The sequence below is a fragment of the Ciconia boyciana genome, chromosome 1, assembly GCF_034638445.1.
Source record: "Ciconia boyciana chromosome 1, ASM3463844v1, whole genome shotgun sequence".
Lineage (NCBI taxonomy): Eukaryota > Metazoa > Chordata > Aves > Ciconiiformes > Ciconiidae > Ciconia > Ciconia boyciana.
In genome coordinates, this window is record NC_132934.1 from 158,656,928 (window position 1) to 158,729,016 (window position 72,089).

Genomic DNA, 72,089 nt, shown 5'->3' on the forward strand with positions numbered 1-72,089 from the left:
CACCATGTCTACTTCTAAAGTCAGTGGAGAGGTGCATCTTCGTATGGGGAATACAGCCACCTACTGCCTGGATCACACCTCAGAGATGCCTCGTCCTCTCTATTGATTAGGGTGAATGGGAAATGATAGCTATGTCATACTGTACTTCCCACACTCCTGTTTTTTGACAATGTTTACAAGAATAATTGCCAGGTTCTTCACCCAAAAGAATTAAGGGTTTGTTCCTGAACAGTTTTGTCCTTTTAACAGGAGAATGCCTTACAACAAACTGAAAAGAAAATAATTTTATTTACAATAGGAAGTTTTAAAATGTATTTGTCTTTTTATTTTGATTTGGAATAAAAATAAGTTTTGAGCTTGCAGCAAAATATATTCTCTGATTTGTTTGGTTTAAAAATTGTGTGTGTCAGTTTCTGAAATTCCGTCTGAATTTTATTTTAATTTCTCTCTAATATGTTTTCATTGTTCTGCATGAGGTCATGCCATGTCAACAGAAGTTCATGTCAGTAGCATGGAGGCTGAACTAGATAACCTCCAGACGTCCCTTCCAACCCAAGTTTTTCTGCAATCGGTATACAGTAGTCATTATTACATTTTAATATCTCAAATCCTAAAAGGTGTATCAATCTGAATTGATCAACATTAAAGTTTGTTTAATATTACAAGCTTTAAACAGTATTTTGTGAATGCCTAGAGAGATAGAATTTAAAATTCAGGGACCTCTGCTTTCTCTTGTCATTCTATCGTACCCAAGAGGAACCTGAGCAATTAAGTATTTGACTAATTGAAAAGTTTTATTTGCCTTTCTTTGTTCATGCTTGATTTCCTTCTTCGCTATTTCTGCTTTCTACTTGTGTTCCCACTTGCTGTATTTGAAATGGACTAAGGATCCTCATGGACAGTCACTTAAAGAGGAATGCCTCCTTGCTGAACAATCATTTCTGAAGTCCACATTGCCTTTGGACAGGTCGACCTAACTTTTTTCCTGGATGAAATCATGAACTTCAAAGGAATTTTTCATATGCAGCTACTGACCCACACAGTGTTAGTTTGTTTTACTATGAACTAAGACCTTTTAAGAACATTTAATATATGTAAGGGCAGAGCTTATTAGAAAAGCCCATGTAGTAACATTTGTAGAGCAGCGATTTTTAATCTGGAAATTTCTACATGATTCCAAAGGTGGTGGTGTGAAAACTTGTAGTTCAATTAACTATGTGCTTTTGTTATACACATCTAACTCTTATACACATCCAGCCAGGACTACAAGACACATGAAACCCTAACAAAATTAACATTGTCTTGAACTTGAATGTTCATAGCAAAATTTTCACATACATTGAAGTGAGACTTGAAAGCACTGAAGTGAAAGAAAAACTGTGTTGCTGTTTAAAGTAAATACGAAAAGCAAATTGTCAGTAAAAGATACAGCAAGATTTTAAAAAACAATCTAGCTGGAAGACAGACATACGCCTCTTTTCTAAACTGATAATTTTGCTGTCTCTCATTTTTATATTGAATTCCTGTCTAGACCTCAGACAAGAGGCTTGGTGATCACCCAGTTTGGGACGAATTAGGAGATGAAGTCTATTATGCTACACAAAAGATTTTATTTGTGGCTATGCATCTGGCTAAGAGCAAAATAGTCAGAGGCAGTATGCAGGCCATCCCACCTGCCTGAAATTTCATTCCATAATAAGTGCTAATTTCCAAGGAAGTTTTCTAGTCTTCAGTTTACTCCACAAAACAGATAAAAAAGAGTAAATCAAGTTTCCTGACATCTGAAAGATTTTTTTCCTGTCGTCTGAAGGAGTTTTTCCTTCATGGAACACTATGCAACAATATTCTAAAACCACAGACCTTTAGGAACTAAAATGTCATTGCAACAACAAACCATTTCTTGAAAGACTAAAAGCTTGCTCATTCTCCAAATGAGAGACTATTGCAAGATTTGTCTGGTGTCATCTGTTGGCAAACTCTACCAGTTTTCCCTGGATCTTTTTTCACCTGCCAGTAATAAGAATATGATAATATCTACACATATTTCTCCTTAATTATTGGACAAAAGCCTGAAATAAACAGGAAGAGACACTGGAATAAAACATATAATCATTCTCACACACATCCTATACCACAACAGACAGGAATGTATTTTGAATGCAGTAATCAGAAATATTTAAGATAATTAAGAATGCTTTCTGGTGATCCTCCTAAATACGATTGTTTCTTGCATAAGCTCTTCAGCAAATTCAATAGATTGTTTAAGCAACATCTGAACCATGTAAGTGGATGACATATTTTTGTATGCATCCTTAGAACCAATAATATACAGCTAATGCATCATATTCAGTAAAATGGCTTAAGTGATAACAGGTGTTTAGCATAATGGAAACTGCTGCTAGTTGGTCAACATGTAAATTAATTTTGTTATTTACAGAACCAGATGGTCAATTCTGGAGCATCAGCATGGGTAAAATTAATAAGCCTCCTCGCTGCAGAACATGACGTCTCATCTGTAGCTTCACCAGTTTCTAATTCCAGCTACCGTGTAAATTGCAAGAGTACTCCTCTGACAGAAAGATTAACTGACTTACTCTCTGCCCAAGAATACTACACCATATATCATCAAGTAAAAGTGGCTAAAGGTCATACAAATGAACTTCATGAGAGATTAAGAGAAGTGGTAAGGAACAATAATGTGCTTTTTCATTCTTGTACTCTGTGCTGCTTACAGTGTCAGTATGATTTGCTATTATTTTCTTCCTGCTTTATTTCTTGTAGCAATGGCTTGATATTCCAGGAAATGCAATTTAGCTACAGAGCTCAACTGTTAAGCCATTTACATTCTAAGACAGAGACTGTTTTATTACAGTGTAATGTTAAGTTTTTCTTCAAAAGCCCTATTTGAGAAACTCATGGTCCGATTTAATCTGTGATTCAGAAGAAACCTTTTTTCCCATCCATAATCGAAGCTCGGTCAGACGAAATCAGGCAGTTAAACATACACGCAGGACTAAGAAATCCCACTGGTCTGGATTTCCTGAACCAAAAGGAATGGCAAAGACCTCCAGCACTACAGTCGTGCTCCTCAGGGTACAGCCACACACCGTGCCCAGGCTCCCACTCACTGCACAGGACGTGCACAGCAAGCGTGGTGCAGCTGGTGCACGTCAGACCCGGTGCACTGCAGCTGTAAAACTCATGCATGCACACGCTACAAACACCCAACAGTCGCTCCTGCCAGGCACTTGGAAATCCTGAGCAACCATCCCCTTTTCCTCAAATTGCACTTGGACAAAGTCTAAAGGCAGCAAACAAAGCCACTTCTGGGAAGCCCAGGCACACAGTAGCCCTGCACACACTGACAACGAGACACATCTTACTGCAGAAAGCACTGTATCTGCCTCCTTTGGACGCCTCTCTCCTCGTCTGTGACTCCCTCCCAGTGTGCTGCACAGCACTGGTCTCTCTGCCCAGGGATGGAGAGACAAGGTGGCAGAGAGGAAGGCTGAGTGTGCTCACAGCCCCTGCAAACTGCAGAGAAGCTCCTCAACCCATGCCTACTTCTGCAGGGCCTCTGCTCCCATGTGCCCTGTGCATTCCTCTTACATACTTTAAAGTTTTATTAATTTATGCATGCTATAAAGAAATCGTAATTGATAATTTTGTGCCTCAGGTTTTCACTGGAGCAGGTTCCTTTGGTGAATGCAGACAAAAGTGCAGTCACTGTATACTGTGCATCTTTGACACTCGTCTTATCCAACTTAACTGGCTTAAAATGGAGGAAAACGTAGCAAATATAAATATAGATTCAATTCTAATCTAGAACTATAAACATTCAGACCTTATCCAGAACTTGAATCCAATGTTTCCTTTTCTGTGTGTATCAAGAATGCTTTTCTTTTCTCCCCTTCACTACTAGGAGGTTATGTTTTAAAAATGCAAAACCTTCAGTGACTTACTGAGAATTATCGTGCACATAGTTTTGGAATTCAGGTTGCATATCTGGAAGCTACATGTCACACTGAATTATTCAAATAAAGACTACCATATTAAAATGGGTAAAATCCAGTGAGTCCTGCCTGTTATTTTAAGAAATCCTGTCCATTTTAGATATATTTTGGTCTGTTAAGAAAATAAAAGCACACAGCAAAGTGAAGTAACAGACATCCCTACGGACTGCTTAGATCAGTCATATCACATACCTCAGTCCTCTAATCATGGCTACAGTGCCTCTAAACACATTAAACTGTACTCTACCTGTGTTATACAAAACATTTTTGTTGTTACCATGCTGTGCAATGTGTGAGACAACATACAAAATAAGTCTTGAAGGAGTATTAAATTCTTTTAAAATATGTATGTATCTCCTGGCACTTGCAAAGCACTGCACACTCACCAGCTACTTCGCCTTCACAGTAGCAAGTCCGCGGGCCATTAGTTGGCCAACTTAGAAGCAAAGAGGAAATCATGGTAAATAAACAGGTAATTCAAATATATTTAGGTCACTAGCATACAAGTAAAAGCTAGTCACCAAATTAAAATTAATAACATGTACAGAAACTATCAAGGTTCTTAACCCACAAAGCAGTAACACACATCGGCAGGCAAGTAAATGTTTTCATCATTCTGGCTTGAGTGATTTGACTGAGGCCACACAAGTCAGGGGCAAGGACAGAATTAGGGATCCAGGCTGGCATTTATGGAGGTGACATTTTCCAGTAGCCAGTTACAGCAAGTTTGTGTTGCCTGTTAAATCAGTTGTGTATTGTGTGACCATAGGATGCTACATAGATCTTGGGAAACAAAACAGGGAAGCAAAACGAAGACTGCAGATATATATCTCCCAGAAAACACCAGAGGGAAGGGGAGAGAGCTTTTGATTTGGAAGAGTCCCTTCATGTCTCACAGAGCTCCCCAAATGGGTCCTTAGAAGAACCGAGAAACCTGGGAACTGACTGCACGAAGAGTTGTGGGTTGCACTCAGCCATGCAAGCTGTTGGCAACTGATTGGAGTGTCAAATAACAACTCCAAAAACATCTATTTACAGCCTGTGTCTCTTCAGTGACCCAGTTTGCAGCACAGGTCCACAGGATATCCTGTTGTTTTTGCTTTATTCCTGCTATTAAAATTAAACTGTGCTTACAAACAAGCACGTAGTGATTTATTAAACCATTCTGATCATAGACAACTGGATGTACAGCCACTGGACTCAGCAGTATCTGATGGAGATCCAGCTTTGTGGCGGTGAATACACATGTCCAACGATGCTGGAGCACCATCCCACAACTGCACTTATGGACTAATGGAAACCTGCGTCCCCTCACAACATGCCCAGCAAAACCCTGGGTGGTACAGGGCAAAGGCAAATGATTTACAAAGTTCAGTCTAAGAATGAAGACCTTTCCTTCCCAGGAGAGCGAGAGGCACATCGTCTGACATCTGCAGGGCTGCATTCTGACACCCCACTGAAGAAACAGAAATGCAACAAGTGCATTTCTACACACAAGACACCTTTTTCTACACACAAGACACCTACACACAAGACACACACATCCACACACACAAGACACCTTTTTCTACTGGGTACCTTCATCCCACAACTGCACCATCTACAATGGAGAAAATTCTTCCTCCCAGTGTCAAAAGACTGCTGTATATTTACAGCAAATCAGTACAAAATTGCATCAGTAAGACTGCGTACCTTCCCTCAAAATGTGTCCCTGACTTTTGTCCTGCAGCTGGCAATTTGTTTCTATTATTTAATACCAACAGTGATATGCTTGAATAAGACTGTAGAGTAGTTTAATTAAAGTATTAGATAAACAAAAAAATGTCTCACTCTTGGAATACAAGCAGAACAGTCAGAGAATAAAAATTAAGAAAGGAAGAAAAAAAAACAACGACAACAAGAAACAATTAATAGACACCAAACGTCTGATAAACCATCCAAGCAAAACAAGCTTCTCCCAAATCATAATGACGGCTCATTATAGAAAAATCTAACGCTGCACAAACCACAGGGCTTTCAGTAATTGTGATCATCTTACTTACCTGCGACTCAGCAACAAGAGAACAAGAAGAAGGTGAAACTGTATAATAAATTGGGTAAAGCATGTGCTGTTCTTCATCATTTATAGGTAATGTGCAGTCAAATTTTCCCCAGCTGAAATGCCCAGCTAAAGTGAATGGGCCATGCTCAAAGTTCAAGACTGATGGAGGGGGTTTGGCAGCAGTCGGTGCAGGCAGAGCTCCCTGGCAGCTCTCAGGTGGCCGTGCTTGCGGTGCAAAGCTGAGCTCAGGATCCTGAGCAGACTGCACGCACAGGCCTCGACAGCAAAGCTTGCAAAAGGAAGGTTGAGGACGGTATAGTAATGTCAGGAGACAGAGCAGCAGCTGGGTACAGGAATATCTTAACATAAAGATGACTTCTAAGCACTCAGTAGGGGTTAGAATAAGTACCTGCATGCAGTAGTGCAGCACAGAGAAGCAAGCTCCCAAAGTGCTTTAAATATTTCTAATGAAAATTAAGCACTTTTCCCATCACTGCTTCAGGAGTGAATGAGGTCTAGTATAAAGAACAGGAAGGAAAAGGGATTGCATTTTCTCACTTAGGAGCACATAAAGACAATTGTTGCTTTAAAAATTAAGCTGTGTAAAAATTGTAAATTGTGTTTAGGTAATCAGAACACAACATTACTACCACCCCAGTATCTCAGCCACAGTGAGGTATTAAATCCTCTCAGCTGCTAGAAGCAGAGAATTCAGAAGGTTTCTTTTCTATCTCCGAAACCAGCAATCCAAATAAAACGAAGCGTACTCATAAGCTTGTAGAACATGCACAAAAATGTGACAGAAGGTCAGTTTCAAAGAGGCTGAATAATATTCCCATGAAGTCCTAAATTTTTAAATGTTACCACAGATCTAAAAATATGAAAAACATTCTGTGATATATGACAAGATTTAGTGCTTGGACAAAGACTGTTGTTCCAGTGTGCAAAGCAGTTTTGCCAACAGGCAATTTTATTAGAAAGAACTGAGGATGGAAGCCAAACAGGAAATTAGGTGATAGTGACGGGCAACGTGAGAGGAAAATTTGAGGGGGGAAGTCTGCGTATGTTTCACAACAACCTGCAGTTTTATTGCACTTTTCTCTAAAGACTTCAAAGCGCTCTACAAGCAAGGTTTCATGCAGTCGCACCTTGGCAGGACACCAAGACCTTCCTGCTCATTCCATAGATTTGTTTTTTACTTTAAAAAAGCTTTCTATCCTTTAAGACTGTCATGTAAATTGGTGAAATAATATCTAGTTGAAACAGACAGTCAAGCACCAAAGTTAATTATCTCTTTTTGGTCTCTGTGGATCTCTCACTATCAAATTGTGGTAATATTTCTAAGATAAATCTGATATCCATGCACTGTGTGCACTGCAAATTTCAAGTCCTCAAGGACTTTTAACTAACAGAGACCTCCAAGAGGAAGAACAAGAGAAAGTAAGGAAACCACGCCTTCATGCCTTGGTAGGATGCTGCCCACCTTCTACCCAAAGATCTATGAATGAGCTAAAAAGGGAGACTTGTGTTCTAACTTAATTCTCAGCTGAGAGGTCTTGAACCCCTATCCCAAAGAGGATGCCCTGGCCTTGGGACTATAAAGGCATGTAGACCACAACATCCCCTCCCCACTCTTTGTGTTGCATCTAGAAGGCACAATTCTTAGGTCCAGAAACGACCTTTTCTGAAAACTCTTTCATAACTTTGAACAGAGAGTATTTGCAAGGGAGTGTTTAGGAACAAAAATGCACCCATCCAAAGGTGCCTACATGGCTTCAGAATTTAAGTCTCACTTCACAAGCCATTTAGGAACTAAGGGCAGGTCCTCTGCATGGGTTTCTATTGACATAGTTAAGCTAATGCAGAGTACTATGAGTTATTATGTCTGACTGACATGCTACGTCAGCAGAGTTCCTAGCATTAATGCTGCTTGACCAGTATATCTGGAATTTGACCAATTTAGCTCATTCCACTCAGAGGGTCATTTAATGTACTGGTGCTGACTTAATATGCATCACTTTACAGTTCCTACTGAATTTCCTCTTGGAGCACTTATCTGCATTAGAATATTGATATTTCCATACCGGGAAAGCACTACCAATAGCCTGCATATCATTTAAATTTAATGGGACTTGATTTCTCAGAACTACATTCTGGAGATATTTAGGCACCTAAAAATGAAGCTTGGGGCTGAGGTACTTTTGAAAAATTCAGTATTACCTACGTGCATCCTGTTACATGTGATTTCTTTCCAAATAAAGACCTACATGAGTTACTTTCGGGTATGGTTATCAAATTAATTCAGGACTTCTCTAGATGCTATGGGAAATTGGTAACATAACCAGAACTGGAATCAAGGAAAATTAATTCAGAAGACTGTACAGTAACCACAGAACAACTTTCTTCCCTTTAACTGCTTACTTCACTCTTCAAATCAATACATACTGATCAAGAACTACCATACTTGAAAAATAAAATTTTCTTAAAGTGGCAAAGCCATCTGTAAAGTCTGATTGGAAGGGAAACACCAACCTTATATTTTTATAATCTTTATAACTTTAATTATATTTTACCAAGGCCTATTCTGGTCTATATTCTAGCCAACTGTTGGTAGCAATTGTTGACTGGATGTGTATGCACACTTATTTCCATTCATACGGCAGGTTCTGTAACTTTTTGTAATGTAAGACTCTTCCATTTAATGTTTTGTAATGGTAATGTCTTTTTTAATGGATAAGAACTTTGAAGAACATTATAATATACACTCCTAAGGGACAAGCAGCATTTTCATAAGATATCGAGGGAGATAGGATAATTCTTTACACAAGCTACATTTTGCCCACAAATCTATACTTTGTTCAATATTTTAAATTGGTAGCTTTATTTAGTGCCTCTCCTAAAGATAATTACACTACTCATGATTCATTATACTGCAAAAAAAACCCTATAAAGATACAGCAAATTAAATTTCAGTAGAACTTTTGTTTCTTAATTGATCAAAAGAATTACGGAGCGCTGTACAACCGTAATGGCCATAGGTCTAATGGACATGTCAGCCCATCTGGCCTACAAATGGCAGGAAAGTCACTGCATCAAACAAGCCAGCAGGCTAAATTCTGCCATCACTACACTGAAATAGATGCAGTTGGGCAACTGTGTTTTAGAGCGGTTTGACCCACTGACTTTAGTGGAAATTGTGCTAGTGTAGTAAAAGAAGAAATGGATCCTTTTAGCTTAAATATAGTAGATTGAGAGCCAGGATTATTATCTTATTTACACTGGTAGGGGCCATTTGAAGTAACACTATTGTGTCAATGCAAACTGACATTCTTTCTGTCTTCCCAGCAATCTATCAGTCTGCTGCTATGTATATCGTCTATAATGTGTATTGCTTTAGTGAGTAAAAATGTTAATTTTAAATATATAATGGCATGCATCTGTCTTTATTACAGCCAAAACAATGAAAGTCTACCATCTCACCCTACAATCAAACCTCTATTTTTTATTAAAGACAATTCCATTATTCTGCAGTAAGGGACCTAATACAAGCCCTCATTTTGGTGAAATTACTCATGCAGATTGAGTTTCCTAGAAGAATTACTGAACTTCTGTACTTTTTGAGATTCTAACTTAATTCATGCACTTATCATGATAATGTGCTTTATTATTTGTTACACCAAGCTGATGAATTCTCCCTAGGCAATATGTAATTATTAGACAGTACCTATTACAAGAACACTGAACATTGCTATTATATGGTGACTCCATGCAGTTTACACCATCCTTTCTCTATTTCATCTCCTGGCTCAGAGCTGTCATTGTGATCTGTCTGTATTAATTCAAGGACGAAAGTTCTATTAAATGTTCAAACAATCTAATTATAGTGCTGATTTCACATTAAGATATAGGAAACAAAATAAGAAGACTTGGCATTATTTTATCAGTGTAACATTCCTTAGGTGTGAGAGGGTACTATCCCAAATTCCATCCACTAAATGCAGCTCAGTTAACAAATGTTTAAGGAAGCTTTCAGTAAAACTGAGTTAAGACATTTCTACAGCAGAATAAGCAAAAAGGTGACTGTGGGTATCACTTTCCTGTTCAGATCAACTTATACGTCTCACATTCTTAATCCAAACAAAAGTCAGTAGATCCATAAATTAGAGGATCCCAGAGTTTTATTGAGTAAGTATTTCACCATTGTTGATTTTCACTTTACTTGCTGATTTATTCAAGTTTTTATATCCAGAGTTTTAGAATACCAGAACATTTCAGCTGCAATTAAAAAATTAGAGTCTTATCTCATAAAAATACACAGAAAAGCTTAAAGATCATAAACAAGAACCCAAAAAGAGGACAGCAGAAAGGAACTCCCACTTTCCCACATGTATTTAATTTTCAGTACTTAACATTTTCTTATGCTAAATTTGTAAGCTTCATTTTAAGTACTCTGTGCTATCAACGAGTAGACAGCGTCCTCTGATGCATGCTGGGCCAGTTAGACACCAGCAACTTCCAGCACCTGAGGGACAACAGAAGTAATCCAGCCCAGTCCTGGACCACCTTCCCCATTCTAGCTAGCTCAACTGGTCACATAAATGATGGTCATTCAGCAGCACAAAGCCATCTTCAGATCCCAGTTGCACTTATACAATGCTGATTTGCCATGCAGTCAGTTTCAAAGTTGCCATTTCCCAAGCACGGGAAGATTTCTTCTAGGCATTTTTGATCAAAACCAAAGCACTTAACAGTAATCAAAATGTTTACTGAACTAACTGAAATCTTCCACTTAGAGTCAGCTTGGTACCAAACTGCACTTTGTGCATTTTGCACTTCGTGAATCTGGTAGGTTTAGAGCAGAGTGCCTGGAGCCCAGACGAGAGAAGCTGCTTGGCCCTCTGGTCTGCTGCATGGAGGAAGTTCTCAGCAGTGTGAGAGTGCAGAAACTTTCCAGAGATTAAGCATGCTGCTGGTCATGAGAGAAACTGTATTTAATCTTTAGGAAAAACAGAGTTAATGTGTTCATTACACTGAATTTCCCTTGTTAAGAATTTATTCCACCCAGTTTGTGGAAGCCGTAACAGTGAATTAACCTAAGCAAAAAAATGGGTGCTGTATTTACTGCAGTACTAAGCTTAGAAAAGAACTTCTAGGACCTCACAGGTCACCATGAATATTTTACATCCCATAACTGCCATGGTAATGTGGTTCTGGTTTTGTTTTTCACCAATAGAGGAAGATATTTCTTCAGTGTACACTTGTTGTGCCATTGTGGAGGAATTTCAGTTTACATTTCGGTGATGAGACACATAAGCAGCAGCAGATGGTATTTGGAGCACAGTGAAGATACAAGGGGAGCTGGAAGAGAGGGTCTGAGCATAACAAGCTGCTTTATAAGCCCTCCCTAAAGAAAGCATGCACTTCCTAACATGTTTACTTGCTAACATTGTTTTCAGTTACTCTCCATAGAAGGGTAACGACAAAATACACTAAATATTCTTTCAGAATGCTGCAATAAAGCAGCACCAAAAAGAAACCCTGAAGTATGGTTATGTTTTCTGTCCTTTATAGTTTCCTCCTTTATGCTTACTGTATCCCCTTAACAGAAAAGAATATTACACAGGTTTGGCAAATGTGGAACTGAGTTGGAGAGGGTCGGGGGGAAAGTCCCACTGGAAGTCTGTACTACTGCTAAAAATTCAACAGAAGTCTCCAAGCTCAAGCTATAATGCTTTAACTGTGATGCTGTCTGTCACAAAGACCAATAAAAGGTATTTGAATGTGGAGAAAACCAGGAAACAAGCACTAAGCAAGATCTGGTGGGAGTTTAGCTAGTTCTCTTTGGAATGTGCTACAAGATCATTAGGAGCTTGAGTTTCACAGGGTAGTTAAGATACCTCAGGAGGTGTCCAAAGTGACCCACAGGGGGTAAGTGTCACCTAGGATAGGTGACTGGAGTCCTGGATTGCTCCTGAAAGCTCAGTTCTCTTGGGACTTAAGTGTTGGCGATGCTACGCTCATGATACATGTCACCCAAGTGCAGAGTTAGAGAGCATGCAGGGTAGAGAAAACAATAGCTCAAATTGTAAATGTGAACAGGTGGCAGATAATTGGGTCATGTGTGGGAGTGAATGTCCCAAGCTGAACTTCGGAGCTCTCCTGCAGAAATCTGCTACTTTCTAGCTGCAACCAGTATGGGTTGCCTATAAACTTTTATAATACCCTGACTAAACAAAAGTGGCACATCCTAAATCCTCCAGATAAGAAAGAGACATGATCCAAAACCAACAATTAGGAGATTGACCATGCATTGTGCTTCCCCACATAGACTATTTAGGTTGGGAAAACAGGGGGCTTTGGGGGCTGAAAAGAAGGAGGTGAGGATCTTGACTGAAGGAAGTGTCCTAGCAGTGGGGGAAGTTCCTGCAGACCAGAGCTGCATGGAGACGAATGCAGGGGGATGCCCAGTGACTTTGGCCCCTAACAGCCAAGCTGGGTCACAATGAGCAGCAGCACAGTAGGAACCAACCTAACTTTCTGACCAACTGTCCCAGGCCAGCAGTGACCTCTCTGCCAGGAAGGGATGGCAAGATCTAGTGACCGTAGCACTGGGAGCAGCAAGGGAGTGGGTGCCTCAGATAATCAAGCAGCATAAAACTCTCATCTCACTAGTTCTTAAATAAACCTTAGAATCCAGATCCACTGTGGGTTGTCATTCACTCTGTCTCGCCTGTGGCACCAGAGTCTTAGAAGTACTCTCAGATCCCATCTGGACATGGCCATGGTGACTTAGGCAAAGGAAGCCAATTTTTTAAATTTTCTCCAGGCTCAGACTAAAGAGAAGTGATGAGGTTCTCAGACTACAGACGTTTAGGTATGCAGGTATCTAAGAGACTATAACAAAGGCTTTGAATAAGATTTTTTTGCTTTACGCACTTCAGCTCTAAGTCCTACATTCACCTCCTAAATTCTTTACAGAGTCTTGCTGTATGAGGAAGATTCATGAAGGGATCCTAGAGTTTTTGAGATACTCCACTGCAAAAACAATCTGAAAAGCAGAACTCTACTTGACCTCCCACCTGCCATTACAGGTTTCAAAAGGAAGTAATTTCTCTCTGCCTGGACCTGGGATGAAACAGGCTGATTGTTTTAGCTTTGTTATTCTTACTCTGGAGGAGGAATTATGAGACAGCTTATTTTAAACTGCTAGCTTGTCATTAAGTAAACAAGCAACACTAATTGCGATTAGTGATAGACAGGGATTGCCTGGAGGAAAGCTTGGAGATGATGAGAAAGGTTTTAAGTTTTTGTAAATCTCACAATGAAAACAAAACAAGGAAGAATCATTTGCACTGAGTAATGGGCTGCATATTTGGAAAAATCCTTTATTCAAATAGATGAGGCAAACAGGATTTTGTTTTAATCCACATGTAGTGATCAGAGTAGTTCACCTTCCTGTAGTACTGTGGCTAAAATGTTACAAAATAAAGACTCTGATTGACAGAAGGAGACGATTATTACCATCTCCTTTTGCATGCCCATACCTAGAGGAGGGTTCCCGCATCCAGGAGGTTCATGCTACCACTGCAGAGATAACTGAGCTGCTAGAGGAACAATTAAACAGATATTGCTGATAGCTAGTTTACATTTAAAGACAGAAACTTACACCACTAACAGGTTAAAAACACTGAACTGTTCACTGTGGAATTGCTGAGTGATTACTTTAAACATCTCAGGATGGGTGGGAACCTCGTTGAGAGGAGTAGGAAAAATATTTGGGGGAGCTGGAGCCAATATAACCTTCCTGTTTGTCAGCAGCAGTCTGAAGATAATGGGTATTTCAAGAACATATGTAGTGAACAAAGCTTAACTTTTAAGGTACAGAATTTTACCAGCATTATTTTTTCCTTTGTATAATTTTTTTGTATTATTTTAGCACTCAGGAAACATAACCAAGATGAGGATCCCAATGCCTACACATGAACATTTGTGGAAACAGATGGAGCAGATGAACATTTATCACTTGTTTAACAGTTAATGCACTGCAGTACTCCAGTCATTGGGGTTGCTCTGTAATTCCTCAACAACCATCATGTGGTTAACTCCTGATAGGACCTGACTTCTTAATAGCACCCTGTGAGGTCCCTCAATCTCTGGAGGAATAAACACATACAAAACACACCATTGTGTTTCAATTCATAATTTCTAGCGTGACTGTCCAGAACACTGAAAATCTGATTATATTATTGCTTTAACTATATGCTTGCAGCAAAAGTGAGGTTGATATTAACAGATGAACCTGCAGTTTATACAGTGTATAAAAAAAATTCTATTTTTATTAGATCAGAATGGTATTAAAAACATGCTGCCTGCGAATACGAGCTTGCAAAATAACAGATGTTGTTTCCATAATTTTTTTTTAAGCATGAATTGAATTCTTATTTTGACTTTTTATATTACTAATCAGGAAATTCAAAGCATTTGAACCACAAATTTTCTAATGTCCTGTTATTACTTTAAATGTTCCAGGTGATATGCACATATATTACAACTGTTTAGTTTACAATATAGATGTAAACAATATTTAGACAAATTAATGCATGGTCTAATGCTAATTAAATCAAGAGAGTTAGAAGAAGAATTAATTAAGCCGTTTTGAGTTCTGTTCATATTTGCATTGTACATATGAAATTAAGGTGACTTCTTTTCATTACGGTCTACATCGTAGGTCTAGAAAAGTCAAGATTATCTATATTTATATTTTTATAATTATTTTTATTATAGAGAGCATGACAAAATACCTGCTATTCCAGTGTAGTCTAAAGTCATCCAGGAAATACTTCTCTCTCTTCAGTGTCACAGGCAAGGAAGACAGGTTTCCACAGGGTGTATGTCCAGCCACCCACGTTTCCTTTCTGTCGTCCAAACAAGGCTTCGGATTCTATCTAAGGATACTGAAATAAGAAGGGCAAATCTGGAGGGGATCCAAAGTCTGCAATAGAGAGAAGAAAGGAAAGCCATCTTTATGAAAGTTCAACTCAACTCAAATCTCTACATCTATATTGCTAACCTTCCTGTGAAACCCCTTCAAACTAAAGCCTGGAATTTCTCACAGCGATGCTGATATGTACGTTATGCTTTATTCTTCTGAATGTTTGGAGTTAACCAGTCAGGACAATTTCATTGCCTAAAAAATAAATGTAGTACACAATATAAGCATACATGTATACATACACATACCTGGGCCAAAACTATAACCTATACAGTGGATGTCGTGGTTTTCTAGTGCAGGTCTCGAAGCATAACCTCCCCAGGAGTTTTGAAAATTGCTGATCTTGCAGCTCTCCAAGCTTTATAAGAATGAAAACTTACCAAACTTTGGTATTAATGTCTTAAACATAAAATTGTAATCTTAAATGTGGGAATAATAAACAAGGAAACGCACTCCCTCTTATATATCAAGGGTCAGTGAATTTTATCTGCTGGTTGGACCTGACAGCAATTTCCTGATAGGAAGTAGAGCAGATTTATTTCTGTCCAACCAAGCAAACTGATTTTACCTTAAAAATAAATATATTCCTTTTATTAATGCTAACACTCTGCGACTTGATCTGTGTCGTACTCATTTGCAATAATATTTTTTTAATACTAAGAGACACAATAGAACAAGACCTAATGAGGGTCAGATCCCACTGTGAATGTCTAATTCTGTGCATAACGACTTGTGGTAGCACTTGTCAAAGGGAAGGTTATGGGAGTGGGAGGTCAGTCACCCCAACCCACGGTTGCTCCAAAAGGAATGACTGCCTTTGAGGCTGGTCTCATTCAGCATCCAACGGCATTAGTCTTATGTACCTGCTTGTACAGTTATTAACACATTGACAAATAACAGTAGTCATATATTTATGTGAAATGTAAGGAACAATTTATGTAAATGTTTCATACAGAAATCATACATTACCATCCCAGACATGGAAAAAATCCCTGGAGAACCAGTGGTTTTTCATTTTGCAAACATGGGAGTTGCTTGCACCTCTCCTGCCTTTATCCTAGCGACTCAAAAGCAAATCAGAAGTAGCAAGGGACAGTCAGTACTCCAGAAAGAGAAGGTTAAATATCCATGAACAAATAAAGATCTTGACAGGCTCAATTTAGACTTGAAAGAATGGTCAAAATCTCAAACAATGTGAGTCTCCCAGAGTCAGCGCCTCTTCTGTGCATGCACCCAAGGCACATAACAGGACTGAGCTCTCAGCTACTTGTTCACAACAGTTATACAGCCAACAAGCTGTAGACACTGAGACAAAGAGAAAAATTTTCAGCTTGTATCTTGGAATTGGTAGATTAAGATGATCTTTTTCCCTTGCATCTTTATAGCAGTCATCATTCTCTCATGTGTGTTGGAAATTTAACCCCTGTTCCCTTCCAACTGACCTTGACTTGTATAAAACATAATTTCAATGTCATTAGCTAACATCAGATTATTCCATCCCTATAGTATGGTAATCTTTAAATAAAACAGGCTATTGGAATGATTTCATGGTAACAAACATACTAACACATACACTCCAGAGAAATGGCCTGTACTTTCATTTAATCATTTAGGATGCTCTGAGAGGCGGTAATGCAAGGATAAGAAGTGCCTTCCAGGGACTTGCATTAGTCAGAAAACCACTCTGACATATGGCAGTAGAGATCATGCTTGGGAACCAAGGGAATTTTTAACATTTCTTCTTTGATGATTCAGAGAGGTTTTGTCGGCGTATAATTGGAGCCCATCAGCACATAATCTACCAGTGAGAATAATTGCATGCCTGTGTTCAAATCATCAGCTTTCCAACTTCTTTGCCAGATAATCTCCTCAGTGTGGCTGAACTAAGTAGTAACTTTTCAACACCAGAAGTTAATTAAGCTTTCCACAAGTCCATGTGTTGTTGTTTTGATAGAAACCTTTGGAAATATTACCACATAATCTTATGCATTTTCATATCAATGTGTTTTATAGTAGGATCAGCATTTGATTTCAATATTTATTGCAGCAGAATATGGATTTTATTACATCGTAAGACGTCAGAAGGTAAAAAAAAATTCAGAAGAAAATATTTTTTAATTAAAAATACTTTGTTTAGTTCAGCTCTGTACACTGAAGTTTTCTCTCTGCTGTATTTGTACTCAAGGCCTGACTAGAAATGCTCAACTCAAGAACTTGCATAGGTCTCAACTCCGTGCTAATCTGGATGGAAAATGTTGCAGTGGGGATTGCTTAAACATTGTTCTCAGTCCCCTTCAGAGCAAAGGCTGGACACCTGCTTTCTGGACAGGACCTGCTGTCACTGTCACCAAGAAGTGTGGTGGAACCAAGTGACAACAGTTCTCCAGCAAAGAGACATTCAATCTTCATCAGCTCTGGCTGAAGAATCACTTTGCAAAGCTAATGTAAAGTATTTTTGTTCTGTGCATTTTGTTTAACCCTACATTTCATAGTTGAAGCTCTGTCCAAGTTTGGTGTACATATTTACTAATTTTCATGTAATTTTCTGATTTCATATACTTCTTTGATAGTAGGAAAATAGACAGATTACTTCACATAAACCCCACTTCAAAGTAAGATGTTTAAAAAAGATGCATTTCTAATTACAATTCCTATTTTGCATTATACTGAAATTAATAATATTTAAGGGTTGGACCAGATGATCTTTCGAGGTCCCTTCCAGCCCAGGCTGTTCTATAATTCTATGATTTAACATTCCTGTAGAAATGCAGACATCCTACATCTTAAATATTAAGTGTTTTGGGTTTTTTGGGTTTTTTTTTTGTAAAATGGTTGCATCAGCTACACTTTATTCAGCGTATTTACAACAAGCAATAAATGCAAAACATGTTTGTGTATAAGTAAAAGACTCATTTAATGAAAAAATTCATATGAAAGAAACCGTTAGGGAGGAATTTTCCATCAAAACTGACTAGTAGCAAGTCTGTTGTTAAGCATAACTATTCAGGAGCACAGCTTACTTTCTTCTTGCATGATTTTAACACATTCATATTCAGACATTACAATTGTGAAAAATGTCACCAGAAAAAACTATGTACTGCCAAATATGCTGCTAGTGAAAACATGAAGATCCTGAGCTAAAAGTTATTACAGACTTCTTTAATGAACTACTGAAACAAAAATAATTATTAGAAAATGTTTTCATAATACTTAATATGATTCATTTTAGCTATTGTTTATTTACTCAGGACTGTGCCAATAAAAGTACTATCTCATACAAGCAAAGGCAATAGAATTCAAGACTTCAAAATGGATTTACATTCAAACCTACAATTAACTCCTCACACTCCTCACTAATTATTCCTCACACAGACCTTGAATTTGCAAGCAGTTATGAGAGTACCCCTCTTCCTGTATGCAAAAACAGTTTTGTAAATATGTATATCCTTGCAGAACTGCAGTCTTGCTGTACTTGGAAGATTTTTTTCTTCTGGCCATTTTTTTCCCTTAAATTATACAGTTATAGGCTGTGTGAGGCATTTGTATATTAATGTTGAGCTCAGAAAAATAGGTAAAGAAAAAAGGTTTTAAACTGATATATTTTGAGAAAGTAATAAAACCTTGAAAATGAAAAATGGAATCTTTTTATTCAACCCCCTGCAAAGAATTTAGACTTCTGTTAAGTTAGAAAATCAGAGATGTATTTCAGTCTCTCCATTCCTTTGCTGTTTGAATTAGCTTCTTCTTCGATTTAGTTCATCCAGCAAACTCAAAATGTTCTCTTTACGAGGGGGAAACTTTTGTTAGTTTTGCAAATAATACCGAGGTTTGAGTACAGGAGAGCTATTTCTACTGATATTGTATGTACAGCTAGTGAATTACAGTACTGGACTGAATCCCAGCACAGATTTACCTCTGTTGTGGGACACGGGCTAAAACCATTTAACATCCAAGTACCTCATATTCTCTTCATCCCCCATTTCTGTAAAGGCAAGGAGAAGAGGGAAGAGTATCACGGCTAATACTTAGTCCAAAGAAACATTACAAGGGTTGTTTATCATAGGTTCTAAAAATATGTTTATATTATAAGCATATGTTAAAAGCTTCAAAGGGTTCTGTAATTATTATAGTGTTTATAATTTTTGCAGTATGTAGTAGTCTTGCCTATCTGGTATGTGTTTATTGTAACAAGAAAAATCAATGACAGCACCATGTCTTTCCTTTGTTTTATCTGTTACTCCTACAGGTGCAAACAGCAAAAGCTATTAAAAACAATCTCTCTTGATTTTCTAGTGCTTTATTCTCTTACTTATCATAAGTCATGAACCAACCACATCTTCTACTAGATCATTCAGGCTCTGTTGTTCTGAACCTTATGTTGCAATAGAGATAAATTAAAAACCAACAAACAAACAAACCCACCAAATTCTGCAGTTTTAACTCTCAACTTCCATTTTAATTGGTTTGACATAATATTCTATATTTCAGTGACTGGCCTTGGAATGTTTACAGACATTATTTATGGTAACAATGAGTTAGTCACCTTTGCTAAGCATCCATAGCCATTCTGCTCCATCATGTTTTTCACCCATCATAAGAGACAAGAAAAAAATTATGTTCCCAGCTGAGAAAATTCATTTGTCAATGTTGTTGGGGGAGAGGGATGTTAATCTATAATATTCAAATGCTTCCACAGACCTTGAAAATTGTTTTTCATAAAAGTGTTAGCAATTCTGAATTAGATCTAGAGAATTAGGGACTCAATGTACTCCTAATTTGTTTCAATTCAGAAAGAAAAAACCTCAGATGATTTAATTGGAATCTGAACATCAGTTTTAACAACTGCCTTTAGGCAAAATATAGCTAAAAATTTAAGAGTGAAGTGCTTAAGGTACATTTTTTTCCCAAGAGTTACACACTGCTTTAATGATTCTGTTCCTCCGGTAAGAACTGAAAAACACGATTAGGTCATTGAAGAAGTAGGATGACCACTTGTATAAAAGCCAAGACCGTCTTTTCACATAATAAAAGCTCAGACTGTTTGTTACTCTGTAAGAACATTTCAAGTTAATTAATCCTTCAATTTTCTTGTTAATCACTCATTAAACCTGTCCTGATAATAATAATTTATGAGGTTTGTTATATAACTCACCTTGAGTGATTCCAAGAAGTGAAACTCACATGACATTTCATGCTGCAGTGACCACTGATAGAAATTTGTAACATCTGGACTGTCGTGGATCCTCACTACTTAATTCTTTGAACAGGCTGATAACATAAGACCCATATGCCTGTGAGCATGCTTCACATCTGTAATTGATGTCCTGCTGTGTACTGGAACACTCTTCTGTACCCATAAGATATTAAGATGAATTCTGCAATCATCTCTAGGGAAAAAAATAAAAATCAGAAGTCTGTAATTTCTTCAGCACCAAGCAAGCAGTTAATAATGTTATGCACCAGCACAGTCTGGCAAACTGCAGGTTTAGTTCAAATATTATTTTTATATTTAGGTAGGAAAGAGAGCCATTGAAAACATATCAGAAATTGTAACGAAAGCCTTAAGGACAACATAAAGATTAGGTAAGAGAAATTAAGAAATTTTCCCAAATCTCTAGTTTTCTGTATATGGAAAGTTGTGTGTTTTCCATGCAAGTCTCTGCCAGTCCCAATAGCACTGTACTTTCCAATAAGAAAGTAAACTGTAACCTAAATTGGCTTCAAAGGATCCAAACACTTGGCCTTCCACCAAGGTCAAAAACTGATCATATGGTGACCAGACAGATTTGCATGTGCAGTTTTCTCAGGTTATGGATACAGAAAACTATGGCATAAAAATAACCCATCTTTACAGGTATGGTTTGGAACTCAAGTTTATCTTCATTGTCTTTATTTCCTAGACAATAGTTGTCAGAATTATTTAATTAAAATTTGGCATTCATTTTCATACAAGTATACTATTGTATGAGTCATGTGAAATAAAAAAGGTTTTATTAAAAAAAGGGGTTTTTTAAACTTTTGTGGAAAACATTCGATGTGTAGTATATATCCCATTCTTCCCCTGCAGGTACATCAAGAAACATTTACAGGTCTCCTGGTATGCATGACTAAGTAGTAAAATACAGAGAGCAAAAGTAAGCAGAGCATACAGTCAAACTTATGAAGAGCATTTGTGAACATCACTGAACTTAAATTTAAGACAAGGGCTGAAGAGGAGACCAGTTGCTTTATTTTACAAATGATCTTGTGAAATTAATCTTAGAAGGGTATTAAACTTGAATTCTGAACCCATATCTATGAGAATTGAAGAACATCAGGAGGAATCTGTACTGTAACAGCCATCCAATTTCATGGGCAGTGTATACAAACAATTTCATCCACTACAATACATACTGAATAACAAAACAAGTCATTGCCTTTCTGCATGTGCATCTTCCTGTTTTCTCTGGCACTGCTAATGGAAGCCTAATGGAAGCTATTAAACCTTTTTAAAGCCATAAAGGGCATTAAGACCCAAACATTACAGATAGGCTGCTCTAACAGACTCATCTAAAAATTAATGTGTTAAAATAAATATATTTTAATCAAATGATGTCAGGGTCTATCCATCTAATTTTACATATCCAACTTTGGAGTCTGTTTTAGTAGCCAGCAGACTCAGGCTTTTAAACAGCCCTCTTAAAATTTCGGCAGCCTGTGACTTGGAGTCACTCCATCCAACTCCAGACTCTTGAGTGATGCACAAAAGTTGGAAACGCAGCTATTTTATGTTCCCTCTAGCATCCATGGTGAAAGTTGGGCTCTTCCAGATGGCTGTTCAGATCTTCTATGCCCTGGATATTTTGCCTCTCCCCCTACTGAGAAGAAAATATTAGTAATTTCAAAAAGCCTTTTTGATTGTAGCAGTACAGGAAGCCCATCTATGTTCCAAAGAGTTGACATTCTGAAAATGTTTGTATCACTGAGCACATTTTAACTATCTCCTGAGTAAGGAGACGAGATAGGATCACTAAACCTGGGTGATTCTCAGTTGTAAGAAAACAACCCAATACAGTCCACTAATAGAAGAATGGTAATATAAGACCAGATAACTTTGCCCATAGGAAGGGCACTTGGAGCAGCAGCATTTTCCCCAGGAGCAGGAGAAGAAGTCAGGCATTACAGCTGGGTCTGTGAAACCACAGAGGTTATGGACATCAACAGAGAAGTAAAGCTTGAGGCAAAAAGCCTGAAGAAAATCACACTGTGACAGCTGCATCCAAACTGAACCTTGTGCTTCTGAGAGCACGAGTGAGCATGCTGTGCATCAAGCGGAATGGTACTTTCAAGCATGACAAATGTAGCTGCCATTTGTTCAGGAGTCAGTTGGCTACTGCTGTAGCAAGATTAAATTACAGCTGAAGGTGTCCACATCTCTTTAAAACAAGAACAGCTAGACTTGCTGTAGATTAACTCGTCATGTGTGTATAACTATTTAAAAGCTTGAGGGGTAGGTCAAGAAGCCCAAGGGCAGGTAGTTCAGGCACAAAAGAAGGAGGGAGACGTGTGCTTTACTGGCAGAGGAATCCTGTTCCACTTCTGCAGGTAGAAGCTGGAGCAAACAGCACAAACTCTGAGACTCAGAGGTCACATATAAGAGAGAAACTTGAAACCACTCAAAAAGAAAAATGAAAAAAAAGCATAAGAGTTTTTTTAAGCCCTTAAAAGCATGGGAAAAGAGCACTCAATAAGAACCACTACTGCAAAGTGCTCATGAGGCTGAGGCTCTAGAAAATGAGACACTTAGCCTACCAGGGTTTCTGAGAAGGCAGAATTGGACCTGAAGGCAAAGGCTTTTAGGTGACAGGTGCCATTTCTGTAGCACGTAATGCTCAAATCCTCCATGCCCAAGTGGTCAGGGCTGCCTGGAGCAGCTGGTGAAAGGGAAAGTTAATGCAGCCACCTGATTAGCTTTGAAATGAGCAAATCCTCCAGGCTGCATATGAAAACTAAAGAAATCTAAATATATTTGATCTAATTACGAGGATGCAGAAAATGAGCAGAGAAAGAAACAAAAACCAACAGGTAACAGGTGATCCAAAACTAAAGATTAATTACTTCTCTTCCTTAAAGACACAAAATCTGAGCATAAAAATACAGCTATTTGAGCACAAACTCTCCATGCAATTTCAGTTTTTATAGCCTTCCAGATTCCTACAACTCTAGAACTTTTCCAAAAGCGGAGCCACAGAGAAGCATTAGGTGTACATATATTCACACATATTTTGAAAGGTTTTAATTGCTTTATCAAGTTCACCCCTGAAAGTGCCTGAAGGAATTTGATCAAATTTAAAACACAGCTTTCAGGCAAGACAGCATATAAAGGAAAAAACTAAGTCCACATAACTATCATTCAAGATAATTAATAGTAACTGGAAAACCTCTTCAGAAAGAGAGCACTTCAGTAGCCATAACTATGTATGTTGCTCCACACTCCACAAACATAATTGCCCTAAAATGCTTGAGCTAAGATTAACAACCTATAAAAACTTTCAAGGCAGGCCAGCTTTGAGGACAAATAGTCTCAATGTTGCCTCTTAAAGGCTGTTTTTTCAGTGATGCTTCTGCATCAGTAAAAGGGAAAATATCTGCAAGATATCACTCAATGGGCTTGTTATAGAAGGCTTGCCTCTGGTCCAAAGCAAATACTGAGTCAAGGGAAATCAGCAAGACAACAACAAAAAATAAATATTAATACTGTAATATAATGAGCTCATCATTTATTCTTCTATACTTACTGTTAAGGATGCAGATTATGATTAATTAATCTGCCTTAATCTAACAGTCACAACGATTCATAGAACTTCCAGTAGACAAATCATGTTTCATACAAATCCATGTCAATTATATAAAATTACATCGTTTACTAATTTAATTCAATAAAATCCCTAAGCTAGGAAGAATTATGTAACTGCCTTCAGCAAGTGAATAAAAAAATCATATATGAGCTATGAATTAATGATCTACAGTCAAACATGAAACATCTTTCAGATTCAATATTCAAGTACTCTCTTCCTCTGTAAACAAAAGTTGCTACAGTTAAATCTGTAAAACTTATGAAGAAGTCACAGATTAGAGCAACATCAATGCTATATAAGTGCATTTTGAGCAAGAACAGGCTGGGTTACATCTTCCTTTCTTTCCTTTTTTTTTTTCTTAAAAAGTATTTACAGTCCCATTGTACCCATGATTTGGTTTCAAATATGTAACCTCATTAGCTACAGTTAGAATGCTTCTCTACATTCATGTGAGGCATGTACATCTAGAGGGTTTTCCCTCTACCTATTACCCTCTCAACTTAAAAAAAACCCACGTTCTTGAAAGTTAGAAAAGAAGCAAAACCAAAAAGACCGTTTGATGGTTACAGTCAAAACCTCAACACAGGGTAAAAGGACCAGAGCAAGGTCAGGTGTCCTCCAGAAGACATTTTCTGCAGGGCATGCACAAGTCAGCAGCTCATCTTCTATGAGAGGAACCACTTTGCAAGTCCCAGCATAGTAGCAATGTTCTTGAGGAAACTGCAGGATGCAGGGCACCCCAGGGAGACTTGTCATTTTTGTTATACCTGGGGATTTTTTAAGGTTATGCTAAGGACATCAGCAGCCTCCAAAATAACCTCAGTTTGGGGAACATGAGCTCTTCAGTGCCTTCAAAAACATGCAGAAATACTTTCCCTTTAAAAGTGAAGTAACATAGTAAAATAACTTGAAGTTAGCACATGCTGACTTGCAATGGCAACTGCAAGATATTGTTAAACTTGCTATTGAACACAGAAGAAATAATTCTCTCTGTATTTGGAATATCTGGTGATCTGGACATAGTTCTTCCACCCCAATCTCTCAAACATTAATGTATTGTTTTCATTACTAGAGGTAGGGTGCCCCATGACAAAGAAAAATGTTGACAAGACACTGGACAAAATCTGCTTGACACAAAGCAGACCAAAAATACCATTCCTACCTTTACGAAGCCCATCGTAAAAGCAGGGATAATTGGTCATGCCTTCCTGGGTGCCCCCGGAGCCAAAAGATAACAGTTAGATACTAAAAAGAGACTAAATAAATCAAGATTTAATAAATCACCATTTTAGGATGTAGTAGCTGACAGGCTCCTATAGATGTAGAGCTCCTGCCTAGGGTAACCACCTCCCCCAGCCCCTCTAAAACAGAGCAGCGATGCATTGCTTCTCCCCCTAGTTGCCATCTCAGCAGCTCTGCCTCTCCTGCTCTGGAACTAGGATTTCGGTAAGGCACCATGGATGATAAATTTACAGTAAAGTACTAGACTCTCACTTTTGTCACAGTTAGCTTAATCTACAAGCCATATATGACAGAAAGAACAAAAACAGTCATAGTAGTTAATCTGATTAATTACTATTTAAATCAGCAGGCCACTGGTAGTGGTCCTCCCGGTACTGCACTAGTAATGGGTCAGAATCTTGTCGCTGGAACGCAGCTAATGAACGTGATTAATGGCTGAAGGGAGTTACGTACTGGGCATTCATTTTTCCTTAACTTTACAGTGTTAAGCAGTTTTACCCACATCCTCAAAATGATAGATACACTTAATCAGTAGTAGTAGAAGTCCCATTAAGTTCTCATTAAACTTCTATATCCTGTGTATAACCTTGAACAATACATTAGACACTAATGAGTATATTCTCCTTCCACTGTGCACCCGACTCTTATTAAAGCACTCCACTACCACAGTGATGAGCGTGGTGTAAATACCCAGACAGAGACTGTTGGAGCGGGTTTTCTCTGCAAGCCTCAGAATAATTTATTTTGACTAGTGAGAGACAGTTTTAACACTAGCTGTACAGACAGTCTCTGTGTATTTATTTGCATTGCATTTGAGTCCTAAAGGCAGCCCAGGACCCCGCTATATTACATGCTGTACAAATACACACAGAGGACACCAGAGCTAGGCATGATCTAAAAATAGCAATGTTACAATACTCAGACTCCAGCTCTATTGTTCCTTGATTAATAGGGTAGGTGCAAAGTTAAAAGATGGCGTGTGGGTGTCTTTTATACTATTCTTCTTAAAATTAGCTGGTACCACTGTTAAGGCTATAATTAGTTATACAGTGTAATTTTAAGCAGCAACACACCAGCAGGCAAATAAAAATAAGTATTTCACAAGCTGTTTCTCATCCAAAAATGTTAGTGTTAATGTTATAAAGCATCAAGAATGACTGAGAAATCTCAGTGCTTTCCAAAATAATGAGGTCAAGCTGATAGTATAGGGATTTCAGCTGTGATCAGATGAGTTATGTGCTCAAGAGCTCACATAAAGACTTATTGGTTTCATTAAGCCATTGAGTTGGGTTCCATTGAGCCACTGAGTGCTTTGGAAAACAGTAGCATAGCTTTCCTATTCTATTCAATGCAGAATTTCATTTTCATGTACGTAGGAAGGGACTGATTTTCTTTTATTTTCTTTTTCTTTGAAAATTTATCCCACAGTTTAAAAAACACCAATAAGGAAGGAGTAACTTGTGTTAATACCTATCAGTTAACTCAGTTCATCAAAGCGTTAAGTATATCCTTAGATCAAAATTTATCCTGTTTAGAGAAACAGTTTGAAATCTAATCAAAGACTAGCAATCTGCACTCTCTTCAGTCAGTCCAGAGAGGCATGTAGTGGTTCATATCATGCACTGGTTAACCTTTTTCTTTCCAGGTGATAAAAGGGAGCTTAGACCAATAGGTAAGTTAAGAAAATTGAAAAACTTCTTCAACATAGATCTGGAAAGATCTGGAAAGCAGTTGAGGGAGGATCACAAAATCTCAAGTGCTTAAATTAAAAGGTGCTAATTTAGATTAGGAAGGTGCTATTCTTTCAGCTACTTTTACAATGCCCTCAGCTGGGATATGAGAACTGGTTGTATTCATCTTCCAGCACTGAAAGTCAGAGTTTAAAAAAGTGAGGGTGACTTCTACAATTAATTGTCACTTGAAATATTTTGAGTACTTTCAATAAAACATTTAACATTGCAGGACAAGAACTGTATATAGAACAGCACAAGAAGTTACTGGAGAAGCCAAAAGCACCACTGCAGTGTTAAATAAGTGAACAAAAGAACAGCATCATATGGGAGTATATCATTATCTGCATTTCTTTTTCTGAAATACCTTTATGTCAGTTTGTCTTGAAACCTTATCTACTAAAAGATTCCTTCCTTCCTTCCTTCTTCTAAAAGATTCTTTCAAAAGATGTCCTAAAAAAACCTCTCTTCTGTGACTTTTCAGCCACATTTATGTCTCTTGAAGATGATCCTTGTACATCAGAGATAAAAGCAGCTTATTACTTCTTCAAACCTAAGGAGATAATATATTGTTTAAACAATACATTTTAATGTAATGTATCTGATTTTCACAGTGGACTGTATGTACATTTTGACAACAAAGATTTATGATAATGATTTTCAATTTAATATAGCTATTCCATAAGATGACCTTCATTGAGCTAATAGAGAGTTAGGGGTAATGTCAGTTTGTATAATGTAATTTGCAATGCAGATTAAGAATTGAGACTTTGTATGTTTTATATTTTTCTAATGCTTCTGTTTTTCTGCCTTTACTGTAATGTACTTCTACTTCCACCACATATTCAATATGATACTTGATATTATGCACAATTCTGAAGTGTCATAATTAAGCAGCAGATCTAAAAGATACTGATATTTTCAGCCTGATTTTTAAATGTTTTCAGCATTTTCAGTAGTCCTATAGTATTTCTTGGATAGCTTCTCATCTTTCTTCAACTTTGTTAGAGAAATGTTTGTTCGCACTCTTCCACAGTTTATTGGAGAAATAACATAATTGTGGTTCTGTGAAAAACATTGCCCTACTCAGCTTTGAATAAGCTTCGTTCTGTGCAGGTAGCTTCTGTGGCCTTAAAAAGTCTGAATGCATCATAGAGATATATACATTTCACATTAATTAATTCAGTCTAGAGTTAACCCTCTAACAGAGACCACAGGTTGAGGTTATCCAAGTAAGTCATATCAGTTCTTTTCCTTAAGTTTTGCCATTCCCAGGTGCTGGGCTGTGGTATGTACTAGCCTTCAAAACTAGAGAGCAGCTGCAGACAAAAGTGATGCTGGTTCTTTTCTCCTCCAAAAAATTATAGCTCATAGACTTCTTGATTTAAAAAATTACCTCATATTTAAGATCCTAATAACTTTTACACAAGTAAGCTAAGTTAAAGGTATTAGCTCTATCCCAAATAGATTCTATCACAAAGATCTTTGTTGAGTGCAAGTTATCCCCTAACTCATACCAGACCTCATTCTTGTACACAGTAGCCAAAGCAGTTGCAGATAAAACACCAGAACCTGAGCCACAAATCTCTATCCTAAATTATATAGAAGGAGACTTTCCTTTCCTGAGATGCTTCCAACTTGAATGCACTGTTTCCTCCTCCATCTGCCCAGGATGAGCAGTCTAACATGACACATGTGGTAACTGCAGAAAGAAATGGTTAGATCCTCTTTGTGAACAGTCTCCTAAAATTGTTTACTTACTTTGCTTTCAATAACTGTGAGTCCCTTCTGTTATACTGTTATTGCCCACAGTGAAGGACAACTGAAAAACATGAATAACGATAGTCTGTTTCTATATCTTGGACAGTCTGCACAAAGCATCTGTTCTACTTTAATATAATATAGCCAGAGAAATGAAAAGGTGTGAATCATACATATTAATTGTGATTTGAAGTGGAAAATTAAAATAAGATGGGATTCATTTAACCAGGATGATTTCTCTCATTTGCACTTTTCTTTTAGATCGCATAATACTTTGCAATAAAGTCACAAAACACAAAGTATTGTGTTAATGGACTGCTTAGACACCTATAGGACAGACAGCTTGTCTGTACAATGTTAATCTCCCTTGTTTTTATTGCAGTGTTAGTTATGTTAATATTCAAGCATAAGAACCATTGCAGACATTGGTTTAAAGCTGTTTTAAATAGCTGGTTGAAGAGTACTACAGACATATGCAGGAACATTTGAGTTGAGATCTAATCCTGCTCCACAAAATTCAGGTAGCAGGGTCAAGGAATTAGCAGCTGTGGCCTTCTAAGAGCACACTCAGTCTTAATGCTGTTACAGAGAGATCTCAGGAACAAACAAACCCTTTTCCAGGCAAAAGCATTGTCTAGGACTTATTTCATCCTGAAGTAAAGATCTAAAGAGGTGAAATGAATCTTACTCTGAAACTACTTAATTTCTCTCTGTGTTTACTAATTAAGCCAATGATGGCTCATCACTCACAACTATGTAAAGTCCTTATCGCACTGGCATCTGAATTCAGGCCAAATGAATTCTACACACACTCAGGAATAAGTGTGTCAATAACAAACAACTAGAATGAAAAACAAATATCGGGGAGCTCTGGCAGCAGGCCATGAGGTAGCTTGAAGTCAAATGGAAATGTACTTTACATTTAAACTATGGGAAAACATTCTGTAAACCTGTAGCGGGAAAGAGAACAAAAGTTTAGTTGAGAAGCCATAAGTACAAACTTTAAACACACAACCACAGCAAGAAGTGCCTTGTATATATGAGCAGATTTTGGACAAATTAAGATAGTTTATAAGTATCTTCAGTGAAATGCCATTGGTTTGACTTGTTACCTGTTTACGGTGTTGTATAAATCATCTGAGATTAAAATCAATAGAGGTACATAAATGAAGATGCACTAGCAATTAAGTGGATGGCTGAATAGGTCTGCCTGGGATGGAGTCCAAAACAGATTGCTTGGAGTTTCAGTTCACTCAGAAATTTAGCTGATTCATTCAGGCAGCTAAACAAAAGTTACCTAAAATCAAACCTAAAGCCATCCTTATTAATTTTCTAAGCATATGCTCCATCAGAACCCCTCCCTTGTGTTAGCTGGAAGGCATCCTGAAAGCCTGTGTGTTATTGGACCGAGTGAGGGAAGAAGGAAAAGTAGCGCTTGGGAGGTGGAGGTGTTTCTCGATCCTTTTGGTCACCGGTTATCTCACCCCTCCACAGAAAGAGGACTTAAAAAGTTTTAGCAGCACATAGTGATTGTGCAAAGTTCCTGACAGGGTACCTAGAAAGAAGAGGGGTCATTTGAGGTATTTCTAAATTACAATGAACAACAACAACAAAGGATTTTTCAGCATGCAAACTTGTATCAAAAAAGCAGACAGTTGTGAAAAAATTTTCATAAAGATTTAGGTTACTTCCATGCCAGATCTAAACCATCTTTAGCAAACCCTCCCCAAGAATGTGGCCCCAGACTGTAGATGAGTTATGTAAATGGTAACACTGTTTGAAACAGTGCCAGGCACACCTCATGGCTGAGGGGGAGGAAGGTTAGTAACGAGTTCAATGTAATTCATAGGCATTGCAATATAGTTCACAGGCATTAAACCACTTTCTAGGCAGAAGTATATGTATTTTAACTCATACCAAAAATTGTTGGAAGAAACAATGTCCATGCACCTTTGAAGAAAAAGAAAATCTGAACATCTCAGTTTCTAGCATTAGATACCCTTGTTAGAAAAATTTTAAAAGCTTAACCTGTACAAAACAGACACATTATTCAACATTAGTATTTTTTACCATTTCAAAGTCCTACAGTAAATCTCTGTGCTGATTGGTAAACAAAAGCTGAGCCTTTCTGGAAATATGATGACCACTGGCCTATCACTTGCATATATGATGATGTTACATGTCTCCTTCAAAGCAACTGGTATCCAGTTCACTGTATACATTTGTGTTATAAAGCAATTTCCCCCAAATAAGTGCTTTTAAAAAGGGTCATAAACCAGCATGCCTTTAAGTGTAGTAACTGCACTGAGAGCTGCATCAAAATCCATTCCTCTCCTTCATGAAATTTAACATTAGAAGGAACATCAGTATATTTCTTCTCAGCAAGCAGGTCTTAAAAGCCAATCATGTTGTCAAAGCCATTCCCAAGGATCTTTTGTGATGTAAACTGGGCATCACAAATGATTTTCAGATGGAAATCAGACAATATCATTTATAAGGCATCACAAAAGAAATGTAACAAAAAAAAGTGACCAAATAATTCCATATCCAGGACAAATTCAAAAACAAAGAAGAAACTTTTTTCATTCCAGCCTTCTAATTTGCAACACAACATAGAGAAATTACGGTAGCATTCCTGCATTTAGCAAATGATAAATGTCAAAACAAGGAAGGCACTAAATCCATATAGGAGCATGACAAATTGATTTTGAAATCATGTTTTGTGCAATCAGATGTGGTTTCCATGATTGATTGTTTCAAAATTTTATACAGATACAAGGTCTTAGGCTTATGTTTTTGAGAGGGGAAAAGCAATTCAGCAATTCCAGAGAACACTTGACATAAACTTGCATTAGTTTTTCTTTTTGTCATCATTACCAAAAGCATGATACTTCAAGGAGCCCAACAGAATTGTTAATAGACCTAAATTTTTATATGCCAGGTTGCTTTATGCTTTTGATTTCACTTGCATATATATTAAATCTTTTTTTTTTTTCCTAGTGGTTATCTATTCCATAATAGATACGTTTGAGAGCAATGATGGTTTCTTTATTTGTAATGACAAGCAATTGTTTAACAATCTTTAAATATATTGTTGGATAATAGAATAGAAAAAAAAGTAAAACTTCTACATTCCATAAAACTAAGTTGCCTTTCATGTGTCCTTCAACTCTTAAATTAAATTCAACCATTTTATGTAAGGAAAGGAGTCAAGTTAAATGTGTAGGACTATCATGTTAATTTTTCATTAATAAGAACTGTGATAATATCAATGGAATATTTTTTAGAGTCAGGCATTCCTGATGTATCATATAGAAAAATAAAAAAATCTGTAACATAATTCACTGTATAACAAAATTCAAGATCCAGTGTCTAGTCACTATACAGGTTTGGCCACAATTAATGTTTTGTAAAATTAGCGTACTGTGGTAGAAATGATGGAGTTCATAAATTGAAAAACAGACTGAAAAATTTCCCTGAAACTTTTTCATAGCATTAGGAATCAAAATTCTTATATGTAGAAACTATTGACAGAAATTAAATTGAAACACATTCTCCAGGAATCCCTATTTCATCTCAGTGTCCATAGAATAAGCGTGTTTCTCTAATGGACTCTCACTTTGGACTTCACCAGAAGCTAAGAACAAAGGACAGGATTGTAGAGAGGAGTAATATAATGCAGAAACAGGTGGGAAGGTAGTGATGTCATTTTTTACTTAGATTTAGGACAGTCTTACAGTTTTACCCTTCATAATGAAATGCTGATTTGGTATTAGAAGTGACACAAACAACAACCAGTTTCTGTAAAGGTATATAACTCAGGCGACGAGGGGATTCTTGTTCCTCCTCATGGGAGGTGTCATTTTCCTCCATTGCTGAACCCCTCTGGAAGGGTGTTGAGGTGGGGCAGTGGGACGAGCAATTCCAGAAGGTCGATCTCACTAATTTTGCATAAAATCGTAATTTCTGGCAAGACGGGTCTTTTAAAACCAAAAGGCATGATCAATGCTGCTCAATTTCATTCACTTTTACTAATTTCTTCCTTTCCTGAGCTAAAATTTTGATGCAACAACTTAGAAGTCCCTGGTGAATAGGTAGAATCTTCTTGCTCTACCAGATGGGAGGGGAAAGTATCTAGACCAGAAGCTAGACAGAAAACAGTATTCCACGTGGATTAAAAAATAACTGTTAAGTACTTAACTAACTAACTGTTAGGTTCATAACTAACATTAATGTGACAAAAGTAAAAAAAAAAAAAGAGTGAACACCCACTGGGACAGACCACAATAACCAACAGAGCTACTGGCTCAGCTATGTCAGTAGGCGAGATGCTATATAAGGCTCAAGATAAGGTCTCCTTAGTCTGTTCTTTCTCCTCCTCCTCCTCCAGAGCTCAGTGACACCAGTAGCCCAACGACTTCATACTGCATGGGGTGACCACAATTCCCAAGATGAAAAAAGCCCCAGTCAAGCTTCCTGTCACATTTGCTACCTCTACAAATTCCACTTCTTCGTGAAGTGCTTATCTTGAACTACCACAGTCTGTTTCCAGATTTCTCATGGCTATATACATTTTCATAGTTTTGTCACGTGAGATTTTTTATATCAAATCAAGGTCTGTGATGGCAGGGAGCCTCTGACTCACAGGTAGACAAAAGCATTGCTGTAGAAGGAATAATTTCAAAATTCAAAATTTGTATTATAAAAAATAATGTAAGATATACACTCAATGTATAGTAAGATACATTAAAATATACATTCAGTGACACCTATGTACACATTTGCTCCTACTGCCTCACATTTCCTATTAGTTTTCAGTAAAACCATCAAAACAATTGAAGATGGTCTGTTTATTAAACTGCTTGGGTAGCATCTTCCAAGTTTATCTACTGAGTGCCTCTAGAAAAGCACCTGAGTTCAGCTCTCCCTGTCCGCACAAGCAGGAGACAATTTGTACAGTTTATTGCATCTCAGTGGAGTGGGCCCTTGCAAAAGTTTTTTGCACTCCTCCACACCTGAGGAGTTGGGAGGGGAACTTCATCATCCACATTTGCAAAAATGTGATTTTGTGTTTCTCTCAGGAGGTAAAGTGCTTTGAAACCCAGACGACTTTGCTACAGAACAGTGGTTTTCGACATGCCATTCTCAGACCCCAAAGAGTCCATGAACTGCTTCAAAGAGATTCAGAGATATCTTCCTTCTTGCTAGCTGCTAACTTTCTAAATTTTATCATAAAAAAACCTGGTGGGCTACTTCTAGTGTCAATCACACTTCTTTTACCACAAGTTATGCAGGTGATAAGTTCAAGAGGTCCAGACTTCCAGCCTAATTATCCCAGTCATAGAAGATTGAGAACTGCTATACAGATGTAACAAAATATTATTTTAAGTACACGTGCTCTACCTTGAAGACTGCAACACAGTCTGCAAGTTATACCTATGGATGTTTCCCCCACACTTCTTACCAACAGACCTGGTGTTGCTAAACTAAAACCTGGAATTTCTTCATGCTAGAAGCGTTCATGTGGATGGACGCAGAGTCCAGCCCCGTGCCCCATGGAGTGTAAGCCTGCTGGGGACAGTCAGAAGGCTTTGGGATGGAACAGTGTCTCTCATCACCACGCTATTTGATCACTGTTTGCATTTCCACCATTTCTTGCTCTCCAATGTTGTTCCATGTGAAAACCAAATGGCAAACTATTGCTGGTAATCGCCTGCACCTTTAGGTTTGGCAGGCTGTTGCAGGTATGTCATGGAGCTTAATTCAAACATCATTTTAGTCAGGACATTTGTGTCATTTACAGTGATTACGGGGGCCAATAATAATAAATATATATTAAAAAGCCAAAGAAGTAAGTTTGCCCTGCCTTAGGAGTGATTAAGTACTGTTTTGCCCAGTTTTGAAATAGGTAATGGATAATTACCTATGGGAATGCTGTTTATTTATCCTTACCTGCAATTTAGGAGATTAGGTTTGAGTCTCCTAAGCTTGACTGTGCCAATATATTAACAAATGCTTTTTATTTTCTTTCCCTAGTTTATGAATGTTTCCACTCTCCATATCACTTCCTTACACAGTTTTGGTCTAAGTGGTTTCCCACACAGGGAAAGTCTGAGCATACCCATGGTTTGAGCTGAACAGAGTAGTGGATCATTAACAGCTCTCTGCAGTTATTGCTCTTCCATACGCTCGATGTAACTTTCTGAGGAATTTAAAGTCTAATTCTTTAATTTCTTGTATGCTAATCAGACTGGGTTGAAGGCACAAAGCCATCACGGTTCTGAAAGTGTATCAACAATTTCGAAAAAGTAGTAGAGCTGCGGGTCTGAACTTCGTTAAAAGAACTAATTTTACCGCAGAAATCAGAAAAACACATATGCTTCATGGGTCTGAATAAAGCATGTGAATAAGCAATAAGCATCAGAAGTTATAGATGATGACAGGTTAATAGACGGCTTTTCAGTATACTCCATTCTTTCACCGAGGTAGAAATGACTCTCCATGGTGACACATTGCTGAATAATGACAGCATGAAGAGACATACCCATTTCAGTTTAACTGCTGAAGAATCGATGAATGCCACATGAACTGGCTGTTCACACTTAAGTGTCTGGGAGGGAAAATGCAGTCTCAAAACAGAAAAAATAGCTAACTGAATCAGATTTTTGATTAAAAAAAAATCTGCTGTTACTTATGTTAGGTAAAAAGCATTTTAATAAGAAAATCCTTGGAATTTTCAATTTATTTATCTTGCACACTGTTTATGCTCCTCCTCAGGCCCGAGAAGGAAAGCTTCCACATCTCTCCAGAAAACTCTTCCACAATTACCTTCCCCTGATCAGTTTAATTTCACCGACATGTTTTCACTCCTAGCGCTCAGCCCTAGCTGAAACTGACCCACTGTGCTTACAGCATACTGTTGCCAATGCCAGAGTCCTCCCGTTATCCAAAGAGGGTAAAAAAAAAAGAAAAGGACAAGATGACTTGCCAGCTTTCTCATCAAACTGGCAAAACCGAAGGGTTAAATTCTCCTCCTTATGTATTTTCCAGCAATGAACTGGAAAGCCTGTAGAGGCACAAAGACAACCTCTAGCTCAGAGAGCTCCGGGTTCCTGCAGCAGTTCTTGGGAGTCCAGTTAACCACGTGTGGAGCTGCAGCTACTCAGAGGGGTTTCATTTCTGGGGATTAGAAAGGAAAAAAGTCTCATTCAGATGTGAAGTCATCTCTTCCTATCTAGCCCCTCCTCTCTCCACTGTGCAAAAATGTCCTGGGCCAGAGACAACGGGGGACTTCAGAGGGAGAAAAGGCTCGGGGGATGAGTCATTAATCATTGTCTGTCTGTCTTTGTCACTGCTGTCCCACCAAGGGCGAACACAGAGGGCAAGAGTAGGACCATTGGATTCCTGGAAAGTTCTGCCTATCAAACATCTCACCGAGACCCATTTGCTCAGGTGTGTTCAGTGCTGATAACACAAGCGAAAGCAGCTCTGAAAACAAAAGGAGACATTCAGACTACTCATTCACTCAGTCACAGAATCAGGAGAAAATTAATATTGCCTAAGAACCACTGGTGACCTGTAGGATGTGAAGAAAGGAGGCTTCCTTATTAGAAAGAGAGTATTTTGTCTTTCAGTTGAATAAATATTTCCCGATTTCCACATAATGCTATTGCTAGCAAGTCTGTGCTAGCAAGTGTGTTATTTGGCATGTCATGGTCTCTCTCTTACCCAAGCTTAACTGAATATAGATGATATCATTCACACAGAAACATTTTTCCCCTGAAGTTCTCAGCTCCTGTTGTTTACATTATCAGGATACACAAGGTTTGGCAAGCACAGGTGTATCTAAAGCCTAGTTGCATTCACATCTTAGTACTGAAAATTTCAGCTGAAAAAATTCAGCTCTTTTTTTCCCATGGTACTATTTGTACTGTATGTATAAACATGAATTTATCTATGCCTACTTCAGAGACTGCTTAAAAAAACTTGGTTTGAGGAATCTACAAAGCTAATAAGGGGTTTTCTTTGTTCTTGCTAGTGATCAGGGAAGGAAGAGTTAGATACCAAAGGAAACACATAAGATAATGCAGGTTAAAGAGATAAAGGTCTATCTCCCCCACATGCTCAGTGTATATCAAATCTCAAGGTCAATGCGTAGCTAATGAAAAGGACATGCAGAAAGTCAGCCTATGCCAAAGAAAAGCTTCGAGCTGCAAGACCTGTGTGTTGTTTTGGTGATCTTCTCATTAGTGGCCTGCTCAGAGTGCAGTCTGGTTCCCATCACCACTGCAGCCTGTGATACCCTCAAAATGTGTCACCCGTGCCTGGCCTTGAGCATCTGTCCCCACAGAGGGACTGGGGCAGGATACCTCCTCCAGGGAACACACACACATGACATTAATAAACTGGCCATCTGACAGGACTGTTCCTCCACATAAAAGCTACAGAAATAGCAGCTTTTCTGCAGAAAGGAAAAGTAAGAGGAGTTAGTTTAGATGATGGCACTAAACCTGACTTATTCCTTTTTTTTTTTTCTAACCGTATTCTTGGGTGACCTAAAAAATTTAGACTTTTTGCTTTAATTTCCAGTGGGGGTTTTTTTCCTATTTAAAAAAATATGTACTTCTGACAAATATTTTATAATGTAAATGGACTTCACCAGGCTGCGTGTCTAAACTGGAGCTACTTTTTTATTTCAGCTTGTTCACTAATGGTATTACTTCAGTCTCCAAGGATCTACCTTGTACTTTAAAGTCGTCCTTTTTCAATATTTTTATTTCCACTGCAAGATACCTCCAGGTCACATCGGTTAAAAAAAAGGAGGGGAAAGTTAAACCCACACATTTAGCAATGTAGATGAAAAATTTTTGGACCATAACTTTGTTATTTGACATAAAGTACATGAACTGCTTTAAAAGAGGGTTAATAAAATTTTTAAACTTTAATACATTGGTTAGTATGGTGCCGTCCCATTTTTTAATAATGAGTCCCACTCATCAATTTTATATTCCTGACTGTTGCAAAAGCCACATCTACATTAATATTTTGTGCCCATGCACTTTTATTTAAAACTCATTTGAAAGGTTTTTACAGATAAAACTGCAAACAGATAACTGGTTCTTGTCATCAACTTACGAATTTCATTGAAGTCCCACACTGATATCTTTTTCCATGCATGAGCATCCTAATTCTCATTTTAAGATCATTTCCAGACTTCACAAAGAAGAGTTCAAAAACAGCACTAAAGCATACTCTAAGTATCCAGGAATCAGAAGACAAAGAAAGCAAGTTCCTCCTCCCTGAAGCTTTTAAAAGCATTCAAACACGTTTCAAACTTTTTGAACTGGAATACTATGCATGTAAATAATCATACATTTAGATTTGCAAACTGAGGCGTAGAGGGCAAAGGGAAACATAAACTGCATTGAATCATACAAGAATCGTTAGGAGCATAAAAAACACAGTTTAGAAATTACATGTCCCCATTTCTGATAAATGCATTCAAAACAACATGGTTTTTTTTTCCTAATTAATGCCACTTGACAGTAGGTCACCAGATTTTTGACCGATCACAAAATCCTCATGAAGAGAAAATAGATGTTACTGAAATATTTACAGAAGACCTCAGTGTACAGAAATTGAATACTGCCTATACTTATTTCAGCAGCAGAAAAAAAAAAAAAAAGTAATTTCTTAAGCATGTTGCCATTTACTGAAGGTGGCCAGGAAAGTTTTTAGAAGAGTCATTTCAGTCTCATGGAAATTCTCAGAAAGCACAGGTGTTCTCTCAAAAAAAAAAAAAAAAAAAAAAACACCTCCCCACCTATATTTAATCATTATTCATGTTGCATATAATTTATATAGAAATGCATACATGTAGTGGTTTATATATGTTTATTTTTACATATTCATCTAGAAATTCTTTTTCTTATAAGGATGGAAAGAATGCACCCTCTTGATTCCTTACACTCCAAATAGGAGATGTTCAGCTGTGTCAGAAATGAAAGCAATAAGACACAGTTTATATTTCCATGGAAATAATTTCAAAACAGAACTGATGGAAATAATTTTGATAAGCATTTTCAAAACAGATATCCACACTAGCAAGCATGTATGCTTCAAGAAGAGCTGCAGGTACTGTACTAACAGGCTGCCACTGGAGTCTGACTCCAGGTGAGATCCTCAGGCTTTCACTGAGCTGTCATTTATGCCTGGCTGTGCCCCAGCTCCACTGACAACACCAACAGGCATAAAGCACGGGCAAGGTGCACTAACATGCAGAAAGCATGTCTGGCACCTCTGCTCCTTTTTCTACCCCAAGGCCCACTCGTTAAAAAACTCACGTGAGCTGAAGGGGGAGCAGAATTAAAATTGCTTCTTTGCCTGGAGGGAACTGAGCTTGCATCAGCCAGATCCCAGGCGAGCCATCTGCAAAGTGTTCTGGGCAGAGCTGGTGGGCTGCTCCAGGCCAGCGCTCCCTCAGCCTGCCTGCAGCAACGATGTGGTATAATCAAATATTCACTAGGACAGAGAGGGGGCGTGAGCAAACAGGGCTCGTGGGAAAAGGGACCTGGGCTCCCGGTCCTATTCCAGTTCTTGTATTTTAGGAGGCAGTGCAGAAGGGGAGCGGGTGCAGGTCACAGACCTATCCCCCGGCATTTTCTACTGGTTGCTGTGCACAGCTCCCACCCTGCTGTACTGCTTTTGTGGGATCGCCCATTTTGATGGATGTTGCATGAAGACGCCAAGCATCTAAGCATGGATTCTCCTAGGTCCCAAAGCCTACAGTTGTCAAGCTTTGTCTGTCAATGTTGTCAATGTCAAGTCTGTCAATGTTGTTAATCTTTCACATCTTCATCATTGTGCACCCAAAGAGGAACCTAAATGTCTAACTGAAGGCCCAAAACGTTACTATTAAAGGTTCTATTAAATAATGAAACTTCATTACTGCCATCTATTCTATTTGTATAGCTCCAAGCATCATTCAAGAATTATGCCCACACTTCCACAAGCCCATGACACAGACACTCACACAGAGACTGTACCAGTCCTATTATCAACTGTGCCAGCACTACAGTACACCAGATCAAGGTCACCACATCCTCCGTACTTTCAACTCCCACAGCCAAAGAGCTGCCTGTCTGAATTTCCAAAACTGCGTTGCTAAAGTAAATTTCTAATATCCAGGTCGGTGGCTTAAATTTTCCAAGTGCTGAGAGTCCAGCAGCTCCCAGGTAAAGTTGCATCTATGTAGCATTCTTGAAGGTTTTACCATCATATTTGACCTTGTAGATATTAAGTCAAATCTTAAAGAACTCTTAAACAGTGTCTCCTGGTAATAAAAGGTATTCTTAAAACAACAGCCAAGCAAGTCGCTGAAATCAGTCTTATCAAGAGCTGAAAGTTTTAAAGGCCTTGAGACCTTATGCAGTCCTGGCCATTATTACCCACTGTAATGAAGATGGGTGTTCTAAGCAGATTAAAATTCAGTTAAGAAGATGGACATGCAGATAAAATTTTTCTCTGAGGAGAAAAGGGTAATGATTTTAGACTGGCTTTTCACAACAGGTGTCTTGTTAGATGTCATTTATATATGCAGTGGATACCCTTTTGTATTTTGATTTTTATTCATTTCTGTGCCTGTAGTGTTGGCATTTTCCATATGTTGAAGGAAGATGAGAAATATTGGAAGAAAAACCAGAAGTGGTGGGACATGGCGCTTACTGTGGCCCTGCACAGCATCTAGCACAAATGGGATCTTAAGCTTGTAACAACTGCCATTATCTGATTCCCCTCCGCCACACCTCATCATATGCAATCAAATAGCTCTAGAATCAGCATTAGTTAAATCTTACCACCTTTTACCTCAGGTGGATCCAAGGCAGTTTTAATGAAGAGACTATTCTGTTATATTCACCAGGAAAATTTATTTCTACCTGACCCAGAACTTTCTATAAATCTGCAGGATGTGAGACTAGTCCCTGGTAATTAGGGTACCGACATAAGAGATGGCATATATGGGACCCAGGTCTGCCCACTGAGCTGTACAGGTAAAGCTGCTCCTCTGAAGACAGTTTGAGACCAGCACCTCCCAACATGCTATGTGGAAGGCCTGAGTTCAAATCTCTGCTGTAAATCAGAAAAAGAAATGCTAAGGAGCTGCATCTCCCATATTCACAGAGACCAGCCCAGTTTTGAGAAAAGGGCATAGCCTCCTCAATTAATGAATCTGTTTGCTTTCGTTAATAAAGCCTTAATTCAAAGCAAAACATCTGTTTAAGAATGGGAAAAAAAACCAAACCAAAACAAACAAAAAACCCCAAAAACAAGTCATAAAAAACCCCACAGCTTTACTTTTGCATTTCCTTTCCTTCACTTCTTTTTCCCATTCCCAGCAGTGCTGCTCAGTGCTTACATGAAGCAATTCCAGCTGCATGGCTTTCTGCTCCTATTCAGCTCCCTGAGAAAACTAAAAGCAGGAAATTAGTAACATTTCTTCTCCTCAAATTTCTTGTTTCTGTGTTCATTAGAGGATGTGCCCTATAAAACCTGGCTCACAACATCCCCAGTGTAGCTGTCTGCTTCAGAGCTGTTCACACAAGACTTAACCTTATTCTCGGGCACATCAGGGCACAATTCACCTTCTCCAGTACCGCTATCCAGACTGGGATTCAGCTGTCTAAATGTAGGTGTCGAATGGTATTTTCGATGCCCTAGGATATTCCATTCGTCCACCACCCCTGCAGGACACAGAGCTCCCATAGCCTGTGGCACATCAGCCAGCCCCATGCAGGTGACGTGGCTACCCTAAGGCTGTGCCCCCTTTGTTGTTTTGACCTGGAGCACTAAAGCAGTGTTGAAGTAAATCCCCAAACTGTTCCCATTTGCTATGTGTCAGGTTGTTTTGCAGAGTAGTTTTGGTGTGTGCAACCTGGTTTCTTTTAACAGGTTATAACTAAGCCAAAAAGCCGACTGCACATTTGCAGATGTGTTCTAATATTTAATAGGGACATACGGATCCAAACCCATCACTGATCCTTCAGACAGTTTCAAGGCACATATGATAGGGGCACTTGTATCAGGGACCAGACTAAATTATTCTGAAGTAAAAGACCCAAATTACATGTAGGGAAATTTTAAAGTCCACCAGGTGCTTTGATCTACTGATCTTCTTCAGTCGTGCTGACTTAGTTCCTTGATAAGCTACGTCCCCTTCACTGACAAGTAAATGAATGTATGGGCATTATTCACTTATTATCAGTTTTATTCTACTTTCATTCTGTGCCTTCTGTGCTCTATCTTTACCTCTCAAAATAACAGATAGAAGAAATTATTATTATTATTATTATTATTATTATTATTGTTATTGTTATTATTATTATTATTATTTCTGTCAAATACATATTATCAAATTCATTTATCAATTATCAAAATAAAAATTTTAAAAGGTGCAGCCAGGTTCCAGGCTTAGATGATGGTGGGAAAGGGCATCGGAACTGCAAAAAGACCAGTTTCCTGCTACTTGCCAGAAGATAAATGTCATAAACGAACACAAGATCAAATGAGAAACAGTATAAGTTGTTTCCCTTTCTGATGGAAATTAGAAGAGTCAATTTTGGTCCCAAGAGAATAAAAATTCCTATAACAAACAACTTCATTTTTCTTTAACCTTGCAGACTTTAAAATCAATCAGACCTTTGATCTAGAATTTGAACATCTAATTTTTTTTGACCACTTATCCCAAATTAAGCTTTACTACTAATTAAATTTACAACTTTGAAAAGACAGGTAAAGGCACTGAAATATTTGTGTAGTGTATTAGCCCTCGAAGTCCGAAGTCAATCCTCACTGAGGAACATGAAAAGCATCCTTTTATTAAGGGATTCCAACCCAACAAGATCATTCAAAACTTTCCACTTTTATAGGTAGTAGCATGACTCGTTTCTTTGATTTAGTATGAAATTATCTATCTTTCAGCTTTTTAATCGATGTCAGAGGTCACCGTTACAGTCGGGCAGCCAAAAGGCTGGCTTACTCTGTTGGCAGACTTCCATTATTTGTCTCATAGCAGACAGTCCTTGCTGAAAAGCATGGAAGTGCAGATTTCCCCTCATACACATATCGAAAAAGAGCAAAGTTCTTTAAAGTCTAAGGCTTTTGCATGCTTTTACCTGCCGTTGCATAGTAACTATGCACTTTTGGGACAAGATGTTCTGTTCTATTGAAAATGCTTGCATTTGGCTACTGAAGAAGGGTACACTGAAAGATTACACTTTCTGTCATGATTTAGATAGGCAAGGCTGAAATATACCAGAAAATACAAATGTACTATGTATTTCTCCTTGCACACACAATATTTGGAGTTCTGACAAATGACAGCAGAACCATAAACCTCAAACCAACTACTTAGTGTGTGCAGGAGTTTAGCCATGGGTGGAAGGTGCATCTCAGGGCTAGTACACCAGCAAGCTAAATTTGCCTGTAATCCAAGTACATAACACATCAGGTTTTTTTCCCAGCTGCATTCATCAACAGCCAAATGCAAGAGCACTCATGCCCTCGATGTTTCATTTGAGACTGCTCAAGAGTCTAACAGGCAGAATGCAGATGTATGCACCAGACAGTGAAATGTAAAAACGTAAATGTAAAGATTCAGTAAGTCAGCTTTACAGCTGACTTTTCAGTATTCTTTAGGAAGCTATCCTGAGATAAATGTATTTTAATGTCACAAGTTTCTATCCTGCTATTCCATGGAGATTTTCTTTTCTTAATGCCCTCTACAAACTTCCAATCGTGTAGTACAACTTTTTCCAAAGAAACAAACAAAAAATTTTCCATCTATAGTTATACTAACATTTAAAGTTATAAACAAGGTCACCAATACTAGGTATAACTGGTGTCTCTCTTTTAAAGATGGTAGTAAAAAGCAGGTAATTCACTTTAGGAAATCAATTATTTGAAAGAAAAGATTCTTCTAACTGAGACATAAATATACTAAGAAGCATCTCAGAGTCTGAATTAAGTAGACAGGGAAGATTCATAAGTCTCATTAAGAGAAACATCACAGAAATAAGCACCAGACAGCCATAGAAGACAAACTGTTAAATTGTGTCTCCCAGTGTAGGGCTCTGTATGCACTTACTGCTATTCATGTTTTATAACTGCTCAAGTTAATGGATAAATCAATTATCTAATTGTCGGCACAGGGACAGATCCTTACAGGTTTCATCTGCCTGGATATATTTGCTGAAGTGACGCTAAACTCACTTGCATAAGCTGGCAACCTCATCACCACAAAAATTCAAGAAGACAATTCAGAATACAGTGATTTGTTAGTTTTGGGATGCAAACATACAGTTAGGCTGGTAGTTCTCTATTTAGGTATTGATTGATTTCATTTTTGAGGTATGCTGACAGACAGTGTCCAGAATCAGACCAGGGATGTTAATCATCACCAAAATGCCACCAGGCTCACTGCCGCTTTCTTCTCTAAACACCAGTGACAAATGCTTAAAATCACACTGAATAACATGCGCAACAGGAATAGGCAAAAGATGCCAGCTGAGTTCACAGGGCAGTACATAGTCCATCTCACCAGTTAAGCACCATAACCCAGGTGGAAAACAGGCAACGAAACAGAAGCTGTACAGCTCAGTACCTCTGACAACTGTCTCTGAAATGCTGCTTTCCCTGAGGATGTCAGGGAAACTTACAGAGAGCTGCCAAATTTGGGGTTGTTGATATATTTTCTCCTACTAGCCTGCATTTGGATTAAATCCCAGAAGCACACTGTAAAAAGCAAAACAGACTAGAAGAATGTTTGAAATCCAGCGCTCCTGAGAGAGCCACCTGCCTGCTTGATAATACTGTACCTCCTGCAACATACCAAGTTTTTAACTGTGCCTGTAAATATTTCGATGTCTTGGATATGGTTTTAGCTCCCTAAGAACACAAGAGGATTTCTTGAAATAGATATTATCATCTGTGCTAAATTGTGGCATTGTCAGCCTAATAATAAGTTGAATTCAGAAGGGCTCAGTTCTGTTTCCAGAAAGGATTTTTTGTGATCTAATGTTTTATGCAGTCAGCTGATGAACTAATGACTTGGAATCATCCCTTTTACAATAGAGGAGAAAAAAATGAAGGCAAACCTAGCAGTAAGTACAAATTAAGTTTACACAGCCTGGTGACCCACAAGGCCACACAGGTGAGTAGCTGATGTCCCACCTGTCCTCAGTCAAGCCCAAAGCCTGAGCAGAAAGGTCTCCCCCTCCACTCCATTTCCAGAAGTCAAACTCCAAAATGGGAGCTGGACACTCTTATCTCTCAGCAGAGGCTGAAGACCAACAGCAGGGACGCTTCTTCTGTGCTATTTCTGGGGAACGGCATCGAGCACCCCTTCGCAGCTCAGGCACGTGCTTGGCAGGGGGAGAGGAGGCAAAAGCAAGCCCCTGCATAAGGCTCTGCCTGAGAAATAGCTGCTGTGAGTTGGAGAGCCCTCACCGCCTCTCCCAAACCACTCACCCTGGGTTCCCACAGCATCACAGACATTTACAGTTCTAGGAAAGTCACCTCTGGCCCTGAGGCTTGTCAGAGATTTCAAGATGCTCTAGTCAAAAGCTACGGTTTCAACAAGAAGCAAGTTCAAGTGCAAATCCAGATTCTGATATAGGTTTTATAGAAAATGTTAATACAAGCATGCTTTTAAAACCTATCTAGCCCTTTAAAAGGCTTGGATTGAAAAACAAAAGCTCCTAAAACATTCTGTTTGAAAGCAAGCGTAATAAGGAGAATAAGTTTTCTGCCAAACTGAGATCTTGTAGCCTTCTCTTCATCTACTCCTTATTACCTTGCTTGTTGTTCTATTAGACATATCATAGTCACACAGATGTGGCACTAATCACAGGGTAGGAGTTGCCAGCTGCCTGGGATGATAAAGCTACTCTGACATTATCCCATCAGGCACCCAACAGTGACTTAGGAGATACAGCCATTTAGCTGACTCCTTTGTAAAGAAACAGGTGCCATCTGAGCATGCTGGGAAATCCTTTCTAATGCAGTCAGTTCCCCCTCAACGGTTCACGGTGTAAAGTAAAAAAAAAATAGCAACGACTATCATTTTTCACACTGAGGTTAGGCACAAAATGCTGAGGCTTTTAGTGGGAGTCTTGCTTGCTGAAGATAATTATGGCTTAGTATGTTACTCCAGTAAAAAATACTTTTGTATTGAAAACTAAAGATGTTTGGGGGAGCATCAATTGCACTTTATGTTTCAGACTTGATTTTAGTATAAGATCTACACTTGAAGCTACCTCTGCCCCAAAGCTTGGGTACAGGTAAAGAAGTATCAAAATTATTTCCTTGAAAACATTCCAAATTTTGGAGGAAGCCTGAGGAGTAAACCTTTGACCAAGCAAAAAACCCAGTTACTTTGGTAGGCCTTTGAAAACTTGAGACTGATATTCAAGTATGCTGTATGGTCAAAAATACCCCAGCTTTCTAGTGTTTTGTTGTTGTTGCTGTTGCTGCTGTTGTTTTGGCTTGAATAACTCATCTGGCTGCTCTCATACCTTCTTTTGCTCTTACAGAATATCAGTGGCACAAAGTTATTTTGATATCCAATGCATGAATATTTGCACATCCACCTAGTAGGGTGATAAGCACGGTAAAGATATCTAAGCACTGACTGATATACAGTGTTTTTCCACAGGAAAGCACATGAGAGAAGGACGTGAATCAAGGCAGGGGAGGGAGAATGGGGACATGCAGCAGGAGGCAAACACACTGAGGATGCCGCAAAGTTCCTCTGGGTCCCACATACCAAAAAGGTGTTAGCCACGCCATACAGTATGCCCGGTGCCCATCCTAGAGCTGTAAGACCCGAAAGGGGATCCCAGGGAAGCTGCCCTGCCTCAGCCTCTCATCAGTTTTGAGCCATGGGGATGACAGAAGACGAGCCACACCAAAGCCAGGCACAAGAAACCTGTCTCCTAACTTTCATGCCACACCAGGCAAAAAAGGTGACCTGCATCCTTGCCCCGGTGCAGATGCTGAACATGTTACTGCTCTGAAGGGGACATGGTCGGCTTTGGCTGGGGACCATGGCTCCACAGCAGCATGCCATCCCCACTGCCCTGCTCCCCGCTCCCCACGCTTGGCTCAGAAAACACGTCTCCTTCCTCCTCCGCCCTCACCACTCCACACTCCTCCTCTCACCACCCGCCATTTCCAACCCAAGCTGGAACGAAGGGTGACTGTGCCAGCTGCGCCTGGCAGAAGGTGCCAGGAGGACAGTAAATCTCCATGCTGCCCGAATAAGCAGAGCCCATGGCTCCTTGCCTCCCTCCCTCCCTTCCCCTCTCCTCTCTTCCCCTGCTGATGACCTCAGTGTGGAGGTGGACATGGCCAAGAGCAATGTGAGACACAAGCAGGGAAGGGCAGCCACCAGGTGGTCGCCCAGTGCCCAGGCTGGAGGGATGTGGAGGTGTCAGGGCAGCGGCAGCTCTCCATGTGCCAAAGCCAAAAATACAGGCAACGTTTTAGCAGACTGCATCATGGGAAACTTTGTAGCCAGGGATCTTCACCATCTTCAGGATTACGTGGAAGCTGAGAAGGAATCAGAAAGATTACTTAAAAATTGCATTTTGGAGCCAAAAGTGACACAAACATGCATGCAGTCCTATAGTAGACTTATCAGCGTACACCAGTCATAACTTCTATTATACTAGAAATACAACCAAATGAGGATCCCATCACATTCAAATGAGCCTGTGTGTTATGGTGAGTGCTGCATCACTTAGCAAGAGTTGCAGCTTCAAATCCTAGCTCAGGACCTCTACTCGTGGTTTCTTGTGTGTCAGTCACTCACCCCCTGTAATAACAGTGTCACGGATGGAGTGATGCACTTCAATCATAAGAGAGAAGCAAAAATATTCTTTATTGATATAAAACAATGAGTTAACAAGGTTCAATGATAAATACAACAGTGGTTTAACAAGATTTGATGGCAAGGTACACTTGATTATTTACTGCATAGAAGACAGGGTCAGACAAAACTGTCAGGGAGACCCTGCTGTTGAGTCATGAGGTTCAGAAAGGACCCTCTTGCTTTCTAAACTCCTTCTCAGAGAGGAGCCTAGATGTGGTTGGATCCAATCCTAGTCCCAGACTTGGTCAACGGTTTACATCTAAAGGATTATATATGCACAATCAATCCTTTATATCACTTAGCTAAGATTTCAAAGTTTGGTGTGCTGTTAATCTCTTACTGAGGATCTGTTGTGGGAAAGAATCTCTCAACCTCAAGGAGTAACCTTGAGAGGTGTCCCTGCTCAAGGGGAGATCCTGGCATGCAGCTCACTGCCATGCAGAAGAGCTCCAAGGGCTCTGTTTATGGGAGCAAGATCATAGAATCGTAGCCATATTTGCATACCGACCACAGATTTCACTTTCTTCACTGTGGTTAGGTGGGTGCATTGCACCATAGCCCTTGGCTATTGTGTTGTTATCTGTCTTCCAAATCCACTTTGAGCCAGATGCAGCCATCATGACCAGACACATCCTTTACGACAGCCGCTGGTGATTATCACCTGAGCAGGGTTATGGGAGATAAAGGTCGGGGAGCGGGAGGAAGTACACCGTCACGGCCAGTGACGGTGCACGCATGAGCAGCTCTCCTGAAGGCATACAAGAAATTCAAAGAATGAAATCTAAACTTTCTCTTCCTCCTGTGATTCTCATTTCATGTGCTCAGCTACACCACAAGCCTCCTTTGCACACTTAAATATTAACACAGCTATTCTCTTGATGTGGGATTCCTCATTATCGTATGAATAAATGATTAATTGTTGCCATACCAAGCAAGTGCAACTTTTATAACTATATGAATCAGCACTGTGCCAAACCCTTCAAGAATTGCAAGAGTGTTCAAGGATTTATTGCACTTTATCGCTTCCTGGATCATTTAAAAGGAGTCATTGACACACAACCATTTACACAGGCTTGAAAGTTTGCCTCGGATGTACTGAGCGGTTCTGTATTTCAAAATGCAGACATACCTTCTTTCCCAGCAATTTAAAACTAGGTCTTTGCCAGAAAACTTCACGGCTTGTCCAGCAAATGCTACTATTTGCAATGGCACATCTTGTGTGTTACCAGAAGATAATATAAATGAAACTTTGAGTGTAATTTTAAGTACTGTTCTAACAATCATGCTGGCTTTGGTGATGTTCTCCATGGGTTGCAATGTGGAACTTAAGAAATTCTGGGGCCACATAAAAAGACCCTGGGGTATTTTTGTGGGTTTCCTTTGCCAGTTTGGAATTATGCCTCTCACAGCCTTCTTGCTGTCCCTGGCCTTTAACGTGCTTCCTATTCAAGCTGTTGTGGTGCTGATCATGGGATGCTGTCCAGGGGGCACAGCCTCCAATATCATTGCCTACTGGGTGGATGGAGACATGGACCTAAGGTAAGAGCAGCCATTCTCTACGTATTTCATGTGGCTTTTTACACTGTAAACTTTATATGGAAAAGGACTGTCTGATTTTTTTTGTAGCTTCCTGGCCCATGCATGGTGGAGCTTTCTTCTTGTAAAGATGTTTAGTTACTGTAATAGTAGTATATATAAGCAGAATAGCAAATATCCTTGGTTCATTGAGAATTAATGAGGAATACAGCAGAACAGAATTGTGTATATTAGAAAATGTCTTTATTGTAAATCTTCACATCCTGCAGAAAATATCATTTATGAAGACCGCTAAGACATTAAGGATTATGAAATTTTTGTCCAAGTTAGAACTACTTTTGTGATTTTGTTTCTCCCATGATCTTGGTCAGTAAAAAAAAAAATAACAAAGGATTTTAGGAACTGGATCCTCTGTACAAAAGAGTGGCTATGCAATAGTTCTTGAAGTAATGTTTCTTGAAAAAGACCACCTGTGAAAAAATATTTTCCCTCCTTTTGTGTTCTACACAATGAATAGACAGGCATAGATTTTCTCTTTGGGCACTAATACAAATGAAAATCACTTGCGGTAATTCTATCTGCTCCTGGCACCTTCTGCAAAGTCTTCAAACTGGGGGAAAGTTTTACAGGCTACAAGCCACTGACTAAGGCAGTCCTGCATACAGGGCGCAACGAAGAAACTCTTTTGTGGTGAAGTGTGATGGTCTCGGTGACAGGGTGCTCTGAACTCAGGAACAGGAATGTAAGGCACCTGGCATGGCCTCAAACATGCAGGAGAAGTGAACCTTACTCTTGATGCAAATTCTATGGGGGGTTCATTAACTCCTAACAGCCTTTAAAAATGAGCCATCTTTTTATTTTTATATCCTGATTACTTTGCTCTGAAATAAACAGGATCATTTCTCTGTTTCCCACAGAGTAGCATAAATTGGAGCGTTCATCCAATTTATCATACACCAGTCTGAACTAGAAATGGGAAAAATAATAGAAGTAAGAAAGATGTGGAGCTAGGGTGAATAAACTAAGAATGTTAATATTTGTAGCTTTAATAAGACATTTTTTCCATCCTTTGAAAACAGTGAACTTTTCTGTCACGTATAGGTGTTAATGTAATACCAGCTTTCAAATTATGTATGAGGTGAGCTCTGCTAATCACCAACTTTCTCACTGTGAAGGAAAGACCTATGATATTAGGAACTGTAAGACACTTGATTTCAATAAATACAGGTCTAAGAAACCACAGATAGAAAAATATCCAGCACAAGTCTGAAATTCTGTCCTAATCTTTCCTTGGAGGAATACACTGAGCTAAACTATGCTTTCTCAGCTCCGTATGTTCAGTCACGCCACAGAAATCAATGGTAAAAATCCAAATTGATGATGCTATGAGTAGGGTTTATATCCCATGATGCTGGCAGAGGGTGAATTAAATTGAAAATACTTATAAAAGGTTATTCTTCAGGTAAAGACCTTTACCTTAAGAAGTCAAAGATATGGGAGGTACAGCAGAGACAGCAATGCAAGCATCTTCAGTTCTTGATAGAAGAATAACAATATAAGTAGCTTGGCTGGTTTCTGGAGCCAGAACAGTATTATAGAAAGCCTGCCCATCATTTCATACAAGGTTTTGTTTTCAGCTGATAATATTTTATATTTATACATAACAACCCGTCACCATTGTCTACAGTCGTGCTTCAAAATGTCCCAGTGCAAATAGACCACCAGTTAGACCAGGAATTAATTTTCTACTGCTCATATAATCACAGGGAGGTGAAGTATGAGGTTTTATACCTTTCTTAGTAACTCAGGCCCAGATGATATCCTCTAAAGCTTCCCATAGGGACATATTGTTTTGACATCTCGTTTTGACATCTCTTGATATTTAACAAGAACAACTGCTTCTGAAACACCATCTCCTCTCCGCAGCTCCCCCTGGGAGCTTCTGTGAGCACAGGGACTGGGTTTAGAGAATGTACAGACTTTGGAGCAGGACACAGGGACAGCATGAAGATGTAGGAAATATGGAGGTAGGAAAAATAAGCTCTTTTATCCATTTGGGGCTTCACCTGACCTTAATTGTAGCCCCTGGTTCTTTTTTCTCTGTGTGTAGGAACTCTCTTGCCAGAGGCTCCTACAAAGTTCTATTCAATTACTCTGAAGTAGAGAGTGATAGGAACCAAAGTTAATGCAGATATTCCTGTGGTTTCTGTATTAATTGTTCTAGATTTCTGGATCTGCCCAGTTTGCGGGATGGAGTCAGTAGTCCCTTTTCTGAGGGCAAGAGACACAAAAGCGAAATCAGAAGTGAGGCTCATAAGGAAGTTTCCAAAGTCCCTCAACTAGAACTCTCTCATTATTTTTACGTCAGAGGAGTGTGATTTGTAGGCATAATTTTATCTGTTCTACTCAGATCCTGAGAATTTCCTCCTTATTTTAGCTGTCTTGCCTTTTCCTCCTTCTTCATTCCTGTAGCAGAATGCATCTTTTAGTGTGAGGTGTATCAGGCCTGATAGTTTCAAGACTTTATATTTTAAAACAGAAATGCCTTTGCACAAACCAAGGAAGTAACAATACATATGCTCAGCTTCAGTGAGTAGTTCTCAGCACCTACTCTTTGGCCTAGAGCAAAACAAGCCAGAAAAGGGAATTTTTATTGCATCATACATCCTAGATGATGTATGATGTAATATTTTTGTTTTATGCTGCTGACTTTGGAGTGAAATTTTAACACTCTAGAACTGCTGGTATAATGGAAAGCTCCATTTGATGTCCATCTGACCCTGTCCAGCTTACCACCCTCTCAGAGCCAGCCAGACAGGCAGCATGCAGACAGACTTGCCAACAGACCTTCCTAATGGCTGCCTGTCTGCCTGCCTCATTTGCACTGAAAGTTATTGTTCTGTGGCTGCAGAACACATTGATATTTTATGTTCCTTTCTTTTCAGCAGAAGCCATTCCTTCCATTTAGCTTTTTTCTAACCTGATATACAGGATAAATTGACTGTAGCCAGCAGCATTTCTTGCCCAACCTTTCATAAGCTGTGAAGTCGTAATAAGAAAATGAGAAAGACTATAGGCTAGCATGAGATGAACTGTCACTCTAACCAATTTCTTTGCAGCATCAGCATGACAACTTGCTCCACACTGCTTGCAATGGGAATGATGCCACTTTGCCTCTTTGTTTACACCAAGTTGTGGACTGATTCTAGCGCAATTGTACTCCCCTACGACAGCATTGGTGAGTCCAGTGAACCAACACTTTCCCTTCTGACTCTCTCTTTTATCCTCCTAGTAACAACCACCTTTATACTATCATCCTGCAGAGTCATGAAGAAACGACCCCAGATTTTTAAAAGTATTCATCCTCCTACTTTCCAATAACTTCCACGGGAATTAGGTACCTAGATCACATCATCCACAGTTCTGCAGAGCAAAGACTTGAAGTCACTATAAATATTGTACAGATATTTATCACAAGATCGTGCATGTTTTTCTTTCCAAATGGTTTGGAGACCTGCGTGGTACTGGGATAAGAATATAGAATGATTCGTACAGGAATAGCTGCTTCCCCTGGATGAAAGTGTTTGTAACAGCTTTAAGGCACAATCCTGCAAAGTGCTAAGTGCTGAGGCCATAATCTGGCAAAGTACTTAAGCGCACGTGGATAATTAAGCAAGTGATTAAAACTGCTGAGTCTCTTTGAAAAGCTGCAATCTACACCACCAGGAGTGGCTTCATTTGACTTCCTGTCAAAAATCTCATCCAGCTACAAAGAGAAATAGTCAAAGTATTTGAAAATACATGCTCCAGTGCTTTGCAGAGCTGTAGCCCTACTGCTTATCAAGTGTGGTTCCGTGTTGTGCTAATCTTAAAAGCCAGCAGAGTCACTGTCATAGTCTTCAATTTAATTTCCCATTGTCCTAGAGAAAAAAATCACATACATTGCTTGTGCTTTCAAAATAAATACTGGAGGGGAGAGGCCAAAACAAAAGAAGCTCTAAACCGGTTGTTGATATGGTACAGTAGCGAAACACCTGCAGACAAAATGAACATTTAATATAGCTACTCATATCACAGGATAGTGATGATTAGCACACTCAAATTTCTGTCTGCCTTTCTGATGCAGGTGAATGAGCATGTAGCTCAGCAGAATGGCAATTACTTCAACAGGCTGCCAAAGATAACAGACTTTGTAGAAAAGCAAATGGGCAGGTGTGGGTAGAGCGTGCATGTGTGCTCTGGGTTGCACATACCAGAAACATCCTCCAAAGGCTTTCTCTGTACCCCCAGCCACTCTACACGGTGTCTGTCCTCCTGTTGTGAACTTCTGCACGATACGTGGGCTTAACTCCTCTCTTCTTTTTTACAGGAATTTCACTGGTAGCTCTTGTAATTCCTGTTTCATTTGGAATATATGTTAACCACAGATGGCCTAGTAAAGCAAAAATCATACTTAAGGTAGGATATATAAGGCTGAAGCATTAGTAATTATGGACAAATTATGGAATCAGTGGCACCACTGAAGCAGTACATTGCTATTCATAGTATTAGTATCTGACTTCATAAGAGCTGGGAATTTTTCAGCAGAAAACAAATGAGACGCTGCGGAAATGTATTGCTTTCCCCCTGCACAAGCACGCATGAATTGCATACATTATTAGAAACCATCATTATCCAAAGAGCCTACTTTTGTCTTTGGCTACAACTATGTTAGTAATTGAGTTCAGTTTATAATGTAAACTGAAATTGGAAGGAAAATCATTCAGGTCAACTGGAAAGAGTTTTTCTCTGCAAAATAATAAAAAATGAAAACATTCTGAATCAAAAAAAAAACTTTATACTTTTAAACCAGTTTATTGATTTTTGGGGGAAAATTTTGAGTGTGAAGTCAATTTTTATTAAAAAAAGTTTCAAAAATGTTCCAACTGTTAAAAGAATCTAACAAAACTATTCACAAAATTCAACTATCTTTGCAAAATAGTTTCAGATGCATCAAAAATATAGGGATTTTGGCAAAAACTATTCACACCAAAAGAATAATAATAACAACTTAGCTGCATTTAGTGTTAATGGCAAATTAATCATTTTGAACATTAGGTTTAGGTTTAAAGTGATTGTCAGACGTGCTGAGTACCCCTGGCCTTTGTTAACCCTTCTTAGTTAATGCATATGTTTTCTAAATTTTCTTAAAGAAAACTAATCTGGCAACTTGTTATTGTACCTATACTTTGTTATCATTTCTCTGCTATCAGCTCAGGAAGCATAAAACACAAATGAGGTCCTTTTAAGTCAATTCATTTTCTTAAACTCTTAGCTTACTGTGTTGTATTTTTAAATGCACTCACAGCTTACTTATGAACTTGGATACTATTGAGTGCTGGTTTCAAAACTGTACTACTCCTGTTTAATCAGTTAAGGGAAAAGCATGGACTTGAACTCACATGAAAAGAAACTCTACTTGCTCTCTCAGCAAAACACTGTTCCATCCTCTTTCTTACCGAGTGGGTGAGCAACCCACAGCAGGGTCCATTGACAGTTTGCTTTATGTAGGACAATGAAGCATCAAGTGAAGATTGAGCCGTAGCTGTCAGATTAAGGTCCATATAGTGAGAAATGGAGATAAGAGCACAAAGACAGTGTGCCAGGTGAAATAGAAGAGCTTGTCATGGCCAGACCATGTTTCTTCTTCCTAGGTGCATGTGGTTAATAGCTCAGTAAAACAAAAGTACTTGTTCACTCAGTGCTCTTAAAAAGGTTTCAGCCAAAGACTGATGAAGCCAGTTCAATGGGAATACACATTTCAGCTGAGAATGGATTCTCCTAAGCTTAGCCCCAGAAGTCTGCTGGTGAGATCCCTGGCAACATATGCCAGAAGGGCAGACATTTCACTTGGATATTGAGAAGAGAGTGAGTTATTACTTTTTTTGACAAGCAGTGGTGAAGACCTCAGCACATTCAGCCACAGGAAATAAGATCAACTCAGTGACTATGTCTATGTAGAAATGCTATACGAACTCACAGCCAGTTTTCAAACACAGATTTTCAGCCACATTAAAGATTTACTCCTCCTCTTGGCAAATAATTTCCTATCACTAACAATCTAGCATCTAGTTAGTATACGTTATACTAAGCCCCAGAATGTGACTGCCTAAGAAGTGGGGAGGATATGTGCATTATATTAGGCTGTCAGTTTCCCAACAACTCTGGGGAAATTTTTCTAACGTGTGCACAATTCCTTGCTCACGTCACACCTGTGAAATTATTTTTAATCTCCAGTTCTAAGTGCAATTATAGCCAAGGCTTCAAGAGACTAGTTTTACAGGTATCTGCTGTAGATACCTATTATAGCTGTGCCTTGATCTATATCTATAGTCACACATTGAAGTATATCATACATCTCCTGTTTGGGAAAAATGGCAGCTATCTAATCTGCCTGCTGTGAATTACATTGCCATAAACTTTAGGTTTTATGTTTAATAAGATATTTCAGAGACTCAGAGACACTCACGGGCATGTTTGACACTATGTTTGATGCCATTAAGTTTTGTTGGGGTCTCTTATTCACACAGTCCTTCCTCTTTCCCCTCACAGGTCGGTTCCATTGTGGGAGCAATCCTCATCGTGCTCATTGCTGTGGTTGGGGGAATACTCTACAAAGGCTCCTGGGTTATCTCACCCAAATTATGGCTCATTGGCACTATATTTCCAGCAGCTGGCTATTCTCTGGGATTCATTCTGGCCCGCATAGCTGGTCTGTCTTGGCACAGGTATGGAATTCTCTGTAACAAAGACCTGTAGCCTTTTTTCAGCTGTGAAAAAAGTTTTTATTTAATGATTAATCAATGCTGAGAATGCTCCCTAAACATTAGCGACACTACAGAGTCACTCATTCCCAACCCTGTTTCTGAGATACTATGTGTAGATAAAACTTTTTTTGTGCACATTTTTATTTACAGATTTTGACTATACTATTCCCTCCAATCTTTCATACTTCTTCCCCTTGTGTGCCCATGTCCTACACTTCAAATGAGTGAAACAGACCTGATTAATAAGTGTGTGGGGACTGCAGTAAAATTTCTCATGAAGATGCAGCCACCTACAATTTAGAACATCATTACAAGAGAGGGAGATAGTGAGTGCCGCATACGTGGCTTGAAGGTGGATCACAGTCCTTCACAATAGCTGAACTGCCATAAATTGTGTGTGTTCTGGTGGTAACAGCCATATGACTTGTGGAGTGTTTTGTTGACTATGTGAGCTGAAGGATACCATTTTCTTAGTTAGCCATTACTGTATGTTTCTTGCTTATCCAGATTACTAAAAAACATAATGCTGCTATTTCACAACTGTATTTGTATTATTCCCTTTAGATGTCGTACAGTGTCTCTGGAAACAGGAATGCAAAACTCTCAGCTGTGTTCAACTATAGTACAGCTCTCATTCACTCCTGAACAACTTGAACTGATGTTTACTTTCCCAGTCATCTACAGCATTTTCCAGCTGTTGTTTGCACTACTAATTTTAGGAGGTAAAGTATAGATATTTTCTATTATAGCATTATAATTATTATTATTTTCAGTCTCATTTTTCATGGATATGGAGAAAACAAGAAGGGATTAAAATAATAGAATAAAAAATGGTTAAGTAAATAATGACCCAAATGATTACTGAGCGTCGCCACTGTGCTGTGCCATACATAACTAGGAATATACATGGCTCAGTTCAAGATTTGGAAGACCCTTTTTTTCAGCACAAGGGAGGGGATGTCCACCACCTACAACTAGGCACATGCGAATACATTGAGCACAGGATTGTTATTACCCTCGGCTGAGGAAGGGCAAACGCATCTTCCACTGCTCCAGGGTGCCTAGGCATGCAGCTGCCCGACAGGGCCATCCCCACAAGCATGCACAAGCTCCCCCTCCTACCAGCTGTTGAAAGAATAGGCATTAGCTTCACGGCTAATGTGAGAAAATATCTTCCATTAAAAGTAAAGGTCCCTTTTTCCTCCTACATACACCTCTCATGAGTTGCACTGCTGCTACTACAACCAACCTACTGAGGGCCAGGACCAACAGGACCTTGTCCCTGTTGCTCACACCTAAGACCAGCTGTGACTATTGAGCTCCCACTCCCAAACCAGCTGTCTTACCTGGCACCAGAGCACTGCCCCAGGGACACAGCCTGTGAGGAGCAGCCCCAACTCCAGCCTCTCTGGCAGGCAACAGCATGGGGACAGTCGAACCACTTTGTCCCAGCTCCTGCCAAACAAGACTCACATAAAAGTAAGGGTCAGTCCCACAGACCCAGCCAAGATCCCAAAGGCTTCCCAAGGGAGACAGGCAATACTTTTAAAAGTTACTGCACACGACAGGAACACAAAGCAGACAAACACCAAATGCAGAATTTAGAATCTTTTCCTTGTTATTTTCAAAACTTACTTTTCCAGTAATGAGTGTTGTTGACATAAAATAATTAAACATAGCTTTAAAGAAACCACCTAGAGGTGTTGTAATGGTTTAATAATTTAAGTAAGGAAAATGTTGCATGGCTACATGTCACTACTGTGCCTTTTTCAGGCAATTGTTATAATTTCTTTATTTAATACTAAATATATACCAATTCCCAGGCTACCGTGTTTACAGAAGATACCGGGTCAAAACAAAGACAGATGTCGAGAAAACAGAGGAAAAAGAGGATTCAAAATCAACGTCATCGCATGCTAAAATAAATGGAGGATTTGTATCAAATGAGACCAAAGAGACAATTACCTCTGTTCCCACCAGCTGAAAAGATATAAGATATACAGTTTACTTAAAACTTTTTTTCATATGCCGTTGCTTTATGGAAATATTTAACAAAAGGAGAAGTTCTGCTGATATTGTGCAGTAAGACTTTAAAATGATTAACTTACGAAAGATTTCTACTTTGATTTTGAACATGGTTTCTGCCACAATTGTAGAATCTGGTTTTGAAGCTAATTCCCTAAAAATATTTAATGTTTTATTATGGCTTATTTACAGAAAGGCAGAATAAAGGTGGGCTATTGTTAAAAAACCAAGCAGATATTTGCATTACCAACTCCAGCCCATGATCCTGCAAATCCATCTGCTAGTCTCAGCCCCCACACCAAACAAAGAGAAATCCTGTAAAAATGCCTGAGCAGCAACAGGAATTGATGTGGAAGATCTGATAAGGCTGGAGGACTTTCACTGAACATGAATCAACCATGAAATTGGAACAAGCTAATAATGAAATAAAGTTTCATTTAGGTCAGTCTGGGCAAACTAGAGTCATTGCACTGTACTAATTGCTTGAAGCATTAATTTATTCTAAAGCTATAATTTTAACACGTGCAAGGTACCTTATGACTCTATTTTTTTACCCAAAGTAATAGAAAGTAACAGCTTTGTATCTTCAGTCTGGGTCTTTTAGGTGCTGGAAGCATGAACAGAGAGGCAAAGCTGAGGGCATAAGCCTAGAGCAATTTTAGTGTGACAGCTGCATACAAAGGAACAGGCAGAGATTTCGGAAGTGTAAGAAATTACTAACTTCTGCACTGAAAGGGAGGCATTTGAAAGTGGAACAAAATTGTTCCTCATTCATCCAGGACTACTTTCACCACTGTTAATGTGAGACAATAGTGCCTGTAGAGGGTTATATATTTTTGTTATTTTAAGAACTCAATAAATTTGAACTTACCAAGTGTCTGTGACATGTAGACACTGATGTAGTTGATAACTTCAAGATTTTAATTATATGAACCACAGACAGAAATAATTGGATGTACACATACGTTATTCATCTCTGAAAATTCAAGAGTACATATGGAAAGTTGTCCTAAGTGTGTAGAGAAAATGAGTATAATTCTAACAGAAACAGTGCAGTAAATTTTTTGCAGCTGTAATTTTTTATGGATACATTCAGTAACATTAGTCCTGTAGCTCTTATGTAAAGAAAACATCCAGAGAACTTCAGATTAAATGAGTGAGAGGTTGACTCACCAAAAAATTCAAGAATGAGCCAACTATCAACACATGGAAACTATACACCTCTTTGTCATATTCAAGTGGACCTTCCGAGGTGTTGTGAGTTAATGTGGCAGGTCTTTTACAACACAACTGAAACTGTGGAATTTAAGTTCCCAACATGTAGCTTTCCACTGCTGCAGAAATGTGCCCAGTATTAAACAAAGAATAAATTATTTCTACCTACCTGTGGGAGAAAGGGTCTTGAAATGTTCCTGAGTTCTGGGAGGTTTGAAGCTGCTTCGCTTTCAGGAGGAGTTCAGAGTGGTCATAACCTCCAAGGAGTAGTTTAACACTTAGCGGGAGTTAGCACATAATGAGGCATGCTATGTTTTATAGAACGACGATTAAACAGAAAAATGTAGTGCAGTCTGTTATGGAGGAATCATAAATGTGAAACAGCACATTTATCAAGAAAAGGATAAGCTGCTATTTGTAACATCTGTAGTAAAAAGGCTATTGTATTTTTCCTGCGTCCATCAAAAAATAGTCAGCAAAAGTTAGTTAGGATCATGTCTTTCTTACACACCAAGCTGCTACTCTTTCCCCGTGCTAAACTTCAATGCTTCCATGCATATTTTAAGCAGATTTTGAAAATGTATTGACGAATAATAGTTTGTCTTGCTTATACTATGTGTGCGTGTATTTAAAGCAACTGTATAAACACTGAACTAAATAAAGTCAGAAACTATTTATAATTTTGCCCACTGGAGTAATTTAAGGTGGAAAGAATTGAGACTGAAACCTAACATGCAGACGAAGTTTATGGCTTTGAGATGTAACAAAAACACCTCAGATTATGTGTAAAATGATTATGTTTAATAATCATAGAATCATAGAATGGTTTGGTTTGGAAGGGACCTTCAAAGGCCATCTAGTCCAACCCCCCCCTGCAATGAGCAGGGACATCTTCAACTGGATCAGGTTGCTCACAGCCCTGTCCAACCTGACCTTGAATGTTTCCAGGGATGGGGCATCTACCACCTCTCTGGGCAACCTGATGAAGATTAAATGAACATAGGATGTCTGATGCCATATTTGATATACATTTTTTAATGTATATGTGCACTTAGGGCCCCAGATGAAGGATGGAGGCTGCAGTTTCTGCAGCCGTTACAATTACATCTAGCAACAGTCATAAGTCTCAGGCTTTACATGAAGCAAAGCCAGCTCAAAGGTCTTAACCAACATATGCCTCTAGAGCAGATCAAACCTAAAACAAAACCCCAGGGCTTGTTAATGTTGCCAGAAGCAGGCTTATGTTGACGTGACAGCTGCTAAATCTTCGGCTGTAGAAGTCTGGGCAGCATCAATGTCCATCCATCACTGGTGAAGCTGGGATGGGCGATCTCACAGAAGTGTAAGGGACTTTTGGGGAAGCTGTGTCCTCTCCCCAAAGGTCTCCAGAAAGAAGTTATGTGTCTTTGGCTATGAGCCATATAAATGCTTAGATATTGGCTTCTCAGTTGAAGGAGGCTGGTGGCCTCCAGCCTTGCAGTTGCAGTTGTCTTGTTATTGTCAAAAAAAAAAACCCCAGCTTGCTGAGATCAGCTTGTTTAACCTGCTCAGCATCATCTCCTCTCACGTTCTCCAGCATGAAAATCCTGTCAAAGAAAGGCAATATCACTTAGTCACCACTGATTTTGAATCAATCCATTGAAACAACCTGTGGATGGGACATTGCAGGATGTGCAATTTAAAAGCATCATGCAGTGATGTTCAGGTTAACAGATACCCAATCTAATTAACTCTCACACATACTGGTATCATGGATTTACCAGTTCAGGCTAAGAAGTCATACAGATGCCTTAGCAGGTTCTAGGTTAACATAGCTAGTCTGCTTTTAGACAGTCATTCATGTCCAGAGAGCCTAGGTAGTCCCTGAGTCTTAGCGCTGCTGCACTGCTGGTTCTCAAGCCGTTGCAGGCAAAATGAGCTGAAGTATGTCTAAGGATAGACATACCCTAAAAGTTGAAATGACAGCTGAATTAATGCCCAGCTCATCCCAAGGTCTGTAGTATAAGGGCTGCAAGGATGCGGCAATCACACTTGCCAAAACAAAGTCTGTAGCCATAAATCTGGGTATAAAGATGTGTTCCCTAGTCAGTGAAGAGAGAGAGAGACACACCACCACAGAGTTAATCATGCCCACTGTCTCAGACTCCTGTTACAGGATGAGTTGTCCACTGGAACTGTCTGTCTCTATAAAGTAGATTTGGATGGCCTGACTTAGACTAAATATGTAATTTTTTATTCTCAGACAGAAAAAAAAAACCTAGTCAAAATGAAATACCTCTTTTTGTCTTCATTTCTTTTTCTGCATAAAGTGTCTGAGCACACAGTATGTTTCCTTTAACCATGAAGACAGGTCTTTATAACTGAGAAAAAGAAAACGAGGCAAAAAAAGGTCTGTATGGTGATTCTAATCTCCTATGAACTTATAACTAATTTCTCAGCTGACCAAAAGACAGGCAGAAGAACTGGTTCTGTCATATAGTGTGCTGTGTTAGTCAGAAGAGAGTGCAATTTTAATAGAATTAACAAGCAAATTGATTTGCAGTTTATGTTAAATGAATTTCTTGTTTCAGACTAATCAGGTTATGATGTTCAAAACCCTCTATTATAATCTCTGCTGATCAGTATTATTTTTGTCAGCCTCAGAAAGGAGAAATGAACTTATTTTTTTGTGGTCCAACCAATTAACATACTGTACACTTGATGTAAATCCTAAACAATAATCAGTATTCCCTATCTCCCGAGGCCAAGACCTTCACTGCTCAGTATTTCACAAGAATGCGCCAGCTCTGCCCAGATTAACTGTATCACTTGCTCATATCCAGAATTAAAACAAATATAGTGTAATAGTACTATAACCAAATGGCAACCAAGCAAGCCTGACTGGATTTTCCAAGCCAGAACTGAAGGGCCATAGAAGTAAATCTCTGCTTCTGTTTCCTAAGGAATATTCATCCTGCTCCAGAAACACTAACATCTCAGTTAAGCTGAGCACTAAATTAACTTAAAATATCAAATGTAAAAATAACTGTTACTTGCCAGGATATTTGCCAGTCTTCAAACTGGAATTGCAGAAGATGGATAATTGAAAGCCCTGAAGGAATCCTAATATGTTTTCACGAATAGATATGCTCTGTGGAATGATATTACTGTCTCCATTTAATTTCCATTAACTTTAGCCATCTACAAGTAAGTTTCCAGCACTGACCTTCATCCTTCCCTGAAAACAAGCAGTCAGTACTGTCAGTAGGAAAAGATAGATATCTCTGGAGAGCAAGCCATCACACCCCTCAGACACCTTGTTTAGGACAGGAGGAATTCTGGAAGGAAACAAAGAGATTATGCAGAATCAGGTGTGAAATTCAGTTGCCTGAACATAGGCACCTAGTCTGATGTGAGACGCTCTGGGGTGTCCTGCCTGGCTTTCCACTGCCAGTCCAGAAAGTCACAGGTATTCTGTAGGTCCTGTGTCCTGCCTGCACCTACCATGACCTTACAGCATCTAAAATGGAACCAGACATTTATTTAGGCAGCCGAATCATCCTTGTGACTTCTGTGCAAGTCATCCTTATTTGCACCGTTTCCCTTGATCTATACGAATCCCTCTCCAGTCAGATGAAGGGTCATCACCTTGCATGGGATAGTTGCAAGTCCCTAAGAAGACCCTTGCAATATATTGCAAAATATTTCAGAATTTAGAAAAAAAAAAAAAACAAAAAAAAACAAAAAAAGTGTTACTTCCGGCTGCCTCTTGGAACTGACTAAAAGTATGCCTCCTTAATAAATTTCTCCTACCCCTGCATCTCACCACAGAATTGCAGGGGACTTTGAAAGGACTAGGAATAAAATTCAGTGAGGACATTCCAAACCATGTCTATGTAAACAATGAGCATATAAAAAAGTATTAGTGATATGTCTACTTGCTTATAATGGACTTAATGTAAAATGAATCAATCAATTGCCAAGTAATGCCTGAAAGATCATAAATCAGCCTCCTCCCTCAGATAAGGATTTATTTAAGAAAACATGAGACTTTAGAAATAATAAATTGAAATAAAGATCTTCGTCTTTTGGACTTCAATTATTTGGGGATTCAGCCACAAAGACCGAACTTTTGACTTTCTAATAACCCACCAGTTGAGAAATCTTTTGCAATCACAGCAAATACTTTAAAACTCCAAAGAAAGGGAAAAGAAACCTCAACACTGAAGAAAATTCTTATTGACCACAACAGGGAGTTGATCAGTTCCTTTAAGTGGCATATCCCCTGGTTACTACATATCTTAGATATTGTTATGAAAAGGAATAATTTCTGTTCCAGGCAAACAGAATCCAGTTGTTTTTTCTTAGAGCACACAAAGCTCGTACACAGTTTCTCATTCACTGCGATTATTCCTGACCATGAGAAATATTAGCAATTACACACCCAGTGTTTCCATCTCACACAAATTTAACATTGCTTCATATTTTATAGATGTAACTTAATTGCTTCAGATATGCTGATTAGATATGCTGATCAGATATCATTAAGGTAATCTGATACGTTCTTTTAAATATGACTACAGACCTTCTGTCTCCTTCTTCTGCAATGAGTTTATGTATTACTCATTTGGGAGATTTCATCAGTTTTTAAAAGCCACTTTCCCCCATCTGAATTCAAAATAGATATAAAGAGGTCATATTGAGACAGTAAGGCCCTGTTTAAATAATTTGATGGTACTATTAATTCCCCACAAGTGGAATTAACTGCAAGGGATTAATGAAAATGTCAGGGTTACAGGTTGTGCTGGTGATGTGTTTCTAATGTCAGTAGTAAATCTGCTGTAGGTTGAACACAAATTATTTCCACGTAAGGCTCTTTCTTTAAAAATATACCCTGAACTCATAAAATAACCCACAGTTGATATGGACAAATTTTCCATAAAAGTACACCTACTGAGGAAACAGAACAAAACATATGTTAACACATATTTCAGGTTTAAGATATCCAATGATCATTTGAAAAAAAATGGATAAAATTAATGCACGATACCTAAAAAGTGGTCTTAAGAAAGAGGTGAAAAAAAGACTGATTTGTGGACCATAAATTCATTGCTGGCAATTTAATATGATGCTCAAGGTACAAGTTTTGGCTCAGAAAGTCCTTTAATAGTTGTTTGCTGGAAGCTGCAGAGATATGTGCTCATGTCTCTTACCCCCTTCCCTTAAGCACCTGCTTCTGTCATTGCCAAGCTAACTGGAGCTCTGAGGTTCCTGTGTCTGTTTGTGCAGTCATTTCCAGTAATCATTAAATCTAAGGAAGGAAAAACACAAGCTGCTTTCAAATATTTTGCCTGTTGAAAGGGAAATAACATCAGAGTGGAAGGACAGAACAGTATATACTGAAATGAACAATGTAGTGATAGGGAGGACTGGAGAAAATTCAGAGAAAATTTTTATGAAGGCTTACTCAGCTGTCCATAGAGGGACCAGTCACCACATTGATTACTTTCTTTCTATTCTGTACCACTTCAGAATTTTTCAGACTTTTCAGTGTTTTTCAGTGTTTTTCAGAATTTTTCCACAGAAACCATTTGGTACACAAAATAAAAACCTCCTACAGTCAGAAAGCATAAAACAGCCGGGCGGTTTACAACACCAAAATCATTTACGGTATTTGGAGCATCACTGGAATATGGTCAGGCTAGTCACTGCAACTCATTCTCTCAGAGATAGCAAATCCTCCTCGAGGTCTTTGCAGGCACCTCTCCAGAAGCACTGCTAACTAAATGTGCAGGGGGTTCAGCTGCAAGAGCTGGGTGGTGAGGAGTCTGGGATGGCTGGAGAGGAAGCTGGGGTCAAGCAGGGGGGAGCAGAGAGCACCATTTCACCCCTTGCTCTCCAGCCAGCTGGACTGCACCAGCCGTGCTTGTACCGTCCATGAGGGCAGAGCAGGAAGATGAGCCAGTCCCACTCTCTGTGCTTAGTTTTCCCCACTTGGTTCCCTCCAGACCAGAGCCAGACCACAAGCCACCACTTAGACTTCTGTGGACAAGAGAATAGGCTGGGCTCAGGCAGAAGTCCAAGCTAAGATGACAGCAGAGATGAAAGCTTAGGCCACACCTTTGCTAATAAATAAAATAAATCAGAGAGCAGTCTCTGTCCCCAAAGCCAAGTGGCATTGTCAGTCTCACACGCACAAAGCTCAGCTCTCCTTCCCCACGAGCAGGAGGGGCACATTTCAGGCTCCCTTCTGGAAAGAGTCCCCCTCATGAGCCCTAGCCCGGCACCACTCTAGCGTGCCAGGTCACGAGCTGAAGCTGTGCCAGGAAGGGCGCAAACAGTCATGAGACAGTCCTCAAGCCTGTGCCCTCCTCTTGGCTCTTTTACTGGTATAGATGTAACAGTACGTGCCCAAAGCCATTTTTTTCTTTAAGCACTCAAAACTATCTGGCTGTAGTGGGACCAGAGAATTCAGGGTAAAGACCATGTATTTTCCCCTGTTGTTTCCTTGTAGACCCATGGCAGCTCTGACTCATGCTGTTAATCATAAATTAAGCTTTAACAAAGTAGATACTTCAGTTAGAGCAATTTCCACTGTGGAACAGAGCCTCCATTTATACAAAAAAATGAGCATGTTCATCCCAAAAGAATATTATATCTTTGATGCAATGTTCTTTGTTTTTTACAATTTGATCTTGGTACCATTTATACTGCACTTTGAACATTATATATTTTTATTGTTAAATAAGTTAATGGCTATGACAGGGAATGAAAGTGGTGCCTAGGATTAAGTTTTCAAAGGAGAATTTCTACTTTTTACTATGTTATGAAGGCTAATGGTATTGCATGAGTTATTTGTGTTTAACTGCAGAGAACTGCAGGGACAGGTTCAGAGGTGATGTGCTGCCTTTAGGCATGCTTTTCAAAACTGTGTGACTCAAATGTATACGGTGATAGAGTCACTCTGCATTTTCTACATGATAAGAAAGGACTTCTTGACAGGGTAGGAGGAGGAGGATTAGTGCTGCGAGGCTACTCAGTCAGATCCATAAACACCTTTGCAAATGCGCAAAACTGTTTTTTGTACTTGATGCTAAAATACTCTGCAAAGGTGCCTGAACTCCAGAGACACCTTACAGTTTTGTCTAGGAGTTCCTCAGATGGTCTAAGTAACACATGAATGCAGACTCTGAAAGTGCCTTATAACACCATTCAGGTCAGAAACAAGTTTACCCCATAGCCCAGCCAGGCCCTAAAAATAAGGAGTTCCCCCACTAGCTTCTCTCAGGGGCTCAGTCTAATGGTCATGTTCTGAGCAAACCTACTCAAGTCCTAGAGCAACAGGGGGGTTCTGCTGCTTTTTTTATATGCAGCTGTTGTTGATGACCCATTTTCTATTCCCTTGTCCTCTCCCTCTCAGTGTACATTAGCCAAATCACCTTTGTTGCGGGGGGGGGCAGAGTTCAATTTCCTCTTCTATCTAAGGAGATTTAAATCACATTTCCCAATTCCCTAAAGAAAGCTCAGCCACTTAATTCTTTTTATTACATTTGTGCTCTGCATATCTCAGCATCCTTAGTACACAGACTGTGCGCCAAGCTGTCCTTGTAGTTTTGCTCTTGACTGACTTCCACTATGTCACATCTTTGAGGGACTGGCCATTCTCAAAAGCAAAAGTCCTGTCCTCCAAACAGCATGGTGACTTTCCCTGGAGGTAACACAACTGCTTATATTCCTGCTTTTCAGTTGAAGGTTAAAATAAAAATGATCCAAGAGCACAGAGACACCAGGGGGAGTATACAGAGCACCGTACAGTAGAGTGCTGCTTCCAGACTGCCCACCAAAATAACTTAACTGAGCCAGCAGAATATGTGGATTTTGACTTTAATCACAAAGTTTAATACAGAGGCATGTATTTCATCCCCTTAGAAGAGCACTTTGACATCAGTGGTGCAGTGTCACAGGACTGCAAGGTGGCTAACAGACAGAACAGACACCATCCCCTGCCCCTGGGGCTGCCCACAGGAGAAGCTCTTCGGGCAGAGGGAAGGTAATCATGAGCACAGCTCAGCTGGTGGATTGAAGGAGAGGGTCACACAGGCAGAGTGACCAACACAGCTGCCTCCCAGAGCGATGCGTATCAGCAACAACCAGTGTCAGCCCTGACACTTCAACTCCTTACATGCTCCAGTTTGTCAGTGGAAGTTACCCCGTGCACAAGGTGCTACTAAATGACAAGGTGGCCAGGAAGCAAGTCTGAGCACGGGGTTGCAGTTCATCCATGCTGCTATTTGTCTCTGTGGTACCCATCGGTAATGGCAGAGGCCAGCCCCCAGTGGTATGGGCATGAATCAGTCCCTGGTCCTCTTTCATTTAGCAGTATATGTATATAAACGAGGCAATCTTCCTTCTGGCTGTGTAGAGGCACCTCTGCCTCAGGCTGAGATGTGTGGGAGCGTGTGCTAGTCCCATCACGGGCAGCGCTTGCTCTGATTTCTGCAGGAGGTAAGCTCTGCATCCAGAAAGGCAGCACTGTACACACCAGCCCTTTGTCAGCATTTAGGAGATAACACCACGTATCGCGTGACGCTTAACAACAGATGATAAGTCTAGACACAGCCAGAGAGGTGCAGGCTTCTCACAGGAGAACTCCTCTGCCCTACTTACATGCAGATTGGCTAGATCACTAGCAGACAGCTGACAAAAAAAAAAAAGTTTTTATCTATTCCAGGAATACGCATGTGAATGCACAAGTAGGTATATGCATAGAGAACACTATAAGGAAAGAAAAGAAATGAGGAAGACAGATAATGGAAGAAGGGTGGGTAAAAGCTGAGCAACTACATTAATTATTGAGTGGAGCAAGAGCCTGAGCAGATAGAAACAGAAGTGGGTATAACACAAGGAAAAACAGAAATGTCGACTGCAGCACTGAAATCCAACCAAGAAGAGCTCTGAAATAAAACTGAGAAGAGGGATCAGAATTAGTAGGAATAGTTTTTGGAGAAAAAGAGTTTGTGATGCTTTCCTTATTGTCATCAAGAACTGCCAAAGAAGGACCATTTTTCAATATTCCTCCCTTTCTTTCTGAAAACGTACCTTCAAAATTTAGAGATCAAAACAGTTGACTACGTAACAGCTCCAAGATTTCCTATCAGAACACGAAGTTTAATGTTCCTTCTGTCTTTATCTACATGCTGAATCAAATAGGGTGTGCCATACACTTTTACCAGTGAGTCTCATCTTTACAACTTCAAAGATAAAAAATGGCTTTTCTTATCAGATAAATTTCAGGAGATTTGAGACAGGAGTTCAACTAATAGATATGCACTTTGGATTAGGAAGTGAGCAATGGACAACTGCTAAACTGCAGAGAATCAAAAGAAAATAATTTCTTTTCCCCTTCGACCTGTACCCTGGTAAATATACAAAGATTTCCCTAATTTTGTTCTTTTAAACAAACATTTCAGTCAGGTTTGCTCTGTAACTTTCAAGCAGACTTTAGTTTTACTGGTTGCAGTACAGGCCCTATCTTCTCAGCCTACATTAATTTGATTGGTTAGTTTGAGTCAGAAAAAGTGAGATATACATTAAACAGTTTCATGTAATGCACTGTTTCACTGAATTTATGCCAGTCTGAGCTTCCACAGAAATCAACTTATCAAAATAGCTGAATAGTATTGTTCTCCACCGTCATTGTGTTATTAAGTAGTGGTATACTGTAATTGCTGCAAATATAATCTATGTATTCTTTGGGCAAAGCTTAGAAAGCAGCCTAAGCAAATATAAAATATTTTAACACCATTTTGCTGTGCTCTCATTAAGTAGTAGCCTGCACAAATTGATTCTCTCTTTCATCCCTAACTCTGATATTGAACCCACGCAGGTAGATCTTACTTTTGTGTGGAGAAAGGTTCTGCACAGATGATTGGAATTTGCGAATTCAGACTTTAGACTAATTTTAGATCTTAACACCGATAACTGAAATCCTTTATTGCAGTTTATATTGATTTTAATCGATCCCTTGAAATATTGGATGATAGCAAGTATTCAATCTCTTGAAGCACTGTAATAAAAGCTTATTTTATTTTCAGAAGCACAGTAGGTTTTGGCTGCAGAAATTATGCGGCGAATTCCATGCCCCATCCTATACTACCAAACTAAATGAACTCAATAGTCTTAAAAAACCCAGGGAACTGTGGACTTAAACTCACAGGTCATCTCAGATCTGTCCCTTACTATTTCAACTGAAAAAAAAAATTACCATCCTACTGCATTTGTTCTTCCTTCCTCCCAACTAGCCTAAATTTTTTTGTCTTGTCTCTTATTTTTCACTCTATGTCCTGAAGCTAAACTTCTGAAATCGTGTGAAATAAATATTTACACAGAAATGTGAAAATATCAGCATTTAACATGACATGTGATGGGAGCAGGAGAGCTGAGCTCCAGAGCTTCATTTTGTGTAATCAGTCCCTGAGATTAGACAGTTTCACTGCACAGCAGCACATGCCAGCACAGTGTGTTCAAATAAAAAGAACAGAAATCATAAATATTATCTACGGCAAAATGTGTGAAAAAGTTATTGCTTCTTTGCATATCTTGTTCTTGAAAACTGACATCAGAGATATGAGATACGAAGGTGGAGCATAAAACCAGACCTTAACTAGCTTAATTTTTAGCTCTGAACAACATAGATATAGGGTACTGTCAAGCCGCGTGTGCTTCTATTAAAGGGTCTTTATTTACCCAACTCAATGAAAACACCAACCCAGAGAAAGAGGAAACAAATATTCAGTGTGTTACTGTCCTCCTGGGCATGTCCTTGGCAGTCTGTCTTGGCCCGTTGGTTGATTTGGACAAAAATGCCCTCGATCACTGCCTCTGCACGCACTGCGAGATGTCACCCTGCTTGTTCCCAGAGCCCATGGGATGCTCACCCCACATGGCCAAGAGTCCTGCAGAGCAGCTACGTCCCGGGCACTGGGAAAGGTCCTCCTCATTCTTCTTATGGGAGACACCACTTCCTTGGGCTTAGCTGGAAACAGGACCATAGCCTGACTATATAGCTGGTGTGGGGCCAATTTTCAGACCCTTATAGGTAGCACATCACAGCCCACGCTCACACTGCTAACATTTTTCCCCTCCAAAATGCAGTGGGCAGGCCCCAAATACCTGTCTGTGCACTTAAACACTTCTATTTCAAACCTGAAGCCCAGGTTTCTGGCTTACACCCAGTCATTAAAACGGCAGCTGGGTGGCTAGCACACATATAGCAGGGTGGAAGGAAAACCCCACCGCCAGCATTGCCCAGTGGGACCCGTGCCCCCCCTGCCACCATGTGGTCACAGCTGCTGAGTCCTCTCCTGCTCAGCTCGCAGGTGGGAGCCGCCCCTCGTGATGTGCTGCAACCTCAGAGTCAAAAATATTACAAAGGCAGGTCCTGTCCAGACAAGGGATACCTCCCCCACCCTCCGCACTAGCTCTACAGCCTCGCAGCGTGTGGCCATCCAGCCTTCTCATCATTCTTGTCTCGCTTCTCAGAGAGCTGTGCAAGCCACCTTCACATGCCACAGCACTTCAAAGCCAGAAAGCAATGTTCAGTATTAAAGAGTGAATTAATTATTGGGCAATCTTGAAAAGAAAGTGCTCATTTGCACAAAATTCAGTGTATTTTTCCCAGACACTATGTTTACTGTATTCCCTCTGCTACTTCAGTCACTTGGATTTTGTGTCATTCTTCCACTGCTGTAAATGTTCTTTTATTCCACCTCACAACAAAGCCTGCTTCACACAGTCCGGTGTATGGGCTATCAGTCTCTTAGGGCAGAAAGGACTCCAAGGTCACACTTCCTACTGCTGTGGCTTCAGTAAATGGTGCTAATAAATGGTGTCTCCAGCCTGTATCTTTATCTGCATTTTCACAGACCCAATCAGAGCTTATTTATAATATACTAAACTGATGAGGAAAGTTTCAGACTTCTTTTTTTAAGACTAATTTGTACATAGTGATTGCCTAAAAATGCTCATGTCTATTTGGACTGGGGGGGAGGGGACTTATAGAAAGGACACTGTGGAAGAGGGAAGATGATGTTGACTAAAGTTATTATAATATAACTACATCTCAGAGAAAATTAGAATGTAGAATCAGTTAATTACAAGTAATATTTCTCTTTGTATTTTCCAATTTTCTGAATTTTTCTCTGCAACTGTGCTTTTGATTTCATTAATATGTTCCAATACCCTGGCACAGGGCAGAGGCAAGAATAAATCTTCATTGTTACCCTTGTGAAAAAGGTACAATCTGCTTACTTAGACTGCAATTTACTTTTCCTAACTTTAATGGTCTGTATTTGGCCTACTTTCCTTGGACTCCCCTTTTTAATTAAGGGAAAGAAACAACAACTTTTAAAATGTAGTTTAGCTGATCTATTATTTGCATCTTCAAGCTGAGAATAACGGGATCCCCATTTCTCCCCACCGACCAGAGACACGAGTCTAGGCTCAGGTGTAAAAGTTTATGCAGCAGACATCCTCATTTGACCATTTACTAGGTTTGTAGATTCTACTTAGATCAAGAGGTGCAATGTTTCCTATGTTTCTTGGCAATTAATCTTCAACTGATCTAATAACAGTTGTAGAAATTATTTCTTCTGCAATTTTTTTTTTCCATATACCTCCTTATCAGTGGAGGTTGGTAATAGCTAGAAACATGATGTAGAACTGTGCCTTGTTAATTCCTGGTGGTATTGATCTCATTTACCTGTTTGGTACCTCACATTCACATTTTCAGGATTAAAGATTTGGTGACAGGAGGAATATTTCTTTCCCTTCTTCGGGTAAGATTGGAATGAGCTGCTGGACTTTCTGTGCTACCTCATAGCCCAGTGTTGGGGCCATCCGCTAGGTACCTCTGGCAGTTTGATTAAATAAATTTCCTCTATTACAGGGACTTACATCAGTAGTAGTATTCTCATGTCTTCTGCT

The 72,089-nt window shown here is 39.2% G+C and overlaps 1 protein-coding gene across 1 annotated transcript; it reads left to right on the forward strand.

Annotated features, from left to right (window-relative positions):
* Positions 1–48,661: 48,661 nt before the first annotated feature.
* Positions 48,662–57,870, forward strand: SLC10A2 (solute carrier family 10 member 2). The gene is made up of 6 exons (XM_072855689.1): positions 48,662–49,083; positions 52,200–52,318; positions 53,450–53,538; positions 55,672–55,847; positions 56,451–56,608; positions 57,710–57,870. The coding sequence occupies exons 1-6, from the start codon at positions 48,662–48,664 to the stop codon at positions 57,868–57,870; spliced, it is 1,125 nt and encodes a 374-aa protein (XP_072711790.1).
* Positions 57,871–72,089: the final 14,219 nt, after the last annotated feature.

Coding starts and splice junctions, on each gene's coding strand:
- SLC10A2 (XM_072855689.1), top strand. CDS start 48,662: ATGCAGACATACCTTCTTTCCCAGCAATTTAAAACTAGGTCTTTGCCA. Junction 53,539..55,671: donor AAGCAAAAATCATACTTAAG/GTAGGATATATA, acceptor TTCCCCTCACAG/GTCGGTTCCATTGTGGGAGC. Junction 56,609..57,709: donor TGCACTACTAATTTTAGGAG/GTAAAGTATAGA, acceptor ACCAATTCCCAG/GCTACCGTGTTTACAGAAGA.